General features: G+C 37.7%; 2 protein-coding genes across 5 annotated transcripts in view; one reads left to right on the forward strand and one right to left on the reverse strand.

Annotated features, from left to right (window-relative positions):
- Window positions 1-835: 835 nt before the first annotated feature.
- LOC106056646 (phenolphthiocerol/phthiocerol polyketide synthase subunit C-like) lies at window positions 836-28,265 on the reverse strand. 4 transcript variants are annotated; one of them, XM_056038513.1, is made up of 7 exons: window positions 28,168-28,265; window positions 20,955-21,211; window positions 19,626-19,786; window positions 19,186-19,389; window positions 17,296-17,477; window positions 8,655-8,832; window positions 836-7,997 (listed from the first exon to the last, which is right to left on the reverse strand). In XM_056038513.1, the coding sequence occupies exons 1-7, from the start codon at window positions 28,177-28,179 to the stop codon at window positions 2,698-2,700; spliced, it is 6,294 nt and encodes a 2,097-aa protein (XP_055894488.1). In that variant the 5' UTR covers window positions 28,180-28,265; the 3' UTR covers window positions 836-2,697. The 4 variants fall into 4 exon arrangements, with proteins under 4 accessions (XP_055894488.1, XP_055894490.1, XP_055894489.1 ...); XM_056038515.1 differs by having other exon boundaries at window positions 28,092-28,190; XM_056038514.1 differs by lacking the exon at window positions 28,168-28,265 and adding an exon at window positions 25,923-26,385.
- Window positions 28,266-71,233: 42,968 nt separating this feature from the next.
- LOC129927737 (putative uncharacterized protein ENSP00000383309) overlaps window positions 71,234-72,089 on the forward strand; it is a 2,895-nt gene continuing 2,039 nt past the window's right edge. Inside the window, exon 1 of the mRNA XM_056038171.1 lies at window positions 71,234-71,307. Coding sequence (XP_055894146.1) covers window positions 71,234-71,307 — 74 coding nt within the window. The remainder of the gene's footprint in view (window positions 71,308-72,089) is intronic.

Consider the following 72,089-nt stretch of genomic DNA (forward strand, 5'->3'; position numbering starts at 1 on the left):
GTTTTTTCACTCTCGTAGACCCCTGGCGGTCTATATAGACCACTTTGGGAATCACTGATCTAGACCATAGGTATGACATATACAAGTCTTATGTAAACCATAACAGAGTTATATGTATCTAATAGTATTTAGCTTTGGGACTTTGGGAGCATCATATATTGATTGTGAAAAGAAGCGGGTACTATCTACCAACTGCACTTTGCAATTAGTTAATGCCCCTACCTTTTAGCTGTATTTGAGCCTTTGGTTCGCAACACGACTGTCGGGAGTATACTTTTTAATATTCCCCAAAAACTTTTCATTACAAGAGTCATAAAGAAATGTGTACTTTGTAGTCGACTTTATTCATTCAGAACTGTATTCAAGTGACCAATGTTTACAATTAGATGAAACAATCTTCCATTTAGGAAACAAAAACTTACAATTAGTGTACTATGTGTGCTATTCAAAGCGAGGATGGGACTTTTTTCAAGATTGGTCTCGTTTTAGAGCCATCTTCAAGTTCATAGGAAATGAAAAAGGAACTCATCTTGGACTAGGAAAGAGGAGATATACATCAAGAGGCAAACGGCTTGCCCCTCTGCCAACCAGCAATGGGATGTAACATAAGAGGCATGTCAAATATCATTTGTTTTGTTTATAAAAAATATAATGAAACTCCGAGTCTAATGTTGGTAAACTTTGTTCAGATAATAGCATCATAAGTTAAAGTATAAAATTATTTAAATATTTTAAATTATGAACACATACACACACACACACAAATTGTCAATAACGTTTTGTTCCCTGTACCTTCATGTTCCCTGTACCTTCTATCAAATAATAAAACATCTGAGACGTTGATAAAACTTGTATTTATCTGATTTGCACATACACGCCGACACAAATATTCTAACTAGCCCTAATTACATTCACATAATTTGTTTTTAATTTAATGAACAATACAAAAGTTTATGCATTATCTTATAAGGTATGTATATTGCAGTGTACAAGTCATTTTTGGGCATCAGTTTTGTATCATTCATTTAATCCTTCATAAATAATCAGTAAAATAAGTTTTTACAAAGCCGAAATAAATTTGGTACAATTGTTTTTACACGTTGTTTCTCCTATGTTCATTCTCGGATTACGTTAAAACTTTACACAATTATTTATTGTACCAAACGAAACATAAGTCAATCAAAAAATTAACCAACTAGTTAATTATTGGTAGTAAATTATTTGTTTGGTATTGCAAAAAAGAAATAAATGCTTCTTATAAAGAGATGTGGCTGTATACGTGGAGTTATTCCTCTTCTTACGTTTTGTACAAGCTTTTTCTCCCTCTTTCCATATTTGGATCCAATAGAAATGTCATAGTCGATGTCACATACCAGAATCTTTGAAAACATTAACCATTTCCTTCATCATTTAGTGGTCATGTTTAAAGAAGAAATACTATTCTTGCAATATTGAAATAGATGACAGTCATGCTTGGGTTTGGCTTGTTGAAAAAGTCAATTCGTTTTTCTGAAGCTGATGGTGGCCTGTGATTTTTTTATTCTATTCATTTCTTGAAATGTTTCATGATTGCTTTCCAGTTAGCTTCGCAAAATCAACGCCAGCTATTAAAATCTTTCATTAAAATCTTTTAATATAGAATCCAGTCTAGTATTTTACATTTATATATTTTAAACACAGACCCATATATATTTTACCTAGACTGGAAGACGAATTCAAATTCGAATCCGTACGTAGGCCTAATTCTTTTACAAGCTGTAAGGGAATTCGGACTAAATCTTGGAATATTCTCTTTTCTGTCTTAGAAATAAGGCAATCACATTTTGCAGATTTTAATTATAATGGGCTATTAATCTAAAAATTGCTCAATATTAATTATGAGACGAGTGTGCTTTTATTTACGATGGTTAATTACTCGGACTAAACATTAAAATGATTATAAATATTATATGTTACATAGGCTAGGTTTGAAAAAAAAAGCAACTTTACTTGTTATATTTTTATAACTTTATATAACTAAACCTTGTTTCAGCTTTATGAAGTTTTTAGTTATTCTTGTGTAGTGTTGAGAGAACGGCGATTCCAGTCTATTTATGATATTTACAGGTCTGTGGTTTTAAATTCTTCATGGAGTTAACATTTCGTCTGCACTGAACTAAACGTAAACACTTAACCTAACACCAGGCGGTGTGCTAAATGTTTATGTGCTTCTTGTTGAATACAAAGAAACATTTTAGTCGAGGGCGGTAGTTCCGTGAAGCCGTGGGACGACACAAGTTCGAAAAATGTCTTTTTTTTTTCTCTCTCTCTCTTTCTTCGTCTTCAAACGGAACCATTTCATTGATAAAATTTCAATTTCAAGATGATTAAATATGTTTGAAAATTTGTAACAGTTGTTGTTGCCAATTACTAGTGATTTTCTTCCCGAAAATATAAGCTGTCAAATATATTTCAAAATCGTTAGAGCTGTTGTGGAAATGAAAGAAGTTTTGCCTGCCACTCATTTTTCTAACACGCTACAGCAGTATCATGTAGAGAGTGCAACTTAAAGCAGGAACTGAACAAGATGAAAACAAAAATGATGAATAGACTGTTTCTATGGCATTGTCACATTTTTAAATCACTGATTGTTTTTATCCGGTATCAAACATTTTCTAATTAATGAAGACAGTACATTTTATTACAAATATTCTAGAGTCAAGGTACATTTGAAATCGCTTCGTCAATGCTTTTGGCAATGTCCTGTACAGCCGCGTGACCGCTAATAAACTGGAAGAGATGCAGACGACATCCTGCATGCCTGTAAATGTACGTTATCATGGTCATGGCCACGATGGAGTCAAGGCCGTAGTCCACCAGGTTTGAGTCACGTCTCAAAGTTTGTCTCGGAAGATTAAGTATTTGAGTGGCCAGGTCAACGACAAACTGCTCGTAGATGGCCAGCCTCTGGTCAGGTGGAAGATCACGTGCAATGCTAAGTGTATCCTCTTTGACCTGCACCTCCTCTTTCTGAAACCAGCGAAACAATGACGTCATCCTCCTACGGAGTCTTGCCGGGGCACCAGAAAAAGTATTTTCTGAGATCTGTTGGTTAAATTGGCAAGGCATGAGCTGAGTCCAGTTTAGTAGAAGCATTGGCTGCATGTATTTACATATAACCTCTTCGGGCATTATCACGAAGCCTTTAGACTCTAGCTTCTTTTTGACCTCGTCATTTCCTTCCAGCATCCCAAGATCTAGTGCGCCCCAGTTGATGCTCTGCCCAGAAAGATTGAAAGACCTTCTGTAGAACGCGAGCCCGTCCATGAAAGCGTTACCTGTGCCATAGTTGGCTTGACTGAAATTGCCAACTACGGAGGCGACAGATGAGTACATGACAAAGTAGTCCAAGTGTGTGTCTTTCGTCAACAAGTGCATGTTCCAAGCTCCTGCTACTTTAGGCTGAAGAACTTTCAGAAAATCGTCTTTCTTCATTTCCAATAATGGCTGGTCTTGAAGTATTGCTGCGCTAAAAAAAACTCCCCTAAGAGTTTTGTTTGGTAATCTACTTTTCAGAGAGTTCATTAAAGCTTTCAAGGCGCCCATCTTTGTAACATCAACACTGAAAACTTCAATTAGACAATGCGTTGATTTAGAGAGTTGGTTCATCTCAGACTTTTTCTCATCACTAGCGGATCTTCTGTTGAATATAGCTATGCATCCCGCGCCATTTTCGGCCAGATATTTGACAGTTAACCAGCCTAGCCCTGTCAAACCGCCAACAACTATGTACAAACTGTCTTTAAGAAATAAGTCTGATTTTCCAGCTCTGACGTAGTCTTCAGACAATGAATAGACGCTCACTTCTAGAAGCTTTCTGAGATCAAAAGTATTTTCATCAAAGCAATTGTTGTCTTCGTGTAAACTTTGTAGCACTGTATTCAGTTCTAGTCTGTGCTGTTTTATCCATTCAGCTACCTGAGGTATTGTCTTGGTAAGGACACAAGGAGCAAATAACTGTTTTGTGTCTATGAAGTCGAGATGAACAGACGCCAGTGTTTGTGAGAACAAAGTTACCACGTCTTCTATTAGTTTATACATTGTTATAAAATGTTTGGGTTTTGTCTTCATCAAGGCTAATGCAGAAATTATTCTAGGATCGGTCAGAATGAGGGATACTACTGTTTCTTCTAAGTTAATACTGTCTTCAAAATGTAACTGTTCAATATTTATAATGGCCACTCTAATTGAAGAGTCTGTTGTCTTCAGCATGATATTTAAACATTGTGCGAGATGGAATGTATTCTCTGAAGCAAGGACAGTAACTGTGCGTGTTTTCACCTGACGGCAAAGGGAGAACAGCACTGTCAGCTTTGTTAGGTCTCCAGGTTTGTACTGAAACAACAAGCTCGAGTCAATGACGACATCTTTGGGCACGTGAATCTTTGATGCCACAGGGAAGGGAAAACATGAAACAACAGACCTGGTCTTAGAATCACTAACAAAAACACTTCCCTGGAACTCTAGAGCATAAACCAAATAGTTCTTTTCAGTGATGGAATTGTCTTCACAGTAAGGAACAGCTAGAGAGTACAGATGGGGATTCTGAATAGCTGCATTAGATATACGTATCGCAATTGTGTCTGGTGTGCTGACAGAAGCAGAGTTTTTATCATATATACACAATGTATTATCACATATTGATGGGTGACGACTTAGTACAAGATGACTAGTGCGGCTGTCTGTGTGGTTCAGCCTGAAGCTGGGCACACGTAGGTCTTTGTCCACTGTGATAATCTGGTTTACGTACAGTTGTGTCTCCGTCACAATAAACTCTGGGTACGTTTTGAGGTGTATGTCGCTGTTGATTAGCTCGGCGATGGATGCCAAGAGTGAAAGACTTAGTGACTCTGTTGGGATATGAAGATCCAGTGCAAAGACGTACTCGTGTATCGGTTCATGGACTGCACACCTGAACATCCCCCACAAGGATGTCATGATGGGATTAACTGTATTTGATTTGAGAACGTCCGCAGGATTTGATTGGGTACCATCCACTGGTGCAAAGGCACCTTTTGTAAAAACAAATATGGGATTTTGATACCTTTGGTTGAAAGCGCAGTTATACATTTGCTGGAGAAATAAACAGAGATTTAGGGTTTTCTGCAAGACTACGTCTCCCTCTTCAGAGTCATTGACATTGCAGTTCGCAATCAGAATCACAATGAAATCAATGGAGCTATTCAAAGTTGGCAACTTGCCCTTGAAAACATCCCATGGATGATTTATGATATTTAACTTCAAACATTGGTTATTTATTTCCATGGGGGTACAAACTGGTATCAAGTCTGTAAGAAACAACACCTTTGGCTTTCTTTGAGGGACTTTAGGATAGACACTGTCCAATTTGGTCCACACACATTGGTAAGCTGTGTCTATGTTCTCTGTGTTTCTGGACAGTATTTTGTGCGATAAATTCTCCATTAAGGCAATGACGTGTCCGTCTAAAGACGTTAGTTTTACGTCGTAGAAGTCCAAGTCTCTGTCATGGCCTCTCTTTGTTGCTATAATGTACATTTGTGTTTCAATAGCTCTAAAACATGTTAGTTTTTCTACACCTTTAGGCAAAAGCTCTTTAGCGTGTTTAAAGCCCTCTGCTAAAATAACAGAGGCTTGAATCATGCAGTCTATTATAGACGGATGAAGCGTTGTTCCAGGAATTTCTCTGGCTAGAGATGTAGGAACTGCAATTTCAGCTATACACTCATCCATCGATTTCCATGCACTTACCAAGAGGGAAAACTTTGGTCCATAAGTAAAACCATATTGCTTCAGAAGACTATAAATGTCATCTTTCTGGACACGTTGTACACATTTAGCTTTCAAAAACTGTATGTTATCTTTTGGAAGATAAAGTTTTAATGTTAAAGGGTTTAACGTTAAACAGGCTAAGACTGTGCCTTCATGCTTTACGTTGATTTTGTAGCTAACAAAAGGATTGAGTTCACTTCTCTTTGAAGACATCTTGATGCACTCAACTTGAAACAAAGTCGATCCTTCTCGAGAAAGACGATGCGCTTGCTCAAACTGCGCCGAGACAGTGTACATAGGCGCTTTCATTTCCAGGTGAGATTTAGAGATGGCCAAACCGACTTCTACATAAAAAGCCCCTGGAACGATAAGAATGTTTGAGACTTTGTGCTCGTAGACGGAGGGGAATGTGACCTGGGAGATCATGACCATTGATTCTGTGTCGTTTACCTGATACACAAAGGGATGTGACAGTCTCAGACAGTCCACACCAGCTAGGGACAGGTGAGCTGCTTCACTTTTGTAGAAACCTTTTCGACAATCAAAACAATAACGTGGCACAGGCGTGACTACTCGTTCGTACTGGGAAATGGTCTTCCAGTCAATATCAACACCTTGACAGTATAGTTTAGCTACGCCTTCCAAAAGTGTTTTCCATTCGCTGTTTGGTGTCATGGAAACGACTAGCTCAACATTTTCTTCTTTGAAAATATCCTGCATATGAGCTTTTAGCACAGGCTTAGGACTGATTTCTATGTATGTGTTTCCTGAACTTGGTTTGTAAGTGCTTCTTATGGCATCGCTAAACCGAACGGGCTCCCTTAAATTTTTCACCCAATAGCTAGAGTCAAGCAGAGTTTGTATATTTTCCCCAGTAACTGTGGATACCATCTGAAATTTGGGGCTAGTTTGGGGTACAATCTCGGCTAATGCATCTTGCAATTTAAATTTGATAGTATCCATGCGATGACTGTGATAGGCTGTCGGCACAGGTAAGTCAGTGAAACTCAGCTGTAGGTTTTGTTTGTTGGCCTCATGCAGCAATTGTTTTTTGATAGCATCAACTTTATCAGATTCTGAACTGATGGCACAGGAAGTAGAACTATATACAACAGAAACATTGGCGTAGCTATGGCAACTATCTACAATAGCCTCTATTTCCTTGACGTCCATGTTTCTAACAATAAACATCTTTCCACCTACGACTTTACTCAGAAGAAGAGACCTCGTGTAAATCACTTTGACTGCGTCATGAAGGGACAGGTGTCCACAAATATAAGCAGCGGCCACTTCCCCAACTGACTGGCCCACTGTGTAACCAGGTTTAACTCCTAGACTTAACCACAACCTCGCCAAGCCCACCTGACAAGCAAAGATAGCTATGGGTGAAACTAGGTGGTCATTGAGGTCAACTCTGTTAGCAAGCCGTTGATACAATGACCAGGTCACGTACTTCTTCAAACAGTTATCGATTTCTTTGATGGTCTCTTGGAACACTGGACTCCTCTCAAGAAGTTCTTCACACATTCCAGTCCACGACGTACCCATCCCACCAAACACAAATACTATCTGAGGGTCTTTAAAATTTGTTTCCTGTTGATCGGAGTTTAACACAAGATTAACCTGATCTATCAAATCATCTATGCTGGCAACAATCAGCGCTTTTCTTTCCCTGTAATGACTTCTTCGACATGTTGAGGTGTATGCTATATCTCGAACGTCAAGCAGTTTCAGTCGCTTGTAGTTGGCAAGATCTCTTAAACTTCCCATAAGTGACGTCACAGTCTTTCCACTAAAGCAGACGACGCACGCCTTGTTCACCTGATTGGTTGTTTCTGCTTTCTTACAATCTCTCTGAACAACCGATCTGACAACGGCGTGACAGTTGGAGCCGCCAAAACCAAAACTGTTCACACTGCCAACTTTGTTTTCTGTTGTCCAGTCTTTGACTTGAGATGCCACAACTAGATTCAAGGCTTCGAAATCTATTCTCTTGTTGAGGGACTCAGAGAAAAGGGACGGGACGAATTTGTGGTGCTGCATCATGAGCAAAACTTTGATTAGGCCAACAACACCAGCAGCAGACTCCAAGTGACCTATATTTGTTTTGATGGACCCTATGAGTCTCTTTTTAGAAGAGCCTCTCTTTTTGAAAAACTTTCCCAGTGCATTGGCTTCAGCGTAATCTCCTGCCTGTGTACCGGTACCTAGTGAAGTAATACATAGATACACTTATTAGCATTTTAGCTTTCCCAATAATAACAGGGTATATAAATAATACTTTTATGTGAAAACATTTACCGGTAATTTTCAAACCACAAGAGGAAGTATTCTGATAATTGATAGTCATCCAAAAAATACTATTTGGTTCAATTTAAATGGAATTTCAAAAGCGTATACATTTTGTTTGGCAAAGGCAATGAAATTATGAGCATATATTTCTTTATTTCTTAAATCAATTTTCTGATTTAAATATTTTATTCTTTTTATTATTATTTAATTCATCATCATCAAACTTCCTTTGAGTGAGGGCTTGAGAGGTTCAAATCCTCTCTTGCAAAAGCCCTGGACAGAAACCCAGCTGATTTGAGTAGTGCACGTATATCAGCATACAGGTCGAGAATTAGTAGTTGCCCAGACCTGACCAAATAAAAATCAGCAATCTAATGCAGTCAAAGGGAAAATGAGACACGGCTTCCTCTTCTTCCCTGCAGCGGGAGCACCGTGAGACGAATAAAGTTTGGCCATAGCCGTGAGAAATTTGAGCCAACAGGACAGTGACCTTTCCTGCGATGTGCCATAATGGCTTGCTCAGGCCTGTAAAAAAGATTATTTTATCATTTAGCTTTGTCAGATAGACTTACCATGAGCCTCAATGTATTCTATTTCATCAAGTTGCTCCAGACTCAAATCTCGGTACATGTCTTCCAGTAACTGAATTTGTTGAGACATGGATGGGGCAGAGATTGGGGTCACCGTGTGGCCATCTTGATTGGTTCCAGTAGTGATAACGGCTAAGATTTTGTCATTTTCCCTTTCAGCCTGAGAGAAAAAAATAGTAACAATGTTTTAGAGGTTCATTGATTTAGTTTAAGGATTCAATAAATCAATACATACATAATGCATGAAACATTTAGAGTTCACCATTGAGGGACTTAATAACTTGAGAGGGTTGTTATCTCTACTAATAGTAATATATTTAAAAAATTATAAGGAAATGTTTTTGTTATGATTGTTCCAATATGTAAGCAGTTGCTTTTTTAAATACGAAACAAATGCTGGAGCCGAGCCGAGTTGTGTCAGCTGAGCGCCTAAAGTCAGCACGATAACCTTCTCCAAGATACCACCTGCCCCCACTGGTCCACAAATGACATTGGACTATAGCGTTTATGGGCTATGAGTTTAGACTATGCTATAAGCATGTACTTTGCGCTAGATAAAAGCTATACAAGGTTACAAAGACAGTTTGTGTGGAAACACAAACTCAAAATCGGCCCCCGAAGTGGTCCACCCAGGCAGGTAAAAAGGCAGGTTTCAATATTTTCAGAAAGATCATCAGAATGAAATTATACCAGAGACAAATGACAGATAAGAATGTAGAAAGAAGGTTAACAGATCTTGTGTGGTGCCCCAGTGAAAGTGAATGTAAAGTTAAATGCGAACTCGGCCTAACTGATGTCTTACAATGAATATCTAATTGATCTAATTGTTTTGTAATGGGTCAACAATCTCTTATTCAAATCCTCAAGAAAAAAACATTTCCGTAAAAAACGAATTATTAAAAAATAATTAAATGTTCTGCCAAAAAAGTAAATATGTAATTTGTTTTTTTCTTCTAAATTCTACATTAAGATTCTCATAAACGCACAAATGTTGATCATAGTACCAATCATTGGAGTAAAATTGATGGCCCTATAATATAAGTAAAAAGACATTTTTAAACCTTTTCTTTAGGGGAGGGGGGGGGGTAGCGGATTTTATATACATTGTGCCGGTCGATGTGAGCATCAGATGGAACCACGTTGCGGCCGGATCTTCTTATAAATTATTGTTTTACTAAATAGATTTTTTCTCTTTAAAAAAAAAGAAAACTTTTTTTTGTGTAAATTTGGCAAATAGTATTACAGAACTTACATAACTTAGCAATAGAAATGTATTTAAAAAAAATGTTTTGACAAAAAGTCTAAAACCATTTGCATAAATATGTTAAAAATATGGCAAACATTGATCTCCCCTTTTAAAGAGTCTCCCGTGTTTGTTACTATTAATAGTAAATAGTTGTAAAAGTGGTGTATTTTTATGAAAAAACTGCTTGCATAAGTGATTTAAAAAATTAGATTTACTATCTTTTCTACTTTACTTTAGTTTACGAGATCTAAACGGGACGGACGGATGGACGGACAGACGGACAGACATTCCACACAAAACTAATAGCGTCTATTCCCCTTTCGGGGGTGCTAAAAATAGTAATTTCTATTATATAATTTAAACCAATTAGAAAATGTGTGAAATGTGTTCGGTTTTGATAAAGGAATATTTACTTCTTTAAAATAAACATCTCAAAAGCTATATAGGAATAGTAAACGGTGGTGGTTACAGTAGCAATATCAGTAGGAGTATCATATCCTAGCTATTATTATCAGAAATGTGTCACACAACTTCTGATCTGTTCAATTCCTATTTTTGATATTATGACACCGTAATGTCTTGGACGTCTGTAAATCACTCAGTTATCATTATTTAATAAATAACGTTTTTGTTTGGTTGGCATATTTGGGTTTCCATTTTAAATGAACCTTGTGTTCAATATAAGTGTGCTGATATTTTTGTGTATGACAGAAAACAAAACTTAGGACACACATAGATCAACATTCAACTCAGAAGTTTCATTGATAGGAACCTAAGAACTTTAAAGTACATGCCCTGGTCAGCGTGGTCTATAAATGGATTTAGAACCATGGTCTAGATTTCATTCTTCACATCTGAGTTGAGCTCTGTACAACTTTGGAATCTATATTTACATCCAGCACATCTCTCTCTTTCTCTCTCTCTCTCTCCCGTCCATCCCTGTTTCTCTCCCACAGTCTCTCATTGAAACTCTCTCAATGATGTTCTGAATATTCTCACGTACGCCTGTCCCACTTTTTTTTTGACCCATTTTTTTTAAGAGCGCACTAAATTTTTTTTCTTCACTCATTCAGTTTTGACAGCGTCTATAGTTGTAGTATTCTTTTATAACATACATGTGGAGATGACTCTATAGTCTACCTACTATTCTAAATGCTAATGCTATGTAAACGAACGCTAAGCGATGTTTGGATCACGAGCAAATGGAACATCTTATAGTGCACTTTGAGAAGACAATAGTGAATATGACATTTCATTTATGTGCACAGTTCACTTACTGTCCTCTGTTTCTAGCCCCCAGACTCTGTGAAATCAACTACATTATTGTATGTATTGTAGGGTGAGATTGTGACAAGAGATTTGTTCTCAAGAAAATGGCAGGAGGTTAAAACACATGAACCTAATAATAAAAAGAGTTTGTTATACAGCAACTCATTGTGACCCTTGTGGGGCAATCGTCTTACACGTTACACAATGTGACCCTTGTGGGGCAATCGTCTTACACGTTACACTATGTGACCCTTGTGGGGCAATCGTCTTACACGTTACACTATGTGACCCTTGTGGGGCAATCGTCTTACACGTTACACACTGTGACCCTTGTGGGGCAATCGTCTTACACGTTACGCACTGTGACCCTTGTGGGGCAATCGTCTTACACGTTACGCACTGTGACCCTTGTGGGGCAATCGTCTTACACGTTACGCACTGTGACCCTTGTGGGGCAATCGTCTTACACGTTACGCACTGTGACCCTTGTGGGGCAATCGTCTTACACGTTACTCACTGTGACCCTTGTGGGGCAATCGTCTTACACGTTACGCACTGTGACCCTTGTGGGGCAATCGTCTTACACGTTACGCACTGTGACCCTTGTGGGGCAATCGTCTTACACGTTACACACTATGACCCTTGTGGGGCAATCGTCTTACACGTTACACTATGTGACCCTTGTGGGGCAATCGTCTTACACGTTACACTATGTGACCCTTGTGGGGCAATCGTCTTGCATGTTACACTATGTGACCCTTGTGGGGCAATCGTCTTACACGTTACACAATGTGACCCTTGTGGGGCAATCGTCTTACACGTTACACTATGTGACCCTTGTGGGGCAATCGTCTTACACGTTACACTATGTGACCCTTGTGGGGCAATCGTCTTGCATGTTACACTATGTGACCCTTGTGGGGCAATCGTCTTACACGTTACACAATGTGACCCTTGTGGGGCAATCGTCTTACACGTTACACAATGTGACCCTTGTGGGGCAATCGTCTTGCACGTTATACACTGCTCAACCCCAAGGACACAAAAAAACAGATTAACGAAATGCTTTTGGAAAAAATAAAATGTTTGTGCTTTTTCGGTTCAATGTACACAGTGGCGTACCGAGGGGGGGGGCGGGGAGGGCATCCTCCCCGGGCGCCGAAGAGTAGGGGGCGCCAAAATGGGTATTACCAGTGGCGTCACTAGGCAGGTGAGGGGGTGTGGTCCGCACCAGGTGACACCCATAAGGGGGTGACACCCAAGTGAAAAAAAACAACTTTTCAAAAGCAGACAACAACTTTAAATCTGGCACATATTGCGAACTTATTTACGCAAGTAGAATCTCCTCTCTCTTTTTTCTGTTCTCTGATTCTCTCTCTCAATATGTTTCTAATAGTTTCTATAAATAATTTTGGTTCCATCAAATTAACCAAAGCGTTACACCATACTAATTTTACTAGCAAAACATTACACCATACTTTCAGCGGCATGGATCGGAAAACTTTTATGATGTATGGAACTGTGTCATCGAGGCTATTGTGATTGTTGCAAGCTCTTGTCGCATTGTGCGATGGTGTAGAAGTTTGCTGTCATTTTTTTTATTCCCCATGTATTAAAAAAAAAATCCGCCTATCGTGTTAACGAGAAAGAGGGACAAGTGCGGTAGGTTAATAAAACATTGATGTGTTGGAGAGTAAAATAAGGGGTGACAATTGGATGCTCTTGAAATAATATATAAAAATAAACTCACATGGCACAGTTGCCAATAACAAATTATTTACAGATAAATCCGGGTAAATTTTTGTATTAATTAAAGGAAAAGTAAGTTTTTTTGTTGTTTATTTTGGATAATGTAGAACTATAAATACTAAGTTTTAAGCATGCAGATAAAATTAATTATCAATTAGAATGTATTTAACGTTTGCAACTTCAATCATTGTAATGTAGAATATTTGTAAATATGTATTGAGCAGCTAATGAAAGAAAGTATATGATGCAGGACTCGCTGCGGTTGAAGAAATAACTCGCATTGTGAAATCAGTTATTGATAGACTAATCCAGGAGATGACAACACGATTTGGTCGTCTGAAGACGTTAGATGAAAAGTTTGGATTTCTATTCAACATCAGCAAATTGTTTGCTAATGATACCTCTAATGATATTCAACAGCACTGTGCTACGCTGGCTGACTTTTATAAAACTGATATCGATGGAACTGAACTGTTCGTAGAAATCAGTGACTGCAGTATGTTGCTGAAAACCCGGCCAGATGCTACCCCAAGCAGCACATTAGAATTACTTTCATTTATTATTTCATATGGCAATGACATATTTCCAAACTTGCGAATTGCTTTGCAAATTATGCTGACAATCTCTGTGTCAGTTGCTAGCTGTGAGCGTTCTTTTAGTAAACTAAAAATCATTTTAACTTATTTGAGAGCTTCAATGGGTCAGGAGCGTCTGTCAGACTTGGCATTGCTAAGCATAGAAAAGGAGCTGGTCGAAACAATTAATTTTGATGATGTCATTGACAACTTTGCTAGTGCAAGATCACGAAAAGTAGTTCTATAAGAAATGGCTAATGTTGCTCCAGATTGTTCATTAACTTTGTTTACAATAAAAACATTTAATTTATTGATTGGTGATTGTTTTAATGCAAATATAGATTACGCATACTAATAGGGGGGGGGGCGCCAACAGACTATGCCGCCCCTTGCGCCTGGCACCCTCGGTACGCCACTGAATGTACATAACTTATTCGTTTTTTTTTTAGTGTGTATTTCTGAGGAAGGTTTTGCACACATGAACATTTATTTGGTATATGAAATCGCTGTCGTCTTTCTCACTATTTCTCTCTACGCCTCTTTCTCTTTTTCTCTCTGACTCTTTCTCTCTGTCTCTTTTTCTATCTCTTGTTATGTCTCTTTCTCTCTCTCTCTGTCTTTCTCTCTCTGTCTTTCTCTCTCGTCACTATCTCTCTCTATTTTTCTCTCTGTCTCTTTCTCTCTTTTTCTTTCTCTCGCTCTCTCTCTCTCTCTCTTAATCGCTTAATATTTGTTAACAATATTAAATGTACATAAATGTTTTTTACTTTCAAATTACGTTAAAAAAAAAAAAGAACATTCTAACTTGCATTCACATCCACCAGAAACTAGGGATACTTGTCTATATCTATCCCAGCCTATACTTTGTATGTAGCTAACAGCCTGCTATCACACACATCCACCAGAAACTAGGGATACTTGTCTATATCTATCCCAGCCTATACTTTGTATGTAGCTAACAGCCTGCTATCACACACAGCTACCAGAAACTAGGGATACTTGTCTATATCTATCCCAGCCTATACTTTGTATGTAGCTAACAGCCTGCTATCACACACATCCACCAGAAACTAGGGATACTTGTCTATATCTATCCCAGCCTATACTTTGTATGTAGCTAACAGCCTGCTATCACACACAGCTACCAGAAACTAGGGATACTTGTCTATATCTATCCCAGCCTACATTTTGTATGTAGCTAACAGCCTGCTATCACACACATCCACTAGAAACTAGGGATACTTGTCTACATGGGCGTAGCCAGGATTTTTTTTCGGGGGGGGGGGGCTTAGGGGGAATTTTTTTCTCCCCCCCCCACACGCCCCCCCCCCCCGCGAAAAAATAGTTGTATGTATATATCTGTGTGTGTACATAATCTTTATTACTTTCTGACCCTTCATTCTTTCGGAACACGTTTATTGTGCCCGTGTATTGTTCTTCCTGTAGTTAGTGGATAAATTGTTGACTCACAGCCATTGCTAGCCAGGGGGTCTGGGGGAGCGCTAGGAGCTCCCCCAGCTCGGGGCGGAGCCCCGCCGCCAAGCACTATTTCTAGTATTGAAAGCCAACAAAATGCATATTCTAAATTATCTACAGTGCATTTTCCTGCTATTAAAAAGTCTGATTTCAAAAACCTAATGTGCTATTCTTACTGACTTAGACCCTCCAGCATCGTTCGGCGCATTTGCCGTTAAGCTGTTTCCACAAAAATCTGTCACTGGTAATGTCTGAAGCCTCTTCCCACCTGCTCCGAGGACCTCCCGATCTCTATAACTGACTCCTAAAATCTGTCTTAGCCATCTTTGTTGAGCCTCATTTAGTGTTTTTCAATTTCGGCAGATGACTATTCACTGCACTTTATTAATGGAGCCCCGCCACTGGTAGAAATGTTTAACCTCTCTCGGATACGCTCTTGGAATTAGGTGACTGTAGTTTGCTTTAGATTTTATATCGAAAAGTGAAGTTTTATCGTCAAAATCATCTATTAGTGGTTTAAAACTAAAAATCTCAGGACTTTGTTGTTGTTTTTTTTTAATTCAAAACCTTAATTAACTTCGATCATAGAATTTGGTAACTATAGATTGCTTTAGAATAATATCGAAGATAGAGGTTTTCCACCTCAAAACGCTCTGTAGGGGGGATTTTAAACTCAAAACCATCTGAAGGAGAAGAGTTTAAACTCAAAACCCCCAACTGGCTTGGCTAAGCTAAAATAATTTTAGTGTGTAATTTGTTGTTTTTTTTATATTGAAGTGGTATTTTTTAGCATCAAGCCCTCCTGAAGGGGGATTTAAACTCAAAACCCCTTTTGGCAACGCTCATAGCATTTTGAGTGCGTAATTTGTTTTTTTTTAACATTGAAGATGTATTTTTTATCTTCCAACCCGCTGGCGGGAGGGAGGGGGTTAAACTCAAAACCCCTTTTCTATGCTCATAGATTGTAGAGTGTGTAATTTGTTGTTTTTTTTAATTGAAGATGTATTTTTTAGCTTCAAACTCCACTGGAGGGGAGTTTAAACTTAAAACTGAGTCAAAACCCATTTAGCTACGCTCATAACATTTTGAGTGCATAATTTGCTTTTTTTTATATTGAAGAGGGGGTTGATTGTAAATTTTGGAGGTGGTTTTAAAATCAAAATCTTTCTTTAACTGTGCTATTGGAATTTGGAGATTGTCGCTTGCATTTTTTTGTTTTGTTTTATAGAAGAGGGGGATTTAACTACAAAAAACCCCTGGTTGGGGGTTTTAAACTCAAAACCCTCTTGGCTGCGCTGGGGCAAGTGATGGTTTAGTATTAAAATCTCACCTAAAATAAACTAAATCAAAGCAAAAAATTTGTTACTAAAGCCCGTCTCCCCCCCCCCCTGCGGGGGGATTTATTTCGGGGGGGGGTTGAACCCCCAAAACAGCCACCTGGCTACGCCCATGCTTGTCTATATCTATCCCAGCCTATACTTTGTATGTAGCTAACAGCCTGCTATCACACACAGCCACTAGAAACTAGGGATACTAGTCTATATCACACACATCCACTAAAAACTAGGGATACTAGTCTATATCTATCCCAGCCTACACTTTGTATGTAGCTAACAGCCTGCTATCACACACAGCCACTAGAAACTAGAGATACTAGTCTATATCTATCCCAGCCTACACTTTGTATGTAGCTAACAGCCTGCTATCACACACAGCCACTAGAAACTAGGGATACTAGTCTATATCTATCCCAGCCTACACTTTGTATGTAGCTAACAGCCTGCTATCACACACAGCCACTAGAAACTAGAGATACTAGTCTATATCTATCCCAGCCTACACTTTGTATGTAGCTAACAGCCTGCTATCACACACAGCCACTAGAAACTAGGGATACTAGTCTATATCTATCCCAGCCTACACTTTGTAAGTAGTTAACAGCCTGCTATCACACACAGCTACTAGAAACTAGGGATACTAGTCTATATCTATCCCAGCCTACACTTTGTATGTAGCTAACAGCCTGCTATCACACACAGCCACTAGCAACTAGGGATACTAGTCTATATCTATCCCAGCCTACACTTTGTATGTAGCTAACAGCCTGCTATCACACACAGCCACTAGCAACTAGGGATACTAGTCTATATCTATCCCAGCCTACACTTTGTATGTAGCTCACAGCCTGCTTTCACAAGTTACACTGCCACTCTTTATTCTTATGTTTGAAGGTTTCTACGAGAAATAAAAACTTGTACGTAACAAATTGATAAGAGAGTTCTAATCTTACACCACTCCGTAAACTTACATCAGACAGTTTCTTCAGGAGGACGATTCCGCAGCCCTCCCCTCGTGTGTAGCCATCCGCCTGCTCAGAGAAGGCATGGCATTGTCCAGTGGGCGACACCATCTGGGCCTTACTGAGGTGAATAAAAATATCCGGGGAACCGATAAAGTTGGTACCTCCACATATAGCCATAGTGCAGTCACCTAAAGGAACAAATAGATTATGTCATTGAAAAAATGTGTTGTAATTGTATTTCAACAATGTAATTTGTTTGACATGTTTCGGATGTACCTTCAACCGAAACCTCACGCAGGGCGGAAGGGGTGAAGGAGGGATGGGGTTCGAACCTGGGACTATCGAGACGACAGTCCAAAGTACAAGCCACACGACCATGTTGTCATCCATTTGTAATTTATGGAAGAAAGGAATTCCATAGCTTGATAAGATGTACACACTTTAAGAGGCATACATATAAAGTCAAGCATTTTAACTCAGCCAACAAAATATTGAAATTAACAGTATTTAAAAGATCTAAGTATCAATTCAATACAAGTCACGTTAAAAAGTAACCAACTTTAACATTGATATATAGATCGTCTAAACAATTGATCAATTAAGGAAACATTTCCAAATGAAACTTTACACATCTAAACACTTGAATCTTCATGACTGTTGATGGTCGCTCGTTGGTTTACAGCTCCAAACATCTAGTACATCGATGGAGGCGAATTATATTTGTAATGAACTAAATTTAAATAACTTCAACAATGGCCTTTTTTAAAACAAAACTTAATATAACATTTTAATAATATCTACAGATTCCACTTGAGCTGAGCTCTAGATCTAATAGTAACAAAACGAAATGATATGTCAACGAAATCTCACTTACTAGGTCTTGACTGTCTCCTTTCTCTCAGGCATCTCTCACTCACTAGGTCTTGACTGTCTCCTTTCTCTCAGGCATCTCTCACTCACTAGGTCTTGACTGTCTCCTTTCTCTCAGGCATCTCTCACTCACTAGGTCTTGACTGTCTCCTTTCTCTCTGGCATCTCTCACTCACTAGGTCTTGACTGTCTCCTTTCTCTCAGGCATTTCTCACTCACTAGGTCTTGACTGTCTCCTTTCTCTCAGGCATCTCTCACTCACTAGGTCTTGACTGTCTCCTTTCTCTCAGGCATCTCTTACTCACTAGGTCTTGACTGTCTCCTTTCTCTCAGGCATCTCTTACTCACTAGGTCTTGACTGTCTCCTTTCTCTCAGGCATCTCTTACTCACTAGGTCTTGACTGTCTCCTTTCTCTCAGGCATCTCTAGGTCTTGACTGTCTCCTTTCTCTCAGCCATCTCTCACTCACTAGGTCTTGACTATCTCCTTTCTCTCAGGCATCTCTCACTCACTAGGTCTTGACTGTCTCCTTTCTCTCAGGCATCTCTTACTCACTAGGTCTTGACTGTCTCCTTTCTCTCAGGCATCTCTAGGTCTTGACTGTCTCCTTTCTCTCAGGCATCTCTCACTCACTAGGTCTTGACTATCTCCTTTCTCTCAGGCATCTCTCACTCACTAGGTCTTGACTGTCTCCTTTCTCTCAGGCATCTCTTACTCACTAGGTCTTGACTGTCTCCTTTCTCTCAGGCATCTCTAGGTCTTGACTGTCTCCTTTCTCTCAGGCATCTCTCAACTCACAAAACTGTCATCCTTATAAGCAGATCAATAACGCCAGACCCTATTGTTGTTTCATCATTCTGTAGTGCACCGTCAGAGCCCCAAAAAACCAATCTCCCAACTATTTCTCGCCTTCACCTTGGAGACACACACTCCTACACGCTCCATAACAATGACCTCAAGAGATATTGATACTTTCAAATGTAAAGACAAAATGTCAGTGCAAGAATTTATGAGATGAAGCCTCACCGTTCAAAAGAGCTTGGGAGGCTGTGTGGATGGCTAATAGAGCTGAGGAGCAGCCCGTATCAAGAACCATGCAGGGTCCTCTCAGGTCAAACGCGTAGGAAACTCTTGCCGCTATGATGCTGTTTGAAACACCGGTGACTGTGTAGTTACTGACAACCGAGTAGCCTACTGGAAACAGACCCCGGTAGTCGCAGTTCATGGCGCCTTAATGAGCAGAAAAATTAAACATTTAGCCAACAAATGCATCATCTGACTACAAAAAAAATATATTTTTCTTAGAAAACTCACGACTTACATCTTGCCAATTTATTTAGTTTTCAATTTTTTTAAATATCATTTCTGTCCATTTTATAATTGTTTCAAACAGATAAGTTAAACTGCTTCTTAAGAAATGGTTCAGTGTACATTTTGGATTGGACCAAAGTAGTGTTAGTTCTTACCAATATAAACACCTGTCTTTGAACCCTGTATCGATCTCCTCGTAATTCCAGCATGTTCCATGGCTCTGTAACTACATTCTAGAACAAACTTCTGCTGAGGGTCCATTTGATCAGATTCAATGTCATTGATATCGAAGAAAGTATTGTCGAAGTCCAGGGGACTGAAATGTGGTCAAAGAAATGAGTGACATAACAAAATAGAGTTCCATTATGCGTGTATTCTAGTCCTGATCTTTTGTTTTTAGGTTTTTATTTTAAAAAGTGTTTCAGAAGTATAGAAAATATTTGACATATACCTATGGAAAGTAAATAAAAATAGATAGATGGATAGATAAAAAGATACATAGATTAATATAGATAAAAGATAAGATAAAAGATAAGGTATTATAGTTAAGGTACGGTAAGATAGATAGACAGAAAGACAGTTAGACTAACAGAGATAGAGAAGGCAGATATTTAGACAGAATACATCAGCAAAATACAAATGTAACTATGCTCGATCCGGGGCGCTGAATCAAAGTAAACCTAATTTACATACAAGTCTGTGTAAACACACAAGTATTGCACGGTAATAAGCTAGGTCACAATGCCTTTGGTTAGATTTAGCGGTTGGACAAGTCAGGGTCCTCACTTCAGATTTTCGGGATCATGGCTTCTTGAGCCATTTCCAGATTCTTCCGTGTCGTGGCGAATCGTTAGAGAAGGCCTGAACACTAAGCTGCAACGTCACAACCTGTGGGCTAGTGGGACCAACAGCTCTTTGCCACATCACAGATCTGTGTACGACGTCAGTGTTCATGCCTTCAATAACGAATGGTCTCGGACTAATTCCCACGACGAGGTGCTGCTTCATAATCCAACAATGTATAGCCACGAACTGTGAGCTCCATTTGGCTGTAGTTCATATTAGTTTAACGCGGCCAATCAAAATCAAACACTTTTGAGAACCGCCCATGAGTTACTTTGAAAAAACAATTCTCTTTGAAATCGTAATTTTTAGTTTTGTGTTTTGTTTATTTCAAGTTTACGTATTCAGCCACAAAACACGTTTTTTCGTGTGTAAGACTTACTTGGATAAGAGTCCAGCCTTTCGTGTGTAAGACTTACTTGGATAAGAGTCCAGCCTTTCGTGTGTAAGACTTACTTGGATAAGAGTCCAGCCTTTCGTGTGTAAGAATTACTTGGATAAGAGTCCAGCCTTTCGTGTGTAAGACTTACTTGGATAAGAGTCCAGCCTTTCGTGTGTAAGACTTACTTGGATAAGAGTCCAGCCTTTCGTGTGTAAGACTTACTTGGATAAGAGTCCAGCCTTTCGTGTGTAAGACTTACTTGGATAAGAGTCCAGCCTTTCTTGTGTAGTACTTCCCAGTGGCCTGTGGATCTGGGTCGTAGAAGGCGTCAACGTTCCATCGATCTTTTGGAAGATCCAAGACGTAATTTTTGCCTCCTTCAAGGACCTCCCAAAGTTGTTCCAGGTTTTCCGCCCCTGGACCCTTGAAGCCGATGCCGATGATGGCAATGGCGTCTTTGTGAGTTGTAGCCTCATTGTTGAGTACGTTATGTTTCGCATACATTGAGTTGTAAAACTAAAATAGAAAGAGCGAGAAAATAATTTGACCTTCAAAGGTATAAATGTCTATAGAGAAAGTAAGAGAGAAAGAGATAGAGAGAGCGTGTGTGTGTGTGTGAAAAAAAGAGAGAGATTAAAGAAAGTAAGCACGAGAGTAAGAGTATGATATAGGTTAAGCTTGAGAGAGAGAGAGAGAGAGAGAGAGAGAGGTAATGAAAAAGGGACAAAGTCAATAAAGTGAGTATGACAATGTAAGACATGTGTCTCATTCATGGGCTGTCTCGAGGAGACTTTTGAAGCTTCAAGTTGGCGTTTAAGTTGGCGGGTATGTTTGTTGACCCAATTCCAAATGGTACTAGGAATATTGCAGCACTGGACGGACTGCCAGGAAATAGTTCAAACGCCAGAAGAGATCAGACGAGTGTTGGCAAATGAAATTATCAATACGCTATGTTTGACGACGTTTTGGCGACAGCCGTTTTGGTAATAGCCATATTGGCACCAGGAGTCCTGTGGATGTTTTTGAGAGATCCCACAATATTTGGTAATAAACTTATTTTGTATATGGAAAAAAGACCTCAATGTTTAAAAAGAACTACATTAATTTCACTTTTTATTGCCTTGGTTCTTTTTTCGAGCTTAATAATAAGTCTGTCAAGTAAACCAATTCATTCCTTTGGCCTTTGAATTTTAAAGATAAGATGTATTAATGAGCTTTCGTCTTCTTAAAATATGTATTTTTTATTTATGTTTGTCCTGTTTTATGTTTCTGGATCTATACCATATAACTAGAATTTTCTAGACCATATCTCTAGCTAGATCCAGTGTTCTAGTCTAGACTACTGTCTATTATTGTTACCAAATCTGCATTTATATTATCAACATTGAATTTTGCATGTAGATATATAGCGAAGAGTAATCATAACTTTTTTCAGGGTTGGGAGAATGAGGAATTGGGAGGAGGTAAAACTGTTCCAGTCCATAGTATTCAATATTTAGTAAGAACAAACAAGTCATCAGCTTAATAAAGGAGAAGTTGTCTTTAAGAAAAAATGTTTGTTTACTCTGTGACTTATTCATTTGTTTAAAAGCAAAATATCTAGCTCATTGATTTTCCATTCTTAAAAAAAAAAAATTAAAGAAATTTTCGTGTTATGAAAATTTCTCTACACCAATATAATGACAACAAAAAATCAAATATTTAGTTAAATTTTATACGCTCTCCTTATCATCAAATCAATAATTCTGGATAAAATAATATACTTCAAATATGGCTTCAAAAACTAACGTGGACATTTGAGCATGGTCTTATGGCCAATATACTTGATGTTGAAGGTTAACCTACGGAAAAAGAATGTGTGTAAATGGCCAAAGCCATAGGTGTAGAAGGATAGGGTTGGGTGCACGGAGTTCGCCAAAAGGTCTTCATTATAAACATAATTTTCATATACTTAATTAATTTTTTGAATTGTCTTTTGAATGATATATTTTTAATTAACTAACATCGTCACATAATTACTTTTTTTTTTCAATTCGTTTTCTCGATCTCTCTTATAAACTAGCGGCAAGATATACTTTTCGTTCTATAGGAAACTTCAAGTATTTCTGAGTAATCGCCGTGCTAGAGACTATTTGCTGTCTTTATCTCAGTCAATCAATCAATGCCAAAACATAATATGGTTTTCAATCAAAATATAACATATATTTATGAATCTTGGTAAATAAATTAAAATTCAGTGAAAAGTAAAACCCCCAGGGCACAAGACGCAGTTAAAGGCCAAAAAGAAAGTGCCACGCAGTATACTAGATGACGCCAAGAGGACCGGGAAGAGCTGGGAAACCATCAAAAAACTAGCAAGAGACCGTGGAGAGTGGCGTGTTTTTGTCGAGGCCCTATGTTCCATGTTCCAAAGGAATGATGATGATGATGACGACGAGTGTGATGAAGACATTATTATAAAAGGATTCAGTCAACTAATTGAAAAGAAAGACAATATTTCCATTGTATTCCTCAATCTAGATCTAGAGGTTTGGTTGTTTGAAGTTTGGAAAAATGTAAGTTATCTTTTTATTTTTCAAATTTTAAACGCGCTTTTTTTTTCAAACCTTAGGGTGCACCTCCTAGGAGTTTTCCATGTGTGGCTTTAGAAAATGAGCAAAGAAACTCGGTCTAGGCCTAAATGTGTGTCGCACTAGCAATTAAAAATGTTTTGAAATTAGAGCAACCAAAGTTGTAGAGTATCTATCCCCTGTTTGTACATGTAATACAAATGAAACACGTGTGGAGAATATGAACACTATGTTACGAGAATATGAACACTATGTTATGAGAATATGAACACTATGTTACGAGAATATGAACACTATGTTATGAGAATATGAACACTATGTTACGAGAATATGAACACTATGTTACGAGAATATGAACACTATGTTACGAGAATATGAACACTATGTTACGAGAATATGAACACTATGTTACGAGAATATGAACACTATGTTACGAGAATATGAACACTATGTTACAAGAATATGAACACTATGTTACGAGAATATGAACACTATGTTACTAACTTACTATCCGTGAACGATTTAGTGGTGAACGTTTTGTCGTTTCACTAATTGTCTAGGAGTCAACCAATAGTCTGTGAACCAGTTGGCGGTGAACGGTATGTCGGGTAAACCATTGTCGTGTGAACAAATTGTCGGGTGAACGAATCGTAATGTGAACAAATTGTCGATTGAACCGTGAATCGTTCCTCTAACAGTGTGAAATCCCCCCTCCCCAGTTCTTCTCTCCATGAATATTCTGTACAGTCCTCTTGTATAACAGAAGCAGGATTGATGTACCAGAATTGAAAAGCGAAACAATTTTAATGAACTGTTTTTGTCTCTAAGCTTCCTGACTCTGAACTTGAGTTCCTTTCTTGAATGTTCTCTCTTTTTCTCTTCTCTCAGTCGTTTAGTTTACTTTTAGTTTTTACTTTCTCATCTCGTTCTGTTTGCATCTTTCTTTCTATTTTTTTCCACTCTCTCAGTTTTTCTCTTTCTTCCTCTTTCTTTCCATATCTCTTTCTCTCTCTCTCTCTCTCTAGCTTCCTCTCTGTTTTGTTTGTAAAATGTTTTACATAATTCGGATGTTCCTTCAGAGTTGAAGATAGTTTACTTCCTAGTCCAAACCTCCCGCAGGACGACGGGGGATGGAGGCGGGCAGGGTTTGAACCCTCGACCGTCGATAGATCCTAACGACAGTCCAGCGCGCAAACCGCACGACCAGGCAGCTCTGTTTTTCTCTCTCTCCCTCTGCCGTTTCTCTATCTCTTATTGTTCATAGGTTCCTCAAGGTTGTTAACGCCGGAAGTGGTAATGGTCTTAAGCCTTTCATTACCTATAAAGTGCTTCCAATGGCATGCGTCTCAAATAGCCTCTGATAACCAGTCCAACTCCTGGCCTTCACGTGTGGTTCATTTACTGAGCCCGGCGGAACCGTTACCACAGACAGGAGAAGGGGCAGAGGCGAGCAACTGGCGCCTAAACCAGTAAGTTTCGAGCAGGAGGGGCACGTTAACCTCGTTAGCTACCCACCTTGGAGAAGTAAAACTCTGAATGCAAACCTCCGCTGCCTTGCGGCTATACCCAAACACGGGAAAGGCTTCGAGAGACAACCCTGATGTAGATTCAGGAGCTGGTGACCCTTAGGCAGACTGTGGCACACCGTGCTACAGCCTTGCAGAGCCTGCGGCGCTACTGATCCCAAACTGTATTGGATATTCCGTTCCTTTGGTCACATCAGCTGCGCGGAGAGGGGGGAATTGCTGTGTGGGCGACATTGCTCCGACCATAGACAATGCGCAGGCTTTCATCTCACTTATTCAAAGCCCTAACCCCAAAAACTGGAGAGGACTCTCCAGCACGGGAATGTCTCTCCAAAATAGGGCTCCACAGCCACACGAGGAAGTGTGCTCTGAGATGAACCATAGTCGTTCTACGACTGAAGGAGGCCAATATATTGAATTATTATTCATACTATATATTTTTTGCTCTTATTTTTTTATCTCCTTTTCTTAGTCATTGAGTCTCCCTCTTGTCGCTCTTTTCTATCTCATTTAGGTCTAAACCAGTGATGCCCAGTAATGCCCGAAATACGGCCCGTCATTAAATAAACATTATATTTGTCTGCCAAAGAGAACTTGAGTCAATCTTTAATGTCTGTGTCTGTCACGTGTCAAGTGTGACTCCAGGAAGCACGAACCCAGTAGCCTACACATTCGCGACACACTAACAGTAACCAGCATCATGTGTGATAGTATAATACTACGTCAACGCATATAGAACCTTTACAGAACTAGAGCCACAAGTTTCTAATAAAAAAAAATTCAGGTCAATTTCATTTCGTTTTTGTACATTTTCGATCATGTGGCCCGGGACATGAGTTTCGGAAATTAAGATAGCTCGCAGGTCGAATTAGGTTTGTGCATCACTGGTCTTAACTATCTCTCTTCCCCCCTTTCTCTCTCTCTCTCTCTCTAAAAACTGCTCTCCAATGCGAGAAAATCATTTTTTAGTGTATAATGGACTCGCTAGAGGCTGCACTAGACTATTAAAAGCACGAATGAAATAATGTCCTCCTGTGTAACCCTCAACGATATATTTAACAAAGCCAGCTTACACACGCACCTATAAGTAAAGAACTTAACAAACAAAACGCACATCTATGACATACTTACTCTGTCTGTCTATTTGTTTAGCCTCATCCAAGAAATGAAAAGAATTATTTTGAACACTCTATATATTGAGTATATAAAACAGACTAGTATTGTGAGACACCTTCACTGTACCATGACATGGATATTATGTTTAGATAAGACTTCGGTCTGATGCACTTATATATCCCTTTGACCCGTTAGATTTTACTTCCTTAATGTTTCCACTAACACAAAAGCGTACAAACTACAATTACGCTAATTAGTCTAGGGTAGTTTGTACGTTATAACACGGAGACTGCGCTACTTTCACGTCCAAGTGGAGTCAAGTTACAAAAGGAAGAGAGGATCTCTCGAGACGTAAAATGACTCGCCAGTGAATTCGGAAATCATTGATAACATTTATTGATAGAACGAAACATATCCATACCAAATATGGCTTTCACGAGTTTATTTTGGAGACAAAGAGTTGTGTATTGTCTCCCCGAATCACGTGACATGATACATGACTTCGTAAGTGCCTTAACACCTCTATTTTAACACACTGAAGAAACACAGTGTACCTAATATGGCAATGTCATGTGCATAGGCAAGGTATTGTAGAGGTGGACTGAATATCATCCCAGTTGGTGGCGGACCTATGTTTTCTCTCTTGAAATAGTTATTAATTGTTCCCCAGTGTTTATGTTTATAATCCAGATTGAGTCAGATTGAAAAGCATGGTCCTCATAGAATTCTAAATTTCAATGACGTATTCATTGTCTTTCAAACCACCTTTACCATCAAGAGGTAAAATATAAAACAAAATCATCTTATACATGCAGGGCGTAGACCCACTAGTATACAGATTATGATTAATTAGAAATATTTAAAAGTGACATAACAACACAATTAGGCCTAATTAGACTATAAATTGTTTACTTCCAGTGACTTTTAACATTTTAACCAGGTAAGGCAAAATGTTGCAACAAATACTTTGGTTTGTCATTTCACCATTTTAAATATTCACACCAAAATATTTTTAAAAAAGTTACACAAAACGGTGACTTAATATATACATATATTTAATGAACTAACTTTGTCTAACTCTACATATATTTAGTGTAGCCTACTCTCTAACTCTACATATATTTAGTGTAGCCTACTCTCTAACTCTACATATATTTAGAGTACTCTCTAAATCTACATATATTTAGTGTAGCCAACTCTCCAACTCTACATATATTTAGTGTAGCCTACTCTCTAACTCTACATATATTTAGTGTAGCCTACTCTCTAACTCTACATATATTTAATGTACTCTCTAACTCTACATATATTTAGTGTAGCCTACTCTCTAACTCTACATATATTTAATGTACTCTCTAACTCTACATATATTTAGTGTAGCCTACTCTCTAACTCTACATATATTTAGTGTAGCCTACTCTCTAACTCTACATATATTTAGTGTAGCCTACTCTCTAACTCTACATATATTTAGTGTAGCCTACTCTCTAACTCTACATATATTTAGTGTAGCCTACTCTCCAACTCTACATATATTTAATGTACTCTCTAAATCTACATATATTTAATGTACTCTCTAACTCAAGATATATTTAATGTACTAACTAACTCAAGATATATATATAATGTACTCTTTAACTCAAGATATATTTTATGTACTCTCTAACTCAAGATATATTTAATGTACTCTCTAACTCAAGATATATTTAACGTACTCTCTAACTCAACATATATTTAATGCACTCTCTAACTCTACATATATTTAATTTACTCTCTAACTCTATATATATTTAATGTACTCTCTAACTCTTCATATATTTAATTAAATCACTCTAATAACTCTACATGTATTTAATGTACTCTCAACTGTACATATATATAATTAACTCACTCTGATTGCCTAAATCTACATATATTTAATGTACTCTCTATCTCTACATATATTTTTATGTGCTATCTAACTCTACGTATATTTATTGTACTCACTTTGTGACTGTCTAACTATAGTACTCACTTTGTGACTGTCTAACTATAGTACTCACTTTGACTGTCTAACTATAGTACTCACTTTGACTGTCTAACTATAGTACTCACTTTGACTGTCTAACTATAGTACTCACTTTGACTGTCTAACTATAGTACTCACTTTGACTGTCTAACTCTAAATATATTTAATGTACTCACTCTGACTCTCTAACTCCACATATATTTCATGTACTCCCTGTGACTCTCTAACTCTACATACATTAAATGTACTCACTCTAACTCTCATGTGTAACCTGGTACTGGAAGGAAAGTGTCCAGGTTTTTCAAAACCCTTGCCTACATAAAGTGCCACACTTAGTGGTGAAAAGTTCCAGGAAATGTTATCGCGCGTGGAATCAAACAAAACTGTGCTCTAGTCCGTTCTGAGCTGTATTACAGAGTACATCTCTGCTTTTGGAAGATAAAATTTATGTTGCGAGAGTATTAGGTGAAAACCTAGGTTTAAATGCAAAAAAAAACTAAAATCCTAGATCAGTGGTTGATTGATACCCAGAAAAAAAAAATTTGCTTCTTTACTTCCACATCAGCAAAATGAAAGATTTAACTATATGAACATTTCTATTTGTATTCATTAAATGGGCTGGTAGTTTGAACTGCCCTTTAAGTCACTTGAGCCTTCCGAACTCTTCATTGTATTTGTTTGTGGAGAAATCACACAAAGTGTGTACACTATTAGTGAATACATCTCTGAAGAATTGTACGTTCATTTCTTTAGTCTCCTTTTAAGTACCTCTCTCCAATATAAACTTCAGAGTGAGGAGTAGATCTATCATCAGGGGCGGACTGGCTATATGGGCAAACGGGCAAATGCCAGGTGGGCCGGTACCAAATGGGCCGTTCTGGTCGCGACCAAAGAAAAAAAAATTCAGAAGACACAAAGGCCCGAACACGTTTTCTGTTGTTGTTTTTTTAATTCTTATTACAATTAATTTTGTTTGAAATTCAACAAGACTATCAAGAAAAAATACACTATACACTGTACATATTATCATTAGCAAAACGTTAGACCGTACTTTCTGCTATGCACGAGCGGCATGGACTGCTTTGATGTCTTCGAGGCTGTGTTTGGCCTAATCGTTTTGCTGGTCGGCATGGGCCTTTGATAGCCCTTTGATTTGCTCCTTTCCTCCCCCGTCTTTTAATGGTTCCAATGAACTTTAACCAAAAAGAGGGATGAGAGAGGTTAAGTTAGAAAACACAGCGCAATATGGGTATAAAACTTTCTGCGATTTGAAAAGAAAAAGTAAGTTTCTTTTTGTTTATTTTTAATAACTTAGATCTAAAAATACTACACTTAAGGCTTACAAAATTAAAAAATAAATCTAGATCTAAATCAATTTTTATACTATTATAATTAATGGCAAATTTATGCTTAGGATGAAGTCATTAATGATAAAAATTCTTACAATAATTACAATAATTTATATAGCGCTGTCACATCCGATATTTAATGAAAGGAGATTTATATTTTAAATAATGAGTCATGGTATATTCATATAAAATCGCGTTTTTGAGAATGTACTAGGAGAAAGCAAAAGCTTTTTACATTAAGTAAGTGCCTCTCTAACCGTTCTGCTTTCTCTTATCTTTTAATGGAATGGGTTGCCTGAATCAGCCAGGATTACCAATGATTTAGCATATTTTAAGTCACAGATCAACATGCATAGTCGACTAGATTGACACATGAAATGCGTAACACGTAACAATCTTATTTTTTGAAGAAACGTCTGTAATCTATGAGTAATACCAAAAAGCTTCAAACTCATTAGGCTGCTATTGTATTGTTTATAGTTTTCAAACTACATACATGTATAAATAGAATACATTATGTAATCATACGAATGCATACATCCAGTTTTCGATGCGTTATCAAACTTTATATATTTTGTAGAGAATTAGGCTTACACCTATAATATAACACATGGGCGTAGCCGGGAGGGGAGGGTCTTCAAACCATCACTTGCCTCAGACCTCATTGTCTGAAAGGGAAACTTTACTAACTGCCCCAGTGCAGCCAACTTAAGAAAACTACAGTCACCAAATTTCATGATCGTAGCCAAAATGGATTTTGTGGTTTCCCTTCCCTCTCCAATACAAAAACTAAAGCATGTTACCATTTTCTACCAGTCGATGGACTCCATTGACTAGCAGATTTGGTTTTTGAATTTTTTTAGCGGAAGAGTAGCAGGCTAATTGCACTGTAGATACCTCAGAATATGCATTTTTAAAACTTAAAATAACGGAAATAATGCTCACAGCACTCCCCCGGATTCTCGGACTCCCTAGCTGCCCTTTCACGGTGTGTACTGTCTTTCCACTAATTATAGGAAGAGAGTATTCTAGGGTAGAAAAAACGTTTGTAAGAATGAAAGATCAGAATGTAATGAAGATTAATTACATAGACACCCACACTAATATATATATATATATATAAATTGCGGCAGTGGCGTAGCTAGAGTATATGATGCCTGGTGCGGTACCTCATCTCGATGCCCCCCCCCAAAAAAAAAAAACAAAAAAAAAAACAATTAATTAATAACATTGCAAAACCTTACTTTTTGTTCAAAATAATATCTATTCATTAATCAAATATTGTTAATTCTTTCATGACCTTAATGACCTTTCATGACCTCAGCATTATCATATCCTTGACCCCTGCAGTCCATTATGTCTAAGCCATCCGAACGCAATTTGTCTAGAATCATCTCAGCGATTCCAGCAGCATGCTTCTCCTTTGTGTCGATGAAGTCAACAAAAGACTCACGAACCTGCACCCCGTCATTCTCCATGACAACATACCGTAAAATTTGGGAAAAAAATGTCAAAAATAATAGAGAAATATTTGGCTTGTTTTACTTGCTGTATGATTTGTTTTTTAGCATGATCCCCCAATATTGTAATAAATTCATTTTGTATTTGTGGAGACATGTATGTATTCGGTCTGGAACAAAGCTTAGTTCGAAGCACATGCTCCCTCAAGAGTGGATCGTATTTTGATAGTAATTTTACTAACTCTCCAGGTTTTCGTCTCTTGTATAATCTCTTGTATAATCAAATCTTGAGCCTTGTTGTCAATATTGTTCCCTACTCTCAGGCGAACTTCAAGTTCCCTCCAAGCAAGCGATGACTGAATGTGAGCTCTGCTGGTCTCATGTTTTTCTATTTTCGGGGATAACCTCCACCACTCATTCAATCCAACTTTGGATTTATATGAAGATTTGGTACTTGATTTTGTTGAGAAGAGTATGCAGGGGAAGCAAAATAAAAATTCATTTTTTTTTTGGCGAATAACACATCCACTTTCTAAGAAATTTCTCGCTTTGATGACCAATCTCCAATGACGTTCAGTCTAGTGTTTATTATCCTGCTTTCTGAATTGTTTACACTGTCTGATGGTTCAGCTTCTTCAGTATGAATTTTTGAGGAGTGTACTACAGACATGCTTATGTGCTGTCCTTTAGTCTCTAAAACCTGCAGTTTTGAAGCATTTTCTTTTTTTTTCAGGATGTCGGCCTCATCATTTATTTCTGGATTTAATGATAACCGTCTCATCTTGCTTTGTTGCTTTTAATTGTTCAGTTAATTCATACCCAATAACAGCTCGCCTATAGTCGGTGGACTCTGGCAACGATGTGACTTGAAATTGTCTCGATGCTTAGACTTTAGAAATTTAAGAAACGCACCTCACTGCAGTCAAAGAAACTGCTTTATGCGGATGACATTGTCCTCTGGTCAACAGGGAAGAAAGCCGACCAAATACAGGCGGCATTACAAGCAGACCTCCAAACCATCTCCTCGTATTGCGACAAATGACAGATTCAGATAATCGTTGCCAAAACGACCTGGTCCCTGTTCAGCCTAGGGATCGACATTCTTAAGGCTCCATTCGAGCTTCAACTCGGTGGGCTGCGACTCCAACGTGAAAACACGCCAAAATATCTAGGGGGTGACCCTGTATAGAAAACTGTCAATGCTCCAGCACGTCCAGGATGTTGAAAGAAAAGCTTCGGAGAAGTTAGCGTTACTAAGAAAGCTGGCCAGCACAAAGTGGGGTGCCAAAGCTGACATGCTACGCACATTGTACTTAGGGGCAGTTAGATCACAAATTTAGTACAGCTATTGTTCAAGTATATGCTAGTAAAACTGCCCTCGAATCACTCGACCGAGTACAATCACAGGCACTAAGGTTCATTTGTGGCACCTTTCGGACAAGCCCAACAAACGCTGCTGAAATCTTAATAAACGTGGCCCCTTTAGATTTAAGGAGGGAGAGGGCGGTACTTACGGCCTATGAGCGCTACAAAAGGGGAGACTCTATTCTACCCACCTCAATATTAGTGCAATAGTGGAGAGAAAGGAACCGCATAAAATGCGATCGTTCCTCCACATTGCGGCCAATTTGTCAAAATCAGCTGGGCTCTCCACTGATAGAATTAATATTAGAAGAATTAGTACTTGCCCTACGTGGAGGAGAATGCCGGCCCCACAAAAAAGCATGTCCCTTATATGGCAAGAGGGAGCCACCAAGAGACGATTAACACCTGCCATACTCCAAAACTTGGCATCAGCTACACTAAAGTCCTACCCATCAGATGCCATTTTCTGTTATACCGATGGGTCGGTAATGAGGGACCCCGATAGATCTGGGTATGGGGCCCTTACAGTCTACCCAGACCGGACAGAACCAGAGATGCCGATTTCTCCGTCTGAGCTTAAAAGGGTTTTGAGGCGCCAGCCAGACTAGTTAGTCTTGAGCATTGTTCATAATTTTGTTTACGTTACAGTATTACAATTAACTAGTTAGTTAAAAAAAAAAACTCGTAGAAAACAAAGGTTAGCTTATTTTAAAATATTGACATTACAATAGAATTATTTCGAAAATTAAACTATAAAGAATCATAAAGAAATGAATAAACTAAGATAATTGTTTATAGCTAGAGTTTAGAAATATATTTGTAAACTCAATATCTAGATTAAACCAATGGACTAAACAATGAAGGAAAAAAAAGTTGTCCAATCTTATTCTTCTTCTTTATATTACAGAGCATTGATCAGTGTACTAACAACATGTACCGTGTGTACGAAATAAATCTAGTAAATTAGATTCAAACTGTTCTATAGCTTACATTGTATTGAAGAAATAGTCAAGGAGATGAAACAAAATAGCGACATGACTAGTTTATAAATCGTTAGTTCATGTTTAAAATACAGTAGTTAATGTTTGTTCGTGTCCATACAATTAGTCGTTCAGGGAAATAAGAAATTAATACACACTGGGGGAATTTTGGTGCCCCTCTCCACTTGGTGCCCTGTGCGGCCCGCACCACCCGCACACTGGTAGCTACGCCACTGAATTGCGGAGTGGGGTAACCCCCCCCCACACACACACACCGAAAATATATGACATGCCATTTGTGGGCCGGTTTATATGGTAATGCCCGGGCCGATTTTGATACCCAGTCCGCTCCTGTCTATCATCAATAAAACAATCAAGAGTCATTAGTAAATATAAAACGATCAAAATATAAGAAAACCACAAAGTTTATCTAAGGGAAAGAACTCTTCATTTAAACCTATATATCTAAAGAATGTAGAAGTTATTTTCTTTTTTGATAACAAACAAAATAATTAACTATCAATAGTAATTTGACTTCTTGGTTAATTTTTTATTGATTCATGTTTTGCAAAGTACAATTAATAATTGTTTTAAGTTTCAACTTGATCCGAGAATGGGTGTGGGAGAAATAACTTTTTACTAGACACACAGACAGAGTGAGTTGATATAAGTTTTGTAAAAAGGGAACAAGGGCGGTACCTATTTTAGCGTTTCCACTCGACCACCCCTATAAGTGAAATATTGACGCGTGCTGAATAGGTGAAAATAGGGTGGGGACGTACTTTAATGTCTATAAAACACACACACACACACTTTGTATTAATAATGTATTTATAATGTAGGCCTACTTAAATATGAATCTGTTTATTGATAGTGATCCTAGTCTTGTCTCTTCCCGAATCTAAATGTTAGCAGATGGACCAGGTCTACAAGTGGTTAGAAACAAAAGGTCTACAAGTCGTAGTAAGTGTAAGATAAAAGGGGGATGATACTAAGGCATGTCTTCGAGTGCGTAGATTAATGAGGAATACATTATTTCCAGTGGCCACATCTAGTGCTGACATAACCATTGTCTCCGGTGATCGATTTAGTTTTTCTTTTCGCTGTCTGCGTCTGTCCTCGGCTTCGGATTTTCTTGTGGTCTTCAATGTGTATCCCGCGGCCTTTGTAAGTGAGTGATAATTTACTTGTAAAACACGATGAAGAAGAATTATTCCAAACCCCAATCCAGACCCCTTGGCTCATAGTCATATATATGTTATTAATAAATATTAGATTTTTACTCCTTTGTTCTATAACAAGAAATATGTTCTGTCGGAGAGTGAACCGCTGTGGCATGTCCTTCATGTAGAGTATAAATAGAGAATGATACCCTAACTGGCAGAGGCGTAATGAGCAAAACATGCACCCCCCCCCACACACACACACACCATTTTCCATGAGCATCATATAGAAATATATGCTGCGTGTGGCACCCCCTTGAGGGTGCACCCTGGGCATCATGTCCTCCTTGCCGCCCCCCCCCCCCACTACGTCTCTTCTAACTGGGCCATGGGTGTTACACACAGCCCACCTGCACCGTTATACTTTAAAATGACCGGCACTCATTACTCTATACATTTAGTATCACACCTGTAATACTTTACACTTTTAATGATCTATAAAAGGGGCATCGTATTACATCCCATCAAGAACTAAACAAAGTTCCTTACAAAAATACCCCTATCTAGCTCGAAATACCTAGACATTGTAACCCTGAAAAAAAAAAGTGTATCTTCTCAGCAACGCCATGTGATAAGCTGCTCGTCAGAGATGATGGGTGAGGGGGATATCTCCAAGGTGAAGGCCGATAGAGTGGGGTACTAGAATGCTCACACCAGTTACTGGAGAGTGGGTTAAAGTTGAATTATACATTGGATTCTGGGTGAGTTCAACGACCCACTACTTGCGTGTTATGTTTCAATGTATGGGAATGTTTCTTGTATACTTCCATGATTCTCCCATATTTGTCTTTTGTTGTGATTCCTTTTAGTTTTTCTACTACCTTGCACTTTTATTTTATCCTTACATTAGAGTATTTAAATTATATTTCACATTATTTCCTTTTTTTATCATAATATATCGTGTTTTGTCACCCCCCCCCCCTTTCCCAACCAACTCTCTCTCTGACACTGGCTGTCTATTTTTTATCATTCTCTCTGTCTCTATTTCTTTCTGTCACTCTCTCTCTCTCTCTCTCTCTCTCTCTCACTCTGTCTCTGTCTTTCTCTCTCTTGTTATTGATAATTGCGATGGTGATGATGGTAAACAAGATCAATCTAATGTGATATGTCAGTATTGATTACGAGTCAATTAAAACAGAAATTAAATTGTCAGATAAATAAATATTTCCCAAACATATTATTATTATAGATTTTCCATCATCAAATGAATTTTTCATTTATCATTTAAATCACGTGTGAACCTACAAGCTAGTCTTTCACATCTGTTTTAACTTTTTATTATAAATAATTGTTTAGTTATTGTTATTACTATTCTTTAAATCATCTTTTTACAAAGCATATATTAACTCACTTTGTCTGTCTGTTCGTCTGTCTGGTGAAAGGTTTGAACACATTTTTTTCTCCCACTTCATATTCTCGGATCGGTACGTGACGTTTTGGCGCCGCCGTTTTGGCGCCGCCGTTTTGGCCCCGCCGTTTTGGCGACGGACGTTTTGGCGCGAGCCGTTTTGGCGACGGGACGTTTTGGCGCGAGATATCATTTGACGATAATTTAATAAGCACGTAGCTTTTTTTTAATGAACCCTTGAATTCCAGCGACTAAGGCATATAACCATGGTGTCTATGTATACTTAACTTAAAGTATTTTGAGAAACATGGTACATGTATTATATTTTTACTTATTATTAGCAAGTGTTTGGTATGTATAGCTGGAGATACCTTACAGTCATTAAATAAACCAATGTTAATGTAAACAAATAATTGCATCAATTTTTCTTCTATTATCGTTTCATTTTGTTTTTAATTTTAAAGTAATATCTTAAAAAACTTTTTTGAAAATAAAACTGTGCCTATTAATAAACACACATACACAAGCCAAAATGTTTATTAAAGAAAATGATGTGCAAAAACAACACACATTTAATAGTACGTGAAAAATCTGTCTTAACACAAACACTCATGCAAAACATAGATATGAATAATTCATTTAAAAGAAATAATACAATAAACGTACATAATGTATCTCGCGCCAAAACGTCCCGTCGCCAAAACGGCTCGCGCCAAAACGATCTTCGCGCCAAAACGGCGGGGCCAAAACGGCGGCGCCAAAATGGCGGCGCCAAAACGTCCTGCTTCGTTCTCGGATCAAGTTGAAACTTTACACAATCATTCTTCGACATAGACAAGACATGAATCAATTAAAAAAACAGTTGTTCAATTAATTATTGATTTTTTTTTTCTTTAATACCAACAATTAGCTATTTCCAATTCCTTAGAATGTAAAGCCAAAGTGATGGCTTTCCATAAAGTCCCGTTTAGTCTCTCCGTTTCCTCTCGGACTGTAAGGGGTCGTTCTACTGGTTGTAATTCCTCTCTCGTGGAGGAAATGCTGCACCTTTGTAGACATAAACGAAGTTCCCCTGTCAGTGTGGACGTACGCTGGAAATCCAAATAGGGCGAATAGTTCATTGAGACATTTAACGACCGTAGAGGAAGACATATCGAGACATGCAAAGGCAATGGGAATCTAGAGAATTCATCTATAATGGTAAGTAGATATCTATTTCTTGAAACAGTAGGGAGAGGTCCCTTGAAGTCCATACTAATTCTCTCAAAAGGTTGAGTCGCTTTAATCACTTCTCCGGTTGGTTGTCGAAAAAAAAACGGGGCTTCAGCTCTGCACAAGTTTGACATTGTTCTATCACAGTTCTGACGTCATCACAGGAAAATGGAAGATTTTTAGTCCTTACGTAGTGCAATAGTCGAGTAACGCCTGAATGGCAAAGACTAGTGTGCAGCAATTTAAGGTCATTGCGAGTGATGGCAGATAGATAGTTTCTGGCAAATGTATCAGCTACAGTGTTCTGCTTGCCAGGGCGATAGATGATGTCATAGTGGAAACACGAGAGTTCTAGTTTCCACCTCTGGATTTTTTCATTTTTAATTTTTCCCTTGTTTGATACATGAAAGAGACAGATCGCTGATCCGTAATAAGTGTGAACGCTTTACCAACTAAGAAATGTTTCCATTTTCTCAACGACTCAACAATGGCATATGCTTATTTCTCAACTGAAGAATGAGCGAGAGAAGAAAGCAACGGCCCGGCCATCTTGGTTGAGGGTAGCTGCAATGGCTACATCAGAAGCATCCGTCTCAACGGTTAAAGGGCGATTCGGATCAATAGTATATACGGCAGCTTTTTCAAGCTCATTTTTCAAACTTTCAAATGTTCTTTTGACTTCTTCGGAGACAGGAAATTGTTGATTTCTTGTTAACAGACTAATTTTTGTTGAGAAGTTAGGTATCCACTGTGAGTAGTAAGCCAGAAGACCCACTACTCGTTTCTGTTCACGCATGTTCCCTGGTACGGGTAATTCTCTTAGAGCGCGAAATCTCTCAGGATCCGGCTTAAGTTGGAAATCTCGTATCCTAACAGTCTCACTTTAGCAGTGCTAATTTCACTTTTTGTTTCATTAAAACTGATTCCATACTTTTGAGCACTATCAAGAAAGCGCTGTAGGTTTCGGTCGTGTGATTCAGAGTCCATACCGCAGATGGTCACATTGTCCACATAAGCAAAAGTGTAACGCCAAACGGAATCCGACGGAATTGATTGTTTCCCACTTGCTTCGAAGGCTGTGAACGGCCTTTCCTCTTCTTTTATGGGAATCTGATGGTATGCACATTTCAGGTCTAAAGTGCTATATACAGAGTACTGTGAAATCTTTTCTGCTAGTTCATCAATTCTGGGCATAGGGTAGGAGTCCAGTAGAGTGAACCGGTTGATGGTATGACTGTAGTCTTTAGCCATCCTTTTCTTATGTCTGTCATTTGTTGTAACTAGGACTTGTGCTCGCCAGGGAGACTTAGATGGTTCAATAATGTCATCCTTTATCAGTTGTTGAATTTCTTTCTCTATTAACTTTCTATCTGGAATTGAGTATCTGCGAGACCTTGTAGCCACTGGGGTACAGTTTGGTGACAGATTACTAAATAGGCTAGAAGCCTCTACCCTCGCCGGCTGGAGAGTACTCAGGCACAAAAATGGTTTTTGACCTGGAAAGGAATAAACAGATTTTGGTGCAAACTTATAAAGTCATGTCCAAGAAAGACGTCGGAGCACAAATTGTCTAGTAGAGAGAGTTTAACTCCTTCGTATCGTTCATTTTTTGAGTCGTATGCTAGCGCAGATATGTCCTTGAGTGATTCGAGATAGATGGGTGGAAGCCATAAAGATTCTGTTGCCTGAGGAACATGTCTGCCATTTGTGCTTCTTAGCAATGTGCGTCGAAATATAGCTTTCACAGCTCTCAGTGTCTACTAGGGCTTTCAATTTCACATGTTGATGAAAATGGGTATCGTAGATTTGTTTAAACTCAAAGGCTGCACAGTAGCGATAGCCGAAACTGTTGAAGATTTCGATTTGCATACTCTTTGAAAATGACCCTTTTTGAAACCTGATTGCATGTCGCTTCCCTTGCAGGGCATTGAGAGCGGGGATGCTTAATCCTGCAGCAAAAGTAACACTTGCTAGCTAATGCATTTACTTCATGTGTGTGTGAATGGCTTGCACTCTGAGGAATCGTTACATTTGGCGAGGGTGTGGCCAAAGAATTGGTGAGAGTAGTTGCCGCGCAATTAGTTTCCGGCTGTAATGATTCATATTGTAATGAGTGCTGATAAGCATGTTCTAGTAAGCGAGCCTCCTCGAAGGCGTCCTTTAAACTCAAAACAGTCTTTTCAAGTAGACGTTTTCGAATGCTGTTGGAAACTAGTCCATTGATAAACGAATCTCTAAAAGCCTCTTCTCGGTGTTGTTCAGCAGTCACCGCTTTGAAGTTGCAATCTTTGGATAGAATTCTTAATTGCTGCATGTAGGCGTCTATCGTTTGACCTTGCTCTTGTTTACAAGTAGCTAATCTGTGCCTAGCAAACACCTCATTCTTTGGTTGAATGTAGATGCCATTTAGAGTCTGGATTGCTTCATCTAATGTCTCTTTATCAAGTATCATTTGGTATACAGCAGGAAAGATATAGTTTATCAGTAGTTTCCTAGTATCAAGATTATCTACTGATACTACTGACACAAAGTTTTTTAAAAGTTTCATACCAGTGCTGCCAATGCTCTGCTGCTTGAGGTGCTGTGGGCTCGATGTCAAACTTCTCTGGCCGAAATATCCTATCCATTTCGAAATTCTCACAACTTCATAGTTTGGATTCAGTGCATTAAATTGTGATGAGCATAATAGTCGAAAACCACGTCCGCTTAGTCTGGCATTAATACACTGAATGACTGCACAACAAACATTTATTGAATCGTATCAAAATTCTTTTCAAAAGCAACATTTGAATATCAGTATTCCATTCAATGAGTTAGTCAATAAATGGAAAATATATTTTATAACGATACATTGACACTTTTACCATTGTGACCTTAGATGCAAATTTTTTGTACCAATGCGCGAATCTATGAATGAACCCTAAGTTATAATGAAGAAGTCCATGACTTTTTTTTTTTTTTAAAGTTACCTTCCCTGAAGGTTTTTTTAAAATCTGCTTGCATATATAATTTCAAAAATTAAATTGTTCACTTTGGGAAAAGATAAAAAGTAGCCGTTGCATCAGAACTTTGAATGATCTAAAATATCATGATGTCCGATTTTCATGTTCTCTGCTAGTTTCTGAGATCTAAACGGGACGGACGGACAGACAGGCCACACAAAACTAATAGCGTCTTTTCCCCTTTCAGGGTCGCTAAAAATTAACCAGCTAGTTAATTATTCGTAATAAATGATTTTGTTTAGTATCTCAAAAAAGGGAAAAAATGTTTACTAGACTGAAGTGGTGGTGTAAGCTGAGATAGTCCCCTGTATATGTCGTCGCCTTAGTGAATACAACAGGAAAAATAAGGCGAGACTATAGAAACAAAAGATAACTATATAATATTCCATGTTCATAAGCTCGCCACTAGCAGAGTGGTTGCGGTGTTGGCTTGAGAAGCCTGAGAAGGTCGTTCCCCTTTTTTATTCTTAGTCTAAATTTATTACAAATTAAATTACATGACTGATCTTAACTAATTAATAGGCCTACAACTATGCTTAATATAAGCTTTGTTGTTGTTGTTTTTTCATATTTTTTTGCCTATTTATTTTATTTGTTCGTAATATTTTTTTTAGCGGCCCCCGTAAAGGGAAAAAGCCGCTATTAGGTTTGTGCAAAATGTCCGTCTGTCCGTCTGTCACACTCAGATCTCGAAAACTAGAAGAGATATGAAAAATATTATTTCATCATTAAATCCGGCTTGAAAAGTTTAGGTGCAACGGCTACTTTTGGTTTTCTAAAAGCAAACCGTTTAATTTATAAAATTAATTATGCAAGCGATTTTTTCATAAAAATACACCAATTCTAAAACAATTACGTAAATGTAAGGGAGGCAATGTTACAATATGCTAACAAAGATGGACTATTTTTGTGTATTTTCAGTATCACTAAGTCAAATATATTTTTAAAATGTACAGGAAATGTTTACAACAAATACAAATAATAGTTAAAGACGTTTTTTCTGGTCAACTAGCTGCTAAAATTAAAAGAAAACATTTCTGTTTGTTTATAAAGGCTAATAATGCACTTTGTATGTAAATATCACGCACATTTTTTTAAATGGACTTTTTATGCAGCGATTTTCGTGCAGTAGCGTAACGTCGCAACATGATCAGGTGCTAAACCAATTCCTTAAACTTTTTTTAAAAATCAGATTTTATTTATTTTTTGTTTAGTGCCCCCATCCGAATAAAAGAAGCTTATTTTTGTGCGTTTTGTCTGTTGGTCGGTCTGTCCGTCACGATTAGATTTAAAAAACTAGAACTCTAAAAGCTATTGAAAATCTGATTTACCATTTAATGTTCCTCCCATAACATCTCAATAGTTTTAAGTATCTAAAATTGATTGTTCCGGATTTTTTTGTGCAAAACTAATCAACGCCAACAAATGTTTGTTTGCTCTTCTAACTTATATTACATTCAATTTCCATGCTTAAACGTTGCAAAAACACATTATCAATAATATGTTGTTCCGTTTTTTATGTAAATAGCATATTAATGCTAAATCATAATCTCTATACTGACTTATATTTCATTAAGTGTAAAAGTGTTCCGGATATTGTTTTATAAAACATGAATTATGCCTAATGATTGTTTGAAATCGCATAAGGCTTTTAAAAAAAGTAATTTACTAGAATTGATTACTGAAAATTACTTTTTAGACATTTAATTTTCTTGTAAAACATAACATAGAAGTTTTGTAATCGATAAAGAAAGTTCCGGATTTTGTTTCTTACAAATCGTCGCCAGAAATTTCCGAATTTATTTAAAAATCTACTAACGCCAAATAATTGTTTGAACTCCCTCTTCTAATTAATAAACAAATAATCTTCTCATTTACGAAATAATGTTTTTACGGATTTTTATGAAAAATATTTTAACTCACTACTCTCTTACAGTACATTTAACTTTCTACCTAAAACATTAAAAAATCTAATTATCGTTAATATTATGTTCCGATTTTTAAGGAAAACAGAATCCAAACACCAAAGTAAGGTATGAAAATCTCTCCACGTGGCTGTAGTACATCTAATTTTTATACGAGACCATCCAAAAAATTTAATTAACTGTATTACATTTATCTGAAATTCTCTTTTTCTTTTACTATTTATACAAACATCCGGAACAATCTATTATATAAACTTTTCAATTGTGTTCATACCTAAAAATTATTGCGATGTTTTGAAACGTAAAATAAAGGTTAATCAATTTTTAATAACTTTTAGTTGTTTTTTTTATATCAAGATAACGGACAGACCGACTGACAGACAAAACGCAAAAACAATGTGGCTTTGATCCTTTTTAAATAATATCTATTAGAACTCAGCGCACCAATGTCTATGAACCCTCGTTAAATATCTCGTGTAAATAAAGACATTTTTTTTTTATGGTACCGGTACTAGCCTATTGTGAGGTAATGGAATTTTTTTTCTTTGACGTCATATGAATGGACTCTTTAAATGTAATGTTAAAAGAACGCACTCGGTGCACCAATGTCTATTAACCCTCGAAAAAATTGCTTGTATTAATGAAAACATATTTTAGTCTAACTAAGCCGTGTGACGTAGTGTTTTTTTTTCCTTTGACGTCATATGGAATGAATTCTTTAAATGAAATGCTAAAAGAACGCACTCGGTGCACCAATGTCTATGAACACTCGATAAAAGGCTCGTAATGATGAAGGCGATTTTTATTCTAGCTAGGCCGTGTGACGTAGTGTTTTTTTTCCTTTGACGTCATATGGAATGAATTCTTTAAATGAAATGCTTAAAGAACGCACTCGGTGCACCAAAGTCTATGAACACTCGATAAATGGCTCTTATAGATGAAGGCGATTTTTAGTCTAGCTAGGCCGTGTGACGTAGTGTTTTTTTTTCCCTCTGACGTTATATGGAATTAATTCTTCAAATGAAATGAAAAAAGAACTCGGTATAGTAATGTTTATTAAGCCTCGTTATGTGACTCGCGTTTAAAAAAGGAATGATATCTTGATTTAGATCTAATCTAGATTTTTTAAACTAGATCTAGATTTTTATTACAGTATATCTAGATCTGGATTTATATTCTAATTAAAATTATTTTAGAGTCTAGATCTAGAATTTCTAGATCTAGTTTAGACTAAAATAGACTAGATTAAGATGTAGAATTTCAATTTCTAAACTTAAAGTGTAAAAAAAAAGTGTAGATTTTCATTTCCAAACGTTTTGATCAATATTGTAATGTTTTAATATACTAAAACTAATCTACTATTTTTTTATTAAATTTAAATTTACGGCAAATGAATCTTTGAAACATTATTACTTTTGACCATCGGATGGCTGCCTGGTCGTGCGGTTTGCGCGCTGGACTGTCGTTCAGATTTATGGATGGCCCAGGGTTCAAACCCTGCCCGCTCCCATCCCCCGTCGTCCTGCGGGAGGTTTGGACTAGGAAGTAATTATCTTCAACTCTGAAGGAACATCCGAAACGTGTAAAACATTTTACATCAAAATTAAATCACCTCTTGAATATTATTTGCGAATATGCAGATCCGACAGGGATCCGACTTCGACGGGGGCCGCCTCTGAGTTTGTGTAACACAAACTCTCTTTGTAATCTTGTTATTATTTGTTCCTACTTTAGCAGCAGCTCACTCTGATATCTTTTTTTCCGCTTTTTTTAAAATAATGTTTGTTGCAGATGTTCCTTCAGAGTTGAAGATAATGTACAAACTAGCCCAGACCTCCCGCAGGGAGCATGGTAGGGGGCAGGGCACGAACCCGTGACCATCATGACGACAGAACGAAAGTGCAGCGCGCATGCTGCAGGACCTGGCATACGACAAGCACATCATTTTGTCCTTGTTTGCAGTTTTTAATGTCATAGTTTTTAATGTCATGTTATTGTGTATAAAAGTATGGAAACGTCAATTGAGGTATAAATCCAAAGGGGATTTCCCTGGGCTTTTGCCCTTAGCAAACAGGATGTTATAACTTTCCTCTGCTGGTATAGTGTTTGTGTTGCATTTCACTGAAAAATAAAAAAAGGTAATTCCAGCTACCTTTCCTTGACTTTCCTGTTCCCCGGTACACTACAGTACATATTAGACTTATACGGTACGTTTACATTTTGATGGGGAAAAACATGCAGACAACAGATTTATAAGTTGACCCTTCAAGTATGTATTATGTGCGCTAGCAGTGGCGTCACTAGAAGCTTGCGGGGTGTGGTCCGCACCGGGTGACACCCATTTAGGGATGACGCCCAAGTTGGAAAAATATATCTAAGCAAAAGCCTGACACATCCAAAAAATAATATCTCTTGATATATAGGCAAACATGCCTGGCCACATCTATTTTAGTATTCTAAAATATACAGTTTAGGCCTTATATTTTTTTTTAGGAAACAGATATCCAAAACGTTACGTGCTTATAAGGGGAATTCAAAGGTTGTCTTTCTTTTAAAAACAAAAGATCGGTTGCATTTGCACTGTAATTATTTTATATTTTAGTATTAATCAGGTAACAAAAAAAATATTACAAAATAATTATAGGAAATGAAATTATTAATTTAAGCGACTTCGCTTCATCTTCTAAGTAGTACATTCCAAAGTTTCTTTTCAAGAAAACATTTTAATATCTCTTCTCCACGCGATTCTTAAGTATGCCTCCATTTTACGGCAGAACAGAGCCATTTGTCATAACAAACGTACCATCGTGCTGTTAACGTCGTTTCGGCGTGAACAGAACAGACCCGCTAGATGACACCTTGCTAAGTACGAGGATGATCTTAAACAACAATCCCATTGTATACTTGCAAGATCTACTAAAGCTTTTCTTAAGCTGTGTGGGGCACTCGTGGGAATGGGGAGGAGTGTCGTCATAACCATTGGGAAGGGGGACGAAGCCGTTAAAATTATTTTACCAGGGTACAATTTAAAAAAAAAATATTTTTCATTGTTGATTGACACCAAGCCAAGTGACGCCACTGTTCGCGAGACAGGTTGATCTATTCTTGCTTATTGAAATACTTTCTACACAGTCACCTCGTTCTGAATCTGAGATGACCTTAAAAATGATTAACATAATGTATGCATCTTCACACGTCACATTTTTTTTGTAACAAGAACTTACTCAAAGTTTTATTTAATATTAAAAGTCTGCATTTGTTATGAGCAATTGGTGTCAGAGGTTTCCCAAAAGCAAGGAGGATGTTTTGAAACATCATTTTATTTACGTGTCCTACTAACTTCCTTCTGAGAAGTCCGTTTCTTTTAGTTTGTAAGAGTTTATTGTGGATCAAGGTTTATACCGAAACTAATTGATTCACTTTGAATTAGTTTGGTAGGTCGTTACGTATCTCAATTAGTTTCAATAGTACGTCGTTGCAAAATGAAAAGTTAAATCTAGGCAAGGACGTTCTGGTATTCATGGGCATATTGAACAACTTGGTCTGTCCAGTGCAACATCAGGCTAAACACTGACCAGCTGCCGATCCAGAAAAACGAAATGCTTATAAGAATGGTTAGCTCTTACAAAAACCAAAAGCATTGAAATCTGTCATGTTTGACTAAACTTTAAATGAAACTTATCCCAAAAATACTTTTGATAACAATTTACTGTTCCTAGTGAAAATGTGTGATAATTTCAATGACTAGTGCAATGACCGGTGAAATGACCAGACGACCAGTACAATGACCAGCACAAATACCATTGAAGTGACCAGTGCAATGACATTCACGGTAGCTACTTTCAAATTTCATTTCCAAAATAAAGCTATAAAACTATTTTAACGCTCATTTGAATTCCTTTCCATATTTTCGGCCAGTTATTCTCGCCCCACCTTTTTTCCCCTATTTTTAGCGGCCCCCGAAAGGAGAAAAGACGCTAGTAGTTTTGTGTGGAATATCTGTCCGTCGGACCGTCCGCCCCGTTTAGATCTCGTAAACTAGAAAAGATATTGAAAATCGGACATCATGATATTTTAGACAGTTCAAAGTTCTGATGCAACGGCTACTTTTTTCTTTTCCGAAAGTGAACCATTTAATTTTTATAATTACATTCGCAAACAGATTTTTCACAAAAATACACCACTTTTAAATGAAAAACTTGAGGAAAGGTAAGTTTTTTAAAAAGGTCACAGACTTCTTCTTTAATAACTCAAGCTTCATTCATAGATTCGCGCATTGGTACAAAAAATTTGCATCTAAGGTCACATGGAAAAGTGTGAACGGATCATTATAAAGTATAGTTTTCATTTATTAACTAACTCATTGAATGGAATAATGATTGAAATGTTGTTCTTAACAAAGAACTTCGATAGGAACTTCGTTTTAATTATAAGTTTTAAAAAACCAACTACTTTTATAGCGCAATTTTGACATATCCTCTTTATGCACTTGACAAAGAGGCCAGACTAGATCTAGATCATAGACTATATATATATATACAGGACTGCCAACACTAAGGGTAACTAAGCATAAGTTTCGTTCAACTCCAAAATGTGAGATGAGGTACTTCCGGTATAAACTTATTTTACCTCATTCACGATGTTTGAATGATGATGCCAGCTTGGATAATATATATTTTTTCTCTTTTCATCACATTTGACGATTTCTTTATATCGTATACTATTAATATGAGTTAAATAAGTGATTAATGAAAGAGTCAATACAGTGTCATTTATTACCTAGGTACCTTATAATGGGTGATAGAAGTTAAGTCTGTGAGTGAGTCAGTTTAAAAAAAAAAATAACAATAGAGAGTCCATGAGCCCACACGCATCTATACCAACTTTTATTTACATCTAGATTCTATACCTATTTTTTTAAATTTATTTATAGTTTTATTAAAGATAGCATGGCTATAAACTATATCTATATATTGGCTACGATCATACACACTACTATAATTTGTTTTTGAAAAAAAGTACTTAATGGGTTTTAAATTATATTTTTAAACTAGTTAGAACACTATCTATGAAAATGCTCTTTTTTTAAAGTTGGTAAACAGATTTTGTTCTTATAAAAATCTGGCTATGTCTATAGCACTGTTACCAAAAGTATGACGAAGAAATAATTTGAACGTAGTGTTTATCTTTAGTGATGGTTTCTTTCTATAGTAAACTAATTCACCGGAAGTCATTCTTCTAACACTACACTGCAACCAAGGACGCCTCGGTGTACGGGACTTATTCAATTGAATAATATAGGCGTGGTGCGCACAGTTGGCAGTCCTGTATATACATATAGATTTAGATTTAATTGTATTAAACAATTTGAACAAAATTTACAATACATGTATAATCTATTAAGGAAATAATAAGTGGCGCAGATTTATTTATTATGTAAGCAGTGGTATCACATTAAGAAGTAAATCTGATGCGAACAGCTCAAGTGTACTATTACCTAGTAGAAGGCCTACTAATCCTGATCTTAATAGCTCTAGATCTAGTAAATTAAGATTAAAAGTTTTAAGTCATACGAGTTCTAGTATAGTTCTAGATTCTAGTTCTAGATTCTACATCTAAATCTAGTCTATATTCTAGTCTAGATTCTAGGTCTAGATTCTAGATTTAGTTCTAGATTTTGATCTAGAGTCTATTTAGTCTAGATCTAGACCTAGTCTTGATTCTAGATCGAAATCTAGTTTAGATCTAGACATTTTACAGTCTATATCTATATCTAGTCTAGATTCTAGTTCTAATCTAGACTATAGATTCTATTTCTAGAAGTCTAAAATCTAGATCAAGAACTTGTCTAGATTCTAGAAATCTAGAACTAGTCTATATTCTAGTTCTTGATCTAGTCTAGATGTAGATCTAGAATATATCTAGAACTTGTCTAGAAATCTAAAACTTGTCTAGATCTAGATTCTAGATATATTCTATATTCTGGATCTAGTCTAGACTAGGGGTGCACCGGATAGTCCCTCCGGCTCCGGCTTCTGCCGAATATCCGGCATTTTTTACTATCCGGTGCTATTCGGCTCCGGTCGGATATCACTACCGGATAGTAAACCGGATAGTAAAAAATACACCTAATTAATATGCATAAAGTGGACCTCGTTCCATTACTGTCTGTTATAGAATGTATTAATGCTTATATGAAAACAAAATAATGTGCTTAAAAATAGAGCCATTATGAATATGCACCAAACATCGTTTATTATAAAGACAAGGCGTGTTAATAACTTAATATAAATAGAGATGAAACTTTACATCATAAATGCGCTTTACATACAGAGCAGCAATGGCTGGCATTTTTTTCAATTTGTCTTGACCTTTGAGTAAGTTAGTTAACATGTTAAAATGCTACATTCCTTGACTACGTTATGCTGACCAGACGTCTGTCTAGCTGTGTGGGTATATCTCCAGAGGTAGAGATGAACAATTCCCACCCCCTTTTATTTGTTTAGTCCATCACATTGAGTTTATTTATAGGTAGGTAACCACAAGTTAAATACGATGGACGTAGGTTTAATGTCAGCGTATTGACACTCTCTAGTAGTCACACCTTTCGAGGGAACTGAGTTTGTTTACTTAGTAGTTAATTTTTATTGACTCTAGACCTATAAAGTAAGAAGAGCGATTTGATTTTGATTTTGATTAGTTGGCCTACTAGTGTGTATTAGTGTATTAGGCCAATTCTGTTAGTTGTGCGAGCTCATTTTTTTTATTTCCTAGCCGTGTACTCCGATATATTAATCAAAATTGTTGCGAAAAGGTAGGTATCTTGGAGCAGTGGCGTCACTAAGGGGTGGGGGCGAGGGGTGCGGTCTGCACCGGTCGACGCCATTTTCGGGTGACAACCTAGTTGAAAAAATTAGGCCTATATCTTGGCAAAAGCAGATACATCGGAAAAGATAATAATAAAATTTCCAGATATATATTGGAGTAGTTACGTCGCGATGGGTGCGGTTCGCACCTGTCGACACCATTTTGGGGCTGACAACCAAGTTGGAAAAATTATATCTTGACAAAAGCAGACACATTGAAAAAGATAATATATATATATATATATATATATATATATATATATATATATATATATATATATATATATATATATATATATATATATATGTATGTATAAATATATTGGAGCAATGGCGTCACTAGAGGGCTGGGTTTTCGAGGAGTGCGGTCCGCACCGGTCGACCTCATTTTTGGGCTGACAAACAATTTCGAAAAATTATAACTTGGCAAAAGCAGACACATCGAAAAAGATAAAAAATTAAATCTCTAGATATATGCCCAAAATGCCTAGACACATATAGATGATAGTTTAAGTGTAAATGACACATCACAACGTTATACCATTTCTGTCTAAAAGTATAACAAAGGAAACCTGATCATATGATGTTAAGTCTGTTTATAATTTTAATTAATATCATTGTAAAATTTGCAATAACATTTGAATAAATGTCAAAAACAGTTGGATTTTACATTTGAAGAACTAACTAGCTATAGTGTTTATTGGAACATATTTAATGAAAGTTGTGACACCCTGAACTACCGCACTAGGTGCCGCCAACAAGTTTCCATGCTGAACTAATGGGATCAGTTAACGCTACTTCACTTATTCCAGAAGAGTTAGAAGTGTCTTATCAAAGACGACGTGTTGCACTGTTTGGTTTTATGTGAAAAATAGCGCCTATTTTTTAAATAATTGTATTACTTAAACGATCGAAATAAGAATATGGCTTGAATATCTTTCTGGTCCATCCGTAAATCTTGTATTTTACTTGAAATATCGTGTCAGTCAGTTTTTCCCGAATAAATTCATGTTATTATTTATAAAACTCGGTGTTTATGAATTTATAACAAACCAGATATTCAACTTCTGTTAAGACTTTTTTTCTAAATGAACTAAAATGTAAGGGAAACTCCAGACACAGAAAATAAAATGTTACACTCTTGTCACTACTAAATGGTTAGGGCTATGTGTGACTTTTAATGAACTGTGGCTATGTAGTAGTCTATAGTTACATTCAATTATTTTTTTAATCTGTTTGTATAGATTTCACTTCCTGGATTCTGCGTGAAGTCCTAATCCTTAAAATATTTATGTTTTAGCAGTTTTATTGTTGTTTTTTGTTATCTTTAGAAGTAAAAACACATTTCAGCAAAAAAATATGAACACTGTTATAATACTTTTTAATATAGTAATACTTCATATAGCAATTATGAATGCAATAGTCAGTGTCCTGATAGAACTGTTAAATCAAATCACGAAGTGACCAGATGGTGGTTCTTGTACTTCATGGGGTGCGGGCGGCTTTGTGCGAAGAGTCGTATTTTTTTTATACAAACTGAAGACATACACAAGTTGAGTTGACATAGACAAGTTGAGTTGACATAGACAAGTTGAGTTGACATAGACAAGATTACAAGGAGAGTTTATGTTTTTACTAAAACTCAGAGGTTTCCCGTGAAGTGTCTATCACTGGACATATGTGCATATTATAAATAGTAATTAATATATATATGTATTTTATTGTTTCCAAAGTGGTGTTATATTATTGGGGAAAAAAATGGTTTACATATTTACATTTTAAATCACAAGGATTTGCTTTCAGAAGAAAAAAAGTAGCTGTTGCACTTAAATTTTGTAAACTGCAAAATATCAAAAAAACATTTTCAATATCTTTCTACTTTCTACTTGTGTCTAAAAAATATAATAGATTTATGGCTGCAGGGGCGAATAACTGTATCAAGATTACAATAAACATACCGTGGGCCTAGCCAGAAAGGAGGTGGGGTGGAACTCTGTGACTGTTTTTTCACTTCAATTTTGATTAGTGTGGGTTAGATTTTAATGTTAAATCATCAATAGCCCCAGCGCAGACAAGGGGGGAGGTTGAGTTTAAAACCCTTCTCTTCTATAAAAGAAAAAAAAAGAAAAAGAACCAAAGTGCTTCCAGAGTTGTTGTTGTCCACATTAAAAACCCATTTTCAATATAAGAATAAAGCAAACGAACAGTTAAACTATTCTATGGGCGTAGCCAAGAAGAGTTGTGAGTTTAAAACCCATTTCGAAGGCTTCAAGTTAAACCCATATCCAGAGGTTTTTGAGGTAAGAGACCCTCTCCAGCAGGTTTTGAGGTTACAATACCGCTCTTCAATGTTAAACTAAAGCAAACTATATACCAAAGTATGTATGTTTAGTAGAGGTTAAAAAACCCCAACATATGTTTTTGACGATAAAACTTTCCTCCTCGATAACAAGTTAAAACACACTATATGTTACTAGTTTCATGACTATAGTTAATTTTACTAGAGATTATTTCTAGTTCTAACTTCATTGCTCATATGTAACAATCTACGAGGGAAGACATTTCATATCCTAGAATTAGAGTTATTGTTTGAGTTAGACTTTTTTTTGCAAAAAACGTATGATCTATTTTATAATTTATGTTTTGTTCTATCTGTTCTAATAGTGTTCAGCAAATGAATGTATCTCGTTTCACTGATCTTAACGATTTCTCTCTTTAAAAAAGGGGAGCAATCAATACAATGTTTGTGTGAAGAGAAATAATGGAGCTATCTCCCTTTCTATGTTAAGATGAAACTGTGTTGGGAGGTGGGAGTGAAGGGTGCTACCTTTCCATAACGAAATGTTTGTCGCCAGAACAGAACCGATGTGATAAACTTAGACCCTAAGCTGATCTCAAGACATTTAGACTTCTAATTGTGATGCAGATTACAATATCACCCATGGTACAATACAATCAGTTATCTTTATTTTTCTTGCACTTTGATATAATTATTAGTTACTTTAATAAAGAAGTCTATCTCTGATACATTATTACATCCTTTATTCCAGCAAATAAATAAATCTTTATATATAGTTCGTCCATCGTGGTTCGATGATGACCACTTTGTCCTCCAGGGGGCTGAGGGCCTTGCACTGGGGTTTTATGCCTCCTCGTGTGGCTGGTGAGACCTATGTGAGCCCGGAATGTTCGGCCGCACACTGGGCAGGTTATTCCAGCTGGAGCTAGTGTCGTGGGCCTTGATTTTCTTTTCTGGCGTTTTTCTTCTGCCAGCATTGTTCTTTTTTCCTCAGCAACCTGTGCGCCAGTTTTCACAGCGCGACGCCATGATGCTCTGTCATGTGCCTCTGTCTCCCAGGTGCTTGGGTCTATGCTGAAGCTTTGAGGGTGTCCCTGAAGCGCTTTCTTTGACCACCTTGCGAGCGCTTTCCTTCGCTTAGTTGGCCATACAAGAGTCGTTTAGGGATGCGGTGGTCTTCCATTCTGTAGACGTGACCTGCCCATCGCAGCTGGGACTGCATCAGGATTGTGTGGATGCTTTGCAGACACGCTCTTCGAAGGACTTCTGTATCTGGTATTTTGTCTTGATCTTTATAGATCATACATGACATTTAATAAAGATATTTACTGAAATTTTAATTAGACGATAATACTTTATTAGCGGTGGCTGAGTGGCTATGCGCTTGGCTTCCGAACATGGGGTCCTGGGTTCGAATCTCGGTGAAGACTGGGATTTTGAATTTCGGGATTTTTTTCGGGAGCCCCTGAGTCAACCCAACCTTAATGGGTACCTGACTTTAGTTGGGGAAAGTAAAGGCGGCTGGTCGTTATGCTGGCCACATAACACCATTCTTGTTAACCGTTGGCCAAAGAAACATATAACCTTAACATCATCTACCCTATAGATCGCAAGGTCTGGAAGGGGAGATTTTTAAATAGTAAATGGTATGAAACGCTATCATCATTAAGTAGTGGTTGAATGAAAGTACAATTGTAAGTGGTTCTGTGATGGTACAATTGTAAGTGGTTCTGTGATGGTACAGTTTTAAGTGGTTCTGTGATGGTACAGTTGTAAGTGGTTCTGTGTTAGTACAGTTGTAAGTAGTTCTGTGATGGTACTGTTGTAAGTGGTTCTGTGAAGGTACAGTTGTAAGTAGTTCTGTGAAGGTACAGTTGTAAGTGGTTCTGTGATGGTACAGTTGTAAGTAGTTCTGTGAAGGTACAGTTGTAAGTGGTTCTGTGAAGGTACAGTTGTAAGTAGTTCTGTGAAGGTACTGTTGTAAGTAGTTCTGTGAAGGTACTGTTGTAAGTAGTTCTGTGAAGGTACAGTTGTAAGTAGTTCTGTGAAGGTACAGTTGTAAGTGGTTTTGTGATGGTACAGTTGTAAGTAGTTCTGTGATGGTACAGTTGTAAAGTCCCTTTTCACAGTCATCATCAGTCCTTAGCCGAATATGAAGAGAGTTGCTGGTGCTAAAACGTTGTCTAGTCAGCATTTCTAAAGACGACCCACCCCCTCTCGTTGAGCTCCCAACTCTGTATCTTGAAGGATGACTTTATACAATATACATTATCACCGACCAACCTAAATCTCGTATTTTATCGGTCTTAAAGAATTATTTTTCCCCCAGATATTCATATATAACCATGTACATTTTTTTTAATGAGTTTCAATCTGTTCGCTAATGACAAATAGCAAAAAAAAAAAAAAAGTGTTGCAATGTTTTACAAATCTGCTTTAAAATATGAGCAACACAAACGGTTAAAAGGAACAACAAACTTTATCTAAAAAACAAAAATGCCTAAAAAAATGGTTATTTTTATTTCTTGGAGCAGTATTATTTTTAGTTGAAATACCATCATCCTAAATCTTCAGAATCGAAGACAATGTCTATTAATATTACCATCGTAAAAGCTCGCCTGTAAAAATATATTTGATTAGTGAAATGTACTTATAAAAGGAATCAATATAAGTTTGATGCATGAAGAACTGTCTTATCAGGCAAAGCAAAGTGAGAATGAGAACGACAAAGAATTAGAAGAAAATAAGTAGAAAACAGAAAACTACAAAGATTTAAAAAAATTAATGATGAAGATAAATATTAATGACCTGTGTGTGTCTAAAGTGTAAGCGCATGATATACTTTACTGCTGACCAAATAAACTAGAAAAAGGTTTACAACTTCACTCATAAATTGTACAATAGTCCGAGTCAAAGCATCACACCAGGATCACTCTGTACTATGTACATTGGACTTCTCTCCGAAAAAAAAAGCAAACGTTTTTTTTCATCTAGTTCTGGGAGAAATATTCTACAACTTTCATCAGTACAAAAACACACACGTTTCTGCAGTTAGATTTACCTAAGCTATGACTTCAAATTCAAAATGCAATAACATAAAATAAAATTCACGCTTTTTTGTGTGTGAACTTTCTTTGATTGGCGCCCTGCACGTGATACAGCAGCAGACGATCAATTTTCCAGCCGCCAGCACCTCCCTTTACTTATTGCTAAATTTATTTTCGTTAAACCAGAATTACCCTTCCCAGAGTCCTCCCGCAGGTAAGATATTTATGAAGGTAAACAATATCACATTGCAATAAGCGATGAGGAGCGGGGGGGGGGGGAGATGGAGGCCTGGGGAGATACAGTGTACTAGTGAATGAGCGGCCGTCATTTCGAAGAAGGCACGGCAACCTACCTGCTTTCGGCACGTACGTGAATACTGCTCACGACAAAAAGCACGTTCGTTCAAAGCGCAGGAGTGTAAATAACATCACGCCGCGATATCGGGTTCTCCAAATGAAAACATGCTGGCGAGTCTTTTGATGGAACATTCTAGCTATATATCAACGTGATAGCGAGGTTTGACTTACACTCATGGAATGAAGTCAGGACTTAATGTGATAACTCAAGATGGGGAGGGGGGGTGAAATAAAAAGGTGTTACGACAACAAGGTTATCGCCCTTTAATTCATAGAATTGCAGACGTATTCATGGGGCCTACATGCCTGGGTGGTACATGAGGAAATGGACAGAGCTTGAAGCATGTCAGATAAGTTGGACTTTGACTTGGAATGTTCCAAAACATAACATTTCTTGTCCGTGAGAGTTGAGGGATGTCCTTTCTATTTTCGAGTTCAGAGAGAACAATCAAGACCATGCGTAATAGAAGACCTCACAACACTGACCTGCCATGTCGCAATGTGTGTTAGAGTGGAGACCAATTGCTCATTGTTACGTCATACAGGACTTGTGACGAGTGACGTCTAAACTGTCTTTAGGTTGCAACGTTGCAGGTTAGTATCCAGACCTTGTATGACGATTGTTCTTGGACCAATTAACAAAGTTACGGGGGGGGGGGGGAAGGGGGTATTATTATTATTTTATTTTACTGGCTACAAAAAATAAATAAATAGATAATTTAAAAATTTAAAAAAAAAAAATAATTAAAAAAATAAATAAAAATATAAAATAAATAAAAACTAAAATAAAAATCTACGTTTCAGACTATGGGGGAGATGATGTTAGGGTCATCTGTTTTTATAGCCAACGGTTAGAGGTTCACGAGCAGGGTGTCATGTGGTCAGCACAACGACCAATCGCCTTTACTTTCCACAATTAAAGTCAGGTACCCATTAAGGTTTGGCGGACTCAGGATCTCCCTAAAAATCCCGAAATTGAAAATCACAGTCTTCTCAAGATTCGAACACAGGACTTCAGGTTCGGAAGCCGGGCGCTTAACACTCAGCCACTGCACCCTACACTTTACTGGCTACCAAAACAATAAATTAAAAAGAAAATAAAAACAAAATAGATTTCTAGTTCCAGTGATACTTTGGTTGGATGTATAGTGCAATAGTCTAGTGTTACATTTGCTGGATGTCATATGAATGGGTTTAATGATATATTTATTAGGTGTGAGTGAAATGATGAATAATATATATATATGTCTAACAATACATTGACTAACTAATATCGTCTATTTAATTCTAATGGATCACTATTTAAAATAAATAATACACATGTATTCAATTTTAAATACCTTAATTTAAATTATTAAATTATGTTTATAGTAGGAGATTAATAATACGTACAAATTAATATGACTAATAATTAATATGTTTGTAATTTTGGCCCCTTTATACCTTTCTCTACCAACAATGGTTTTGTTTTGTTTTATGATTATACTTTATGTTTTCATTTTTGTATGCCATTATCACTTCTTAGACTACCCTTGTGTAATGATAGACTTACTAGCTTGAATCTTTACATGTGAAATGCAAATAGACAATCATTTTCTGTGGCAACAGGCTACGCGATAAATCTTTTCTGGGAAACTATTTAATAAATCTGGAGACGTGAATACACCTCAGAAGCACGCAGAGTCAGTTGGTAGGATCGTGGGGGATGTTAGCAGTCATCCTGCTCATAGACAAATCGTTTCTTTATTCCAAGCATAAATAACTCGCTCTAAACGGTTTCCTGCTGAGATTATGTCCCCTTCTTTTTTTATTGCAGTGTATAACGTGACGATGTGATCGCAAGAAGAGAACCAAAGTGGAGCCAAGAGAAAACAAAATAAAGAGAAATGGAAGTAGAGATAGATGGAGAAGTAAAAGGAGAAGGAGATATACAAGGAAATTCAGAAGTAGAAGTAGAGGTTAAAGAAGAAATAGAAATATAGTCTGAACGAGAAATTGAAATAGAGATCAAAATAGAAGCTGGGGTAGAAGGAGAAATAGGACTAGTGTTTGAAAGAGAAAGACGAAGAGATAGAAAGAGAAATAGGACTAGTGTTTGAAAGAGAAAGACGAAGAGATAGAAAGAGAAATAGGACTAGTGTTTGAAAGAGAAAGACGAAGAGATAGAAAGAGAAATAGGACTAGTGTTTGAAAGAGAAAGACGAAGAGATAGAAAGAGAAATAGGACTAGTGTTTGAAAGAGAAAGACAAAGAGATAGAAAGAGAAATAGGATAGACTAGTGTTTGAAAGAGAAAGACGAAGAGATAGAAAGAGAAATAGGACTAGTGTTTGAAAGACAAAGAGATAGAAAGAGAAATAGGATAGACTAGTGTTTGAAAGAGAAAGACGAAGAGATAGAAAGAGAAATAGGACTAGTGTTTGAAAGAGAATGAAGAAGTAGATTAGTGTGGAAAATGTACAACTCTAAACAGACTGGAACGGATTGTCAGCAATGAAATGGTCTGAAATGGACTGTTAAGAAAAGAGAATTAGAACAAAGGTTAGTAGATTAGAAGATTAGTCAAATAATAAGAGAGATATTGAACAAGTGACTATTGTACATTGTAATGAGATTTCAAAGAGAACTATAATAATCTATAAACCAGCTTTTATACTAGGTCTTCTTCCGGTGACTGTAATTGAATGAAATAAATGTTGCTATCATGTTGAGCCAGGTTTGCAGCGCCTAGTTTTTAACCATCAGCTCTTGGGTTTAATTATGTACAAGCGAATCATAATCGCACTAGACTGACTTATGTGAAGTAACATTTCCCAATTGTTTTCCACAAATGTATATCATTTGGAGGTATCATAATTTTAATAAAGTATGCCACTAATAAATGAGTTCCCATGTAATAAGGAGATCTAGTTAATATACCTTGACTAAGATATAAAAACGACAAAATGAATTTAAAAAAAAAAAACTTTAAAAAAAACATAGTTGTATTAAATACTTTGGATCAGTCATGTAATTCGATTTCTAACAGATCTAGACTAACAATAAAAAGCATGTATACAAATAATGTTTAAATAAAAGGGGGAACTACCTGAATTCGAACTCATGGCTGAAGCATTACCAGGCTTCTCAAGCCAACACGGTAACCACTCTACTAGATTGTATAGTCATGGGCGTAGCCAGGGGGTGGGGGTTGGGGTTCAACCCCCCCCCCCCGGAAATGAAATCCCGAAAGGGGGGGGGGGGGGGGGAGTCGGAATTTAGTGACTGATTTTTTGCTTTGATTTTGTTTATTTTAGGTGAGATTTTAATACTAAACCATCACTTGCCCCAACACAACCAAAGGGGTTTTGAGTTTAAAACTCCCTACCAGGGGGTTTTGAGTTTAAAACTCCCTACCAGGGGTTTTGAGTTTAAAACCCCCTACCTGCGTTTTTGCAGTTAACTCCCCCTCTTCTATAAAACAAAACAAGAAAAATGCAAACGAAAATCCCCTAATTCCAAGAGCACAGTTAAGGAAGATTTTGATTTTAAAACCCCGTCTAAAATTTACGATAAACCCCCTTTTTAATATAAAAAAGCTAATTACGCACTCAAAATGTTATGAGCGTAGCTAAATGGGTTTTGACTCAGTTTTGAGTTTAAACCCCACTTCAGCGGGGTTTGAAGGTAAAAAATACCTCTTTAATAATAATAAAAAAAAACAAATTATACACTAAAAATATTATAAGTGTAGTCTAAGGGGTTTTGAATTTAAACTCCCCTCCAGTGGAGTTTGAAGCTAAAAAGTGCCTCTTCAATATAAATAAAAGAAAATTACTCACTCTAAAATCTATGAGCGTAGTCAAAGGGGCTTTGAGTTTAAACCCCCCGCCAGGGGGGTTTGAGGGTAAAAATACATCTTCAGTGTAAGAAAAAAAAGCAAAATTACGCACTAAAATTATTTGAGCGTAGCCAAGCCAATCGGGGGTTTTGAGTTTAAACCCCCATTCAGAGGGGTTTGGTGCTAAAAATACATATTCAATATAAAAAAAAGCAAATTACACACTAAAATTATTTGAGCGTAGCCAATCCAATCGGGGGTTTTGAGTTTAAACCCTTCTTCTACAGATGGCTTTTTTTTAAAGTTTAAAACCCCTCCAGATGGTTTTGAGTCTAAGATCCCCCTACAGAGCATTTTGAGGTAGAAATGCCCCAACAGAAGATTTTGACGATAAAACTTCTCTTTTCGATATAAAATCTAAAGCAAACTACAGTCACTTAATTCCAAGAGCGTATTCAAGAGAGGTTACACATTTTTACCAGTGGCAGGGCTCCATTAATAAACTGCAGTGAATAGTCATCTACCGAAATCGAAAAACACTAAATGTAGCTCAACAAAGATGGCTAAGACAGATTTTAGGAGTCAGTTATAGAGATCGGGTCTAAATCAAGGAAATCCTTTGCCGAACTGGGAGTCGACCCCTTAGTAAAATTGTGAGAGAACGACGCATGAGGTTTGCGGGAAATGTTCTCCGACATAATGAATTACGCATAAGAAGATTTGCAATGATATCCTCGTACAACTTGATGCCACTCATTCATCGAGGTCCTCATGGTAGGTGGGAAGAGGCTTCAGACATTACCAGTGACATATTTTTATGGAAACAGCTTGACGTCAAATGCTCTGAACGTCGTGGGAGGGTCTAAGTCAGTAAGAATAGCACATTAGGTTTTTGAAATAAAACTTTTTAATAGCAGGAAAATGCAGTGTAGATACCTCAGAATATACATTTTGTTGGTTTTCAATATCAGAAATAGTGCTTGGCGGTGGGGCTTCGCCCCGCGCTGGGGGAGCTCCTAGCGCTCCCCCAGACCCCTTTGCTAGTAATGGCGGGGAGTGTACAATTTTATGAAAACAGCTTGATGGCAAATGTCTTAGTTTTCATGTGTTCACTAAGACTCAGACGACTAAAGTGGACTAATTCAGATTATACCACCAAACAAGTACAAATTCTTTCCCTTGTTTGCGATGCCAAAGAAAATAATTAATTACCCATAGTTAATTAACAAATTGGTTAACAAATTGGTTACATTTTTATGGATTTTTGTGTTGTCAGCTAAACAAAAAAAATAAGTGTGCAAAATTTCAGCTTGACCTGCTTGACCTGCGTTCGAGTGTGGGAGAAATAACCTGTACAAACTTTTTACCTTACAGATAGACAGAGAGAGAGACAGAGAGAGAGAGAGACAGAGAGAGAGAGAGACAGAGAGAGTCGATGTCAGCTTTGTAAAAAAGAAAGAATAAGATGTTGTAAATATTGGTAGTCTGTAAGGTTCCTCGAGTTTTGGAACTAACCAACAAGATCCGAATTAAATACATCAAACTGAACGTTAATGATACATAAATATTGATATCGGATCATCCAGTGACATTAATTTATTATAAGATAGTTTACCTCTGTGGAGCGTGGTGGCTGCTAATGACCTTAATTGGTAAAGCGTGGTGATCTTGAGTTCAAATCCCGTAAGAAATTTGATACTTCAAGATTTATTCGTATATCCCTGAAGTTGACTTATTCTGATGGGCAGTTGACATACTTTTGGGGGGAGTAAAGGCGGTTGGTCATTGTGCTTGCCACATGGCACTTTCGATTACCGACCTAGAGACAGTTTTAAATTATGTATAATACCTGGTAAGGTCTGAAAGACTTCATTTCTGCGCGGTTAGATATATTTTGGTGTAGTGACTCTAAAATAGTCTCGCCCATATTAGTGATCCATATTGTTAGATATTGGTATATCTACCAATAATGTACAAGCTATTTTTCTTATTTGATATCTAACAAAATAATTAATTACAAATAATTAATTGACTAATTGAGTATTTTTGTTTATTGATTCATGTTGTGTTAGGTTCATTAAATAACTTTTTAAAGTATATACTTGATCGGTGAATGCGTGAGGGATAACTAGTGTTAACAACTATTGCAGGGGACTAGACCCAACATATTTAACCATATCTGTGAATACTGATGTATTAGTTTCCCTTGTTGCTATTAAACAAAATAGTGAATTATCAGTAAGTAATTGTCTAATTGGTTACTTTTTTTTTATTCATGTCTTGTCTATGTTAATGAATAATTGTGCGAGGTTTCTGCTTGATCCGATAATGAGTGTGGGAGAAATAACGTGTACACACTTTTTACCAGACCGACAGATAGACAGACAGAGTTGATAAAAGTTTTGTAAAAAAAACAACAACCACCAAGAAATGAAGAAGATTGAAGAAAGCAGCAAGTCACAAATATGAATGTATCCTACTAGACTTGAGCATCCACAGATATGGTCAAATGATGGAATAGCCAAACGTTCTGTAGGGTAAGAGGACTTGTCACCACTAGAGATTAATTAGCTTCTGACTCCTGCAGTTGTTTTCTTACGTAGACGGGCCGTAGACACACTTTTATTGACCGGGAGGAGGGTGGTGGCGAGGAAGCTGATGAGATGCGAGGATGAAAATTAGCCGTGACAGAAGCGCCTCTAGAGTAACGGTTCTCACATTCTCTGTTACATACATTCGTTTGAGTATTCTTGGTTTGAATCTCCGGTGCACAGTTTCTCTAACAGTCCCGATTAAAATAAAACTAAATGACGGTCGAATCAAAAGTTTTGTCCAGAACAATGACCACGGGCGTAGCTGGAATTTTTTCACCAAGGAAGTGGGATCAAAGTTATAATTGAAAACGAAGACACTTATGTTCTACTCAATTCAAAAAGGAATAACATTGTATATAGTGGCTGAATGCTAAATCTTTTCAATCCTGGAGGAGACAGTAACAGAGAATACTTACAATAGAATGAAAAGGTACAAAATAAATTGAATGATTAATGACAAAATATAAATAAATTGAATATTTAATGACAACATATAAATAAATTGAATGATTAATGACAAAAAATATAATTAAATTGAATAATTATTGACAAAATATAAATAAATTGAATGATTAATGACAAAATATAAATAAATTGAATGATTAATGACAAAATATAAATAAATTGAATGATTATTGACAAAATATTTAAAAAAAATGAATGATTAATGACAAAATATAAATAAATTGAATGATTAATGACAAAATATAAATAAATTGAATGATTAAATCTACAATGAAAGTACTAAAATAAAATACTAATGCACAACTGAACCCAACTTTCTTGTTTCCCTCCCTCCCCTACTTTTATATATCTTTCGATGTCAGCGAGAATGTGTGAACAATCCAGAACAGTGAATGAAATTAATTTGGTTAAAATGGCTCCCACGAACTATATATGACATCCTTCAGTCGCGAAGCGGCTATGGATCATCTCATGGGAAATGGGATGACTACCTGGGCATTAGCAATAGTTAAACGATGTTGCCCACACAGCGATTCCTCACTTTGGATGCAGCAAGTCCCGATACACTTTGGTCAGCCGCATTGCAGGCTCTGCCAGTGTGTGGCACTGTCTGATGCAAACTGCCTAAGAGTTGCCGGCTCCTGATTTTTCCTCAGCGTTCACACCAGAAGCCATTTCCATGTCTGTGTATATCTGCAAGGCAGCAGAGGTTCGAATCTTCCTTCTACTTGGTAGCTAGCCTACTGCCCGAACCTTACTGTTAACTAGCCTTTGACCCTTCTCCTGTAAGTAGAAACTGTTTCGCCATTCCCAATATCTGAGGCAGACGTGAAGGCCAGGGGTTGGACTGGTGGTCAGAGGCTATTTGAGACGCATTCCATTGGAAGCATTTTAAAGGTAGTGGAGGGCTTATATCCATTACCACTTCCTGCAATAACAACCTTACAGAAAAGACTTATCTACTGGAAGAATCTACCCTTCTCTTGAGTGGTCATATTAAAGAACAATTTCCGCAGTTATGTAACGAACGTTGTCTATTGTCTAATTACATGGCGATCAGTGTTCGGGTGACTTATTACTTTGAGAACCACTGGATTGCAACCAAATGAGAGGATAAAAAGTTTGAGAAAGATGTGGGGGGGGGGGGACCACAAAAGAAAAGAAGAACTGCGTGAGAGTACGAAGAGCATGATAGGTGAGAGAGAGGGAGTGAGAGAGAGGGAGTGAGAGGGAGTAGCAGTCAGTTCACTTGAGCACAACCTGAAAGAAAGAAGATAAATACTATGTGCAGAAGAAACACTGCTGTAGACTGTACTGCCGAAATGAAGAAGAAGAGTGAACAGAAAAGGGAGGCGTGGTGGGGGGAGGCAGAAATTATTTCAGACGATAGATGAAAGACAGAACAGAACCAGTCGCTACAAACACGGAATCTTATCTCTGATACTCCTCATTCAAGACCTCCCTATGTTTTCACACTCACGCACACACACACACACTCAGACAGATCATTTGAGATGGCGGTTGATACACCCGGCATACAGCTAGTGGAGTGGGCGTTGCAGACATCCCAGGTTACCGCAGCGGGTTCGTTAACATGCCTTTGTCGTCATTGGAGTAATTATATTCTGTGTCCCCCCCCCCTGCTACCCCGGGTCAAACTTGATGGCTTGAATGAGTGGCATCAGATCATCACCTAATGGTTTTTCTAGAGGTCATGCAAAACAAGAAGGTCATCTCTCAGCACAACATGTAAGTATGTCCACACGTGGAGCTGGCACGAACATGAAATTATAAAAAATGTATATTTCAGAATAAATGTTGAAATGAAGAAAACAAAGAAATTGGTTGCATTCAATTCAGGTCTAGTCGTGCTCTGAAATGACTACCCAGAATTGTCCTTCTTTAACACCTATACGTCCGTGTAGTAAAATCTAGTTGATTAAGTCTTGTTTGCATGGTCAGTTTTTAGCATAGCATGGGTTTTTAGGGGATGGGGGTGTTTCGTGTTCTTTTTTTAATCTTCTATTTCATGCAATAACATACTCTCTCTCTCTCACACACACACACACAAACACACACACGGACCTATAATGTACTAATAGAAGGGGATACAGTTATTAATTATTTTATTATAAATCATTGTATATTATTAATATATTGACTATCTTATAAACGGATAAATATAATAAAAATAATAATAATAATAATCGTATTATCCGTGAGGAAATTTGTTTTATAATTGTGCATTACAAAAAAAAAAACAGTGCATAGTCCTCAGCCCCCTGGATGACAAAAGCGGTCATCATCGAACCACGATGGACTAACTATATATGCAAAAACAATACATGATTAGAGCCAACATTTGTACAAAAGTACACAAAATATACGCTCATACCCCAGTTTCTCTTGAACATTACATGTGACATTTACAACAGTAATTTACATATAGTTTTAACGATTTAATTTTCAACGGAAAACGTGAGTTTTTGTGTCTTTTTGTTTTTGTGATCAGTGTCTTAGAAGAGGGTCATTTTTTATGCTTAAAATCTTTATAGCTTTCCTAGCAATGTCTTTCTCAAGTAGGTGTCCAAGTGCGGTTTGTTTGTTGCCCAATGATAGTACTAGCAGCTTGGTACTTTAAGACGGGCAGGGTAAACGGAAAGCTCTTGAACTGTCCACTTCTTAGTGAGGCCTCGAGTTTCCGATATCTGGCGACAAATCGACAATGGTATGTTTACCTCCTCATGTCGTGGGAAAAGATCAATGGCTTTTAAACTTTCATTATCTTTGTCTACACTAAATGGGGCAAAATATGTAGGTCGCAACTGGGACTGCGATGCCACGTGATTTATTATTTATCTACGAGCTCAAAGACAAGCATTATTATTAGAATTATCTTTGGGATAAATTAAAGCTATGTGAATGGGATAGAAGGAGCGAGTGTTTGACAGAGAGGGAGAGAGAGAAATCGAGAGTGTGTGATATATATATATATATATAGAGAGAGAGAGAGAGAAAAGAAAGACTGTGTGACATAGAGAGAGAGAGAGAGAGAGAAAAGAAAGACTGTGTGACATAGAGAGAGAGAGAGAGAGAGAGAGAAAAGAAAGACTGTGTGACATAGAGAGAGAGAGAGAGAGAGAGAGAGAGAGAGAAGTCGAGAGTGTGTGATATATATATATATAGAGAGAGAGAGAGAGAGAGAAAAGAAAGACTGTGTGACATAGAGAGAGAGAGAGAGAGAGAGAAAAGAAAGACTGTGTGACATAGAGAGAGAGAGAGAGAGAGAGAGAAAAGAAAGACTGTGTGACATAGAGAGAGAGAGAGAGAGAGAAAAGAAAGACTGTGTGACATAGAGAGAGAGAGAGAGAGAGAGAGAGAGAAAAGAAAGACTGTGTGACATAGAGAGAGAGAGAGAGAGAGAAAAGAAAGACTGTGTGACATAGAGAGAGAGAGAGAGAGAGAGAGAAAAGAAAGACTGTGTGACATAGAGAGAGAGAGAGAGAGAGAGTGAAAAGAAAGACTGTGTGACATAGAGAGAGAGAGAGAGAGAGAGAGAGAGAAAAGAAAGACTGTGTGACATAGAGAGAGAGAGAGAGAGAGAAAAGAAAGACTGTGTGACATAGAGAGAGAGAGAGAGAGAGAAAAGAAAGACTGTGTGACATAGAGAGAGAGAGAGAGAGAGAAAAGAAAGACTGTGTGACATAGAGAGAGAGAGAGAGGGAGAGAGGGAGAAAGAGAGAAAAAGAACGAGTGTGTGACATAGAGAGAGAGAGGGAGAGAAAAAAAAAAGAGTGTATGGCATAGAGAGAGAGAGAGAAAGAGAGAGTGTGTGACAGAGAGAGAGAGATAGAGAGAGAAAGAATGAGTAGAGAGTGTAAAAGAAGAGTGTAAAAGGAGAGTACCATAGCGTCCAGTCGCCTCCTCCTCCCTGACCAGATTCATTCTGTTAATGGACATGCACGCGCTACAAGAGTAAATTCATTTCCGCTGTGAGTACAGCAAGTAACATGATTTAACCCCGGAGCTAAGTAAAGTCTTCGGGCTTGCACTGTTCCCCGCCTTAGGGAGTTGGTTCTCCCGGTCCCAAATTAAATCTAGCCAACATAGTCTATTTATAGATTTTTATTTTGGACCAAGCACTGTCCCGGGCTATTGGGGACACCTGATACTAATTGCCCATGCAAATAAGAGTCAGTGGAAGAGAGCAACTCTCGATTATTTAGTTTTCTTGATTTGATTAGGACAATTTCCTGAGTGGTTGTCTTCTCTGGGATTATTTATACCAGCATTAGATATAATAAGCGTTCGTTTTTTAACACTATGGCATTTTGTATTCAATTTATACTGTGACAATACTGCCCTAACCCTTGTTATTGATAGCCTGAACTCCATGCATGGTAACTTGGGACAAAGATGGTCAAATCCGAATAGAAGTAAAACTCAAGATTTGAACTTCAAAAGCAGAAGCTGACTGGCTATATGGGCATTCGTGCAAATGCCCGGTGGGCCGGTAGCCAAATGGGCCGGTTTCGCCACCTAAGGACCTCATGGATGCCACTATGACACGTACTAAATTGTTAAAGGTTTTAGAACATTCTCTTATAAAAGAAACCACCTGAGCGTCGGGGTCAAAACAAAATCTATGACAAACTTAACAGTGTAATACTAATTGAATCTAATCGAATACATTGTTCGAACTATTTTAATAGCCTACATCCGTAGACAATGCTACTAGTTGGCATCATCCTTCTAGGGCCTACAAACTTGGCGAGTATTGAGCAAGCGTACATTAATAAATTGAAAGTAATGATTTTGAGGACAGGTAGACATATAATTGGACATTCATGAAATGGTATACAATTTGTGGGCCGGATGGTATAGAAATGCCTGGACTAGATTTTTATTATCCCCCAGTTCTATGAAAAGAAGGTTGAAAAGAGCTCAACTGTCAAATATTACACAGGTTAAATGCATAGTGCACAAAGATTGGACACGGATTATTAAATAAACAATCGCTAACTTTTGGTACTTCCTAATGAGAAATTTTCGAAATGTCATTTCTTATCTTATCTTATATTATACAGACGTTACTTCAAACAGGAAGATGATTACGTCCTACGCGTCATGCATTTAGTCATATATATTAGCCAATGACCTAAATTCTGCTCAGTCACTGGTTTTCCTGGCTAGCTCAGGCAGCCCATTCCATGTGTTTTAAAAATATGACCTAAATCTAACAAAAAAAATAAATAATATAAAACTTCTACTAGGTCTAGATGTCCAGATCTAAATATAAGAATCAATACTAGGACTAGATGTCCAAATCTAAATGTAAGATTCTATATTAGGAGGGCCAGCCTTAGGTATAGACAGCCTCCTATGGCCAGGGCCGTTCTTAGGCCACTGCAACCTACGCGGCCGCAGTGGGCCCCGCACTTTCATAGGCCCCGCACGAAGTCTAGGTGTAAATTGTTAAATTAAACCATTTTAACATATTATTAAAGGGTCTTCTCAAAACTCATCCAAATCTCCTTAAAAATAGACAAAGTTGTCATTTTGGGGTGTCATTCAATATGAGAAACGCCACTCCTACTGGCAATGAAAAAAAAACAGCATTGTTAGCTTTCATTGAATTCAATAAAAATGTAGTAATAAGGCGAATTTTAACAAAAAAAAACAAAAGTTCTAATACTTAATTTACTTTACTAATCACTGGCATTATATAGCAGCATCTAAATCTATCTCGACCACTTATAAAGAAACAACAAAAGCGATATTTTGCTTGTCGATAGTAAATCTAAAAGGCAGAGCTGAATGTCTATCGGCTTTTTGTTGGAAAACTACTATCTAGTGCAGATGGCTCGTAAAGTTAATTTGACAGGGATTTGGTACTTTGTCAAGTATGAATAAAAAGCAAAGACGAATTTATTTTTTAATACAAAATCGTAATTTTCACTTCTTATTATCCTTATCCCTACCCAGACTGGGCCCGGCGCAATCCGTTTCACATAGGGCCCCGCAATCTGTAAGACCGACCTGCCTAGGGCCTCCGATTGGTGGGGGCCTCACACAGGACTTTAACAATATTTTTAGAAAAGAAATAGCTAAACTTTTCCTCAATATTATCGTTGAAGTTCATTAAGTTTTAAAATTTTTAATAATTGCATAATTTTAGTGTTTTCGCTGTTTATTTTTTTTTATTTTTCTATTTCTTTTTGGGCCACCAAATCCTATTATCTATGGCCAGCCCTGATACTAGGTCTAGATGTCCAGATCTAAATGTAAGACTTTATACTAGGTCTAGGTGCTCAGATATAAATGTAAGACTCTAGACTTTTACTTAAAAAGACTAAACCATGAAATAGTTATCCTTTTGCTTATATGTTAAGTTTTTCATTCACGACATCTGAGGAATCCTATAAACAAATCGGGGAAAGTAGAAAGAATTGAGAAATGTAGGAAAGAATTGTGAGTGACAAAGAGAGTAGCTGAGTGAATGAATGAGGGAGTGAGAAAAAAAAAGTCCCTGCTAATGCTGCTAGACTCCAAGAGATGTTAGAATAGAGTATCAACTTACAGCTAAACATTCGTTTGCAATGTTTTAGCACGTCTGGCAACAGCAGTCTAGACCAGATAACATTACAAGCTATGTGTCTTGATGGCACAGTCCCTGGGTCTTCCAACTGCTGCCATGTACAAACACCATTACCAGATGCTGAAACATGGAACTGGAACAAAATGTTGAAAGCTAGGCAGATCTTTTCTTTCACTTTGCACATATTCTGGGAAGTAACCAACAACAAATCCTTGGTTCAAGAGTACAACGTTACCAGACCTGACCGATAACAGAGATGAAAATGTCTCGCTAACATAACAGTCCTGTCTTATAAGCACCTATAGCTAGAGATTGGCAGGTTATGGATTTGGCACGTCGGCACACTTACATTAACACACATTATGTAAAGCGTTTGATATCAAACACTCTGACCAGACACCCCAGCTAGATATGTGTTTACTAATGTGCAGGTCCCTGCAGGTGACAAAAATGAAAATTGCATTCAGGTATAAATAATCGAGCCATAATAAATTGTTAGAAAAGGAACCAGTGTTGATATTTCAATACTAGCAGTACACACCGGTTACGGCCCTTTGATTTGTTCCCAGGCTGCATGGTCACCCCTTTTTTTCTTTTTTTTTTTATCTCTCTCTCTCTGGAACCCCCATTCTATGTATTTTGACCTTTCTGTCATTTTGGAATTGATTTAGATTGCAGCCTTTTGGGGAAATACCGAAAATAAAATACAAAGATTTGATAGAAAGCTTTCGGTTCTTTGCGAATTTCGGTTCACGGGTAACGAAGCTACCAAAAACTGTTTTTAGTGAGCACCTAGCAGATCAAAGGAACACACTGTGTACGAAATTTGATGCGGACAGGTACGACAGTTAATGAGATCTCGTGACCAATGAATCAATCAGTGAGTGGTATTTTGCGCTTAGATTATGGATTAGAGGAGCTAATTGGGATTTCGACATGCATTATAAAGCTGTATGTTTAATTGATAATTTAAAATAAAAATTATTTTGCTATAAATATTTTTTTAGATTGGAAATTTTTCAGCGAACTAGTGGGTTGACTAAATATTTGTTTCGTGAAAATAATGCCAGAATGTTTATACAACTACAGAAAGCAAGTGATTTCATGAGTGCTTAAAAAAGGTTAATGAATGATTAATAAGACAAACTTCCATTTCATCCGAATGATTTGACTGATTTAAAAGTCCATTCAGAAATAAAGACACAAAACACCTACAAGGAGACAGGTGATGATGGTGGGCTGGAATTGAACTCAGGACCACTCTTACACCTAACGTATAAGCTTCGTATTTGTATTGTATATTACTAACGATTCTGTGTATTTTTAATAATGTAACATTTATATTTTAATAAAGTGGCCAGACAAAAGCTGTAATCCCTTCAACTGTTTAATTATAAGTAACCCCTTGAGGTCATTCAGTAACAACTTTTTATAGCACGAAGACCTTCAGTTGTTTACTTCATTACAGTTTATTGTACTTGTGTCATTGCCGAGTTTGTCCGTACACAATCAGCTCACTTCTTCAATTCAATCGATACAATGAGAACACTTGTTCATCTCTCCCTGAGGCTGCTCTTGGGGTCCGCTGTCCGCTGTTGTCTAAGAGCTCACGTTCTTCTCAAGAGCTCTATTGTCCGCCTCGGTGTATGTCCGCCCATCAGTCCGTCTGCTGCTGCGATAATCTGGCCATCTTCCTTTCTTGTTCCATGTCAAAAGAGTGACAAACCATGCTTAATGGGTCATTTCAGAGGTCGGCTTGCAAGCGGCGGAGTCACGCGCTGGTCAACACCAGGGGAATGAACACGAAAAAAAGAAAACATTCCACAGCACGTGCGGGTCAACAAAAAATCAACCTCCCCACCCCATACCCTAACCACAGCTAATCAAAAGTGTGTTTTTCATAAACTGACCCCTGACACAACAATCTACCTTTTTATCCCTACACCTCGATCTTTTTTTAAAGTGGCTGCCTGGTCCTGTGGTATGCGCTCTAGACTATCGTTTCGATGGTCCCAGGTTCGAAACCTGCCAGCCGTTACCCTCCTCGTCCTTCGGGAGGTTTGGGCTTGGGGTGTAATAATCTCTAATCTGAAGGAACCTCCGTGACCTTCGTGATGTTTTGTAGGCTGTGTACATTCCATTTCGGATAAAATGTCAAAACCAAAAGTATCACATCCTCCTATCGTCAGCCTTCCAGGGCAGGTTTGAAGGAAGGAGCTTTAAAGTTGATGAGGAGCACTGCCCCTAAGATCACGTGGTCTCATCATTTCATGACTCTCACCCCTCGCCCTTTTCCTTTTCCTCGCCACTCCTCCCTCCTACGTTGACCCGAAGTCAACCATGGTCATTTGCAAAGCTTTCGGTCAGTCAAAGTTAGTAAAATTACTACATCTCGTGCGGTCACTTCATGAGATTTCCACCGCAAAGCGAAGCTGATAGACAGAGGGAAAGAATTGGGTATAGGGACGGGGGGGGGGGGGGGGTAGAACACTTTAAAAGCTGGTCTTGATTACATTGCTCATAATCAGGAGAGGAGTAGAGAAGGTGAGGGAACTGCAAAGAGGAAGTGTCAATGTGACCTTCACACACCAGGCTAGCGCTCCCTTACAACCGACATCGCCAGAGAAATGCATATTGGAAGACGGCGGCCCTCCGGAGAGAAAAAAAATATTAATTGCGTTGTGGGAAACGGACTTGGTAAATAAGTCGCCATCTTTGACAAGGGGATCTAATCGACTGGCTTGTTGACCCATCAGAATGAAATGTTTGGTCTCCCCTGATGCCGGGCCAGTCACCGCCAGCAGAGAGCAACACGAATTCATGGAAAGTTTTAAAAAATTGCTGTTGGTTTGTTGGTCTTTTTTTTTTCTTAAAAAAAGCTCTTTAGAAAAACACACTTGTGTAAATCTGCTTTTGGGAGAAAGGGCAGAGCAGGGGGTCTGTGCCGTACGAGGCATTACTACTGATAATGCTGTTCCTTCATTTGTGGTTCATTTCCCCTTGCACATTTTCATTCGCCTTAAATAACCCTTTTATTTAAGTTTGAGTCTTGTGGTGTGGGTTGAAATGGGAAACTGACATGTTTGACGAAATGTCATGAGTCCGAGTCATAGGATCGGCCCTCGCCCCTCGACTGACCAACAGCGCCGCTTGCGCCTCCCCCCCCCCCCCCCCCCGAAACACTCCAACAAATTACAATTGTCATTTCTCTGGCTTGTCCTAAGGGACTGCTTCCTCAAAAATGAGACCGTGTCAGTTCAGGCTAACTACATTATCACTGGGACGGTCAGGCCCCGTCAATCTTCAGCAGACTTAGATTTAATACAGACCTGTAGAAATGTCAAAGTACGGAAATGGATTCGTAGAAGAGCCGACAGTGAAGTGACAGTCTTTTAATAGAGCGAATGACATGATTGCTCGTGAAGTGATGCAACTTACAACGATAGACATCTACTGGCCAGTGTGCATCCTGGGTCAGTCAGGGTAAAAGAGCCAAAATTCATTTTTTGAAAATTTAACAAGTATTTCTGATACGCCAGCACCAATGTCAGCCTTAGGCATAGGCAAACTAGGCAGCCAGCTATGGCCTCCGATTGGTGGAGGCCTCGCACAGGACTCAATTTCTTTTTTTTAAATTTGCGAAACATGGATCAAATCTCCAGCATATGGCTCTGGCTGTATGTCTACTAGCATATGGCTCTGGCTGTATGTCTACTAGCATATGGCTCTGGCTGTATGTCTACTAGCATATGGCTCTGGCTGTATGTCTACTAGCATATGGCTCTGGCTGTATGTCTACTAGCATATGGCTCTGGCTGTATGTCTACTAGCATATGGCTCTGGGTGTATGTCAACTAGCATATGGCTCTGGCTGTATGTCTACTAGCATATGGCTCTGGCTGTATGTATACTAGCATTTGGCTCTGGCTGTATGTCTACTAGCATATGGCTCTGGCTGTATGTCTACTAGCATATGGCTCTGGCTGTATGTCTACTAGCATATGGCTCTGGCTGTATGTCTACTAGCATATGGCTCTGGCTGTATGTCTACTAGCATATGGCTCTGGCTGTATGTCTACTAGCATATGGCTCTGGCTGTATGTCTACTAGCATATGGCTCTGGCTGTATTTCTACTAGCATATGGCTCTGGCTGTATGTCTACTAGCATATGTCTCTGGCTGTATGTCTACTAGCATATGGCTCTGGCTGTATGTCTACTAGCATATGGCTCTGGCTGTATGTCTACTAGCATATGGCTCTGGCT

This window comes from Biomphalaria glabrata, chromosome 8 (assembly GCF_947242115.1).
Source record: "Biomphalaria glabrata chromosome 8, xgBioGlab47.1, whole genome shotgun sequence".
Taxonomy (NCBI): domain Eukaryota; kingdom Metazoa; phylum Mollusca; class Gastropoda; family Planorbidae; genus Biomphalaria; species Biomphalaria glabrata.

Coding starts and splice junctions, on each gene's coding strand:
- LOC106056646 (XM_056038513.1), bottom strand. Junction 17,478..19,185: donor CTCCCAAGCTCTTTTGAACG/GTGAGGCTTCAT, acceptor TTGTTCCTTTAG/GTGACTGCACTATGGCTATA. Junction 8,833..17,295: donor TCCTGAAGAAACTGTCTGAT/GTAAGTTTACGG, acceptor TTTTTCTCTCAG/GCTGAAAGGGAAAATGACAA.